Genomic DNA, 72,089 nt, shown 5'->3' with positions numbered 1-72,089 from the left:
TTTAAGAATTTGGAAAAGTCCTCCTGTCCTAAAATATCTCCTGCAATCCTGTGTTTTGATCTTTATGTCAAAGCACAAATTCTTTCATAAATATAGATCCTGCAGTAGCTCCATTTTCATAACTCTGAGGAAGAAACCTAATTAATTATTACAGTTAACCAATTCCCAGTTAATAGAAATTTTATATAGCTGGGGATTTAAATTGTTTTTCAGTTTAATCCATTTATTTTCATTTCAATAAGTAAATTTGATAGGATCTGAAAAGAGATTTTCACATATTGAGGTATATGCGGTAAGGATTTGGGTTCAAAACTGATTCGGCTTGAACTAAAGAAGCCTGACTTATGGCCTATCAAACATACATCGCACATCTGCTTTAACCATTAAAGAATGCACCCTCTTAAGATAAGAATGCATACTTCCCCTCCTACGCCCTATCTGTAACACCCTGTCGGTAACACCCTATTGGTAACGCCAGGATTAGTCACTTTCTGGACATCAGGGTCAGGCTGACCTGCTAATTTGCAACTAAATACCTCTTTGACACTTTGATGAAAATGTATCCTGGGTGTGTTTTTCATTATAAAAAGATATAAGACTCTATTGAAAACCAAGCTTCTCTGGAACACCTTCTAAGTCCTTCCCAGGTTATAATCCTCACTCTGACTCAGGTAAAACTCACCTTATTTCTCTTTTCTATAGAATGGTTATTGGTTATTTTGCATCAACGTATCTATAAACACGGTATACAATAAAACGTACTTAAACTTTTTTCCACATTAGGAGACATACTCTACACATTTTTAAAAAGTTATCTTGATTTTTAAAGTTTACCTTTCCAGCTGCAAAAAAAAATCACATGAGTATTTGATTATCTTATTTATGCAAGTGAAATTCAGAAAATTGAGATAGATAGTCTTCAGAAGGTAATCATCTATAACCCAATGCTATAATAGCGTAATATATGCTATATAATGGCATAATAATGCTATAATAGCAAAAACAAGCAAACCAACCTTTCACCAAAAGTGTTTAACTTGTTTTACTTAACTCAAAGCAAGCTTTTTACTCTGAATGCTTTTCATTGGCAAGAAATACATATAATTATTTTAATTCTACAATGCCACAGGTGGAATAAAGAAAGTCAAAATATTTTGGCCAGAAATGAATCATGTGGTAAAGGGGTGAGTGATGGGAGAGAGAGAGGGTTGGAGAAGATAAGTGATAGCTGTCTTGAAATTATTGCAGAACTATCATTGCATAGAAGAGTTCAACTCATTCTGTGAAGTTCTAGAAACCAAAACAAGGACTCAACCATTTGAAATACACAGAAATTCCAGTTCCATTTTAGGTAAAACTTTCTGTCAATTAGAGTGCTCAAAATGGAATTTAATATAGAATTATGTTGTCATTTGTATAAAAATAAGCACACGTGTGGTGCCAGTTGAAGGAAGGGCGCCACACACATATGAATACATGTATAAAACCCTTCTATAACAACGAGTAGAAGCCTAACAATGGTTGCCACAGGGAGGGAGACTGAAGTAGGATGGAGAATTACCCTGCTCGGCATACTCTTTTGTTCTGCATGTGTTTTAATATACAATAAAAGGAAAATAAAAGGAATGCCCTAACAATTTTTCTGACACTGATGGTGCTGAAGCAGAGTCTTGTCAACCAGTTGATAAGAACGTTTTAAAAGGAATGCTGCTTTGGGTAAGGACTAGATCACGACAGGATCACTAAGTTCCCTTTGAATTTAGACATGCTAAGAATAGTTTAGTCACGGGGAGGTAGATGATCAAGGAGAGCCAGAAAAGTGGGGAGGTCTTGATCCACCCCATTGCCTTCCAGGTTTCAGGAGAGAAGAGGTATTAGCCTCTCGGATGCACAACAATGTAGAATCAGCAGTGGTTATCAGAGGCAGAGGCAGGAAATCAAGCCTGTAACCCTGTCTTGATTTTTCCCTTATGCTTTTCTGCTTATACATTTAATCCCTCATTTAGTTTCAGATCAGCACGGTGGCAGATATTATCAACAACCATTATCCCTGTCCTGAGGTAGTTGTCAACTTGGGAGAGAAAGAGGAGTAACTCTGGGGAAATACTGCCTGGGCTGTGCTTCTGGAGGCTGTAATTGCCTCCGTCAGGAGAGAGAGAAAATTCCGCTTCCTTCTCTGCCCACAGAAACCAGTGTGAAATTCTCTTCCCTTGCATTCCTCTGGGCTGGTCCCATTCAGAACGAGGCTGGCTCTGGACAAGAAGGAAATTAGAGGAGCCTGCCCCAGTTACAGTGCCTCACGAGGTCCTTCCAGATGCTGCTGCCCTATTCAGGTCTGCTGCCCTCCCCCAGGCATCGTGACCTGCTGACTGCCACTGCCGTCTCACCTCTTTAGCTCATGTCCACTCTGACTGACTTGCCCTGGCCCAGGCTTTGACTGATGTATTTAGTATGGATCCCTGACTTGGCTATAATCTTTCTTATGAGGTCATGGGCCTTGCTTGCACCTTCAACCTGGCGCTGCCTATACCTCTGGTGTGACATATGGTATAGACAACCCCAGGTCATTGATGAAGTAAAAAATGAGTTCTGTCCTACTTGATGAAATATCTGATTACTTTATGTTTTGCATAAAGAGAAATTTGCTTCAGGGAACAAATAACACACCAATGCTGAAAATAGAATTGCCTTTTTTTTGTGTGAGGAAGATCAGCCGTGAGCTAACATCCATGCCAATCCTCCTCTTTTTTTGCTGAGGAAGACCTGCCCTGAGCTAACATCTATCGCCAATCTTCCTCCTTTTTTTTTCCCCTTTTTCTCCCCAAAGCCCCAGTAGACAGTTGTATGTCATAGTTGCACATCCTTCTAGTTGCTGTATGTAGGACACCACCTCAGCATGGCCAGACAAGCGGTGTGTGGGTGCGCGCCCGGGATCCAAACCCGGGCCACCAGTAGCGGATCTCGCACACTTAATCGCTAAGCCATGGGCCCAGCCCCCTGGAATTGCCTTTTAAAAAGGAGAATGTCTGCTCAACCTAATTTGGGGAATGTTTCTTTTATCTCCATTGTGCATGTTAATTACACAGTTTGGGAATTAACCAGATCTTTTCCTTTATCTTGTTTGGCCATCTGCCTTGTGTCTCAGTTATTTAGAAAGTGCTTTAATAGCATCTTTACCAATGAGTAAAGAGACAGAAAATGACATTTAAAAATATGCATTATATATTTTACTATTAGCTAATCTGGTAAGAATAAAATTATAATAAGGATTGAATTAAATATATATACTATATATATATCTGAAAATGGCAGACTATATAATGGAGAACAACTCTTTTTCTGAGAACATCTAGCAAAGCTGCACAAAATATAAGAATAATTTGTTTAAAGGCATTGGGGGAACTAACAATACAGTAAAGAATTACAGGGCTGAGATCTACATGAGAATTAAACCCAAGGAAGTACATCCAGCTTTAAGTCTACTGTTCTCCCATGGCATCTGCCAATTCCTTAAAAAGTAACTGAAAGATTGAGAAGCTGAGCAGATATTTTGACAAATTGGTGAGGGGGATCTACAATGAAACGGAGCCCTGGGCCGGCCCTGTGGCTTAGCGGTTAAGTGCACATGCTCCGCTGCTGGCAGCCTGGGTTCAGATCCCGGGCGCGCACTGAGGCACCGCTTCTCCGGCCATGCTGAGGCTGCATCCCACATACAGCAACTAGAAGGATGTGCAGCTATGACATACAACTATCTACTGGGACTTTGGAGGAAAAAAAATAAATAAATAAAATTAAAAAAAAAAAAAAAGAAAGGGAGCCCTGGAAAAAAAGTCCATGCTCTGGGTTGGGAAACTCAAGGGCTAGACCCTAGGAATAAGCATGAGCTGAAGCCCGGCTTCCAATCATCTCAAGGCCTGCAGTGGAATAATGTGATCTGGAATTGCCAGCATCCCTAACCACCTGCCAAAAGCAAATGTAAATCTTCTCTAGCAAAAGATAATGTTATATTAGATTCAAATTATTTCTGCAGTAATTAATATACAATATCTTGCACTCAATAAACAATAAATAAGCTTCTGAGAAGTCAAATCATTTGAAACCTTAAGAAACAACAGCCAATAGAAATAGACCTATAAGGGATCAAAGTAGTGAAGTTCTTCTTACTCAAAGGTGTTAAAATAACTATGCTGAATGTGTCCCAAGAGAGTAAAGACAAACGAGAACTCAGCAGAGAACTGGAAAGTAAAGAACTAAATGAAAATTATAGGATTAAAAATATAATAACCCAAATTAAGAACTCAATATATGGGTTTAACCTTATATTAGACACAGCTGAAGAGAGAATTAATAAATAATCAGAAGATAGGTTAGGAATAAATATCTAGTATGAAGCACTGAGAGACAAAATGATGGAAACCATAGAAGAGAAAGTAAGAGAGAGAGATAGAAGGACTAAAATATGTGTAATTAGAGTACCGAAGGAGAGGAAAGCGAGAATGGAGATGAAGCAGTATTTGAAGAGATAAAAGCTGAGAATTTTCCAAACTTGATGAAAGATATCAGGCTACAGATATGAGCATCTCCAAGAGCCCCAAGCAAGATAAACACAAAGAAAAAAATCCTACTGAGATACATCACAGTAGAACTTCTGAAAACCAAAGACAAAGAGAAAAATATTAAGTGCAGCTAGAGAAAAAAGTCTTCTTTTTTGTGCATGAGGAATACTGGCCCTGAGCTAACATCTGTTGCCAATCTACCTCCTTTTCCTTGAGGAAGATTGTCCCTGAGCTAACATCTGTGCCCACCTTTCTCTATTTTGTATGTGGGAGGCTACCACAGCACGGCTTGATGAGTGGTGTATAGGCCTGCATCCTGGATCCGAACCCTCGAACCCCAGGCTGCTGAAGCGGAGTTCATGAACTTAACTACTACACCACCGAGCCGGCCCCAGAAAAAAGACTTCTCAAAGAATAACAATAAGACTGACAGCAGAATTCTCCATAGAAATAATGGAATCCAGAAGACATGAAATATCTTGGAAGTGGTAAAAAGAATGAATTAGAAACTACCTGATAAAAAACAAATTTTATTAATTCATTCAACCAGTATTTATTGTGCATCCATTATGTGCCAGGCATGCTCTTAGACAACGGGTGTATAACAATGAAAAGGCACAGTGCTTACCTCAAGAAGCTCAATAAGGGTACTCGACCTTTTATTCAACAACTTTACTACACTTGAGTTATATGACACATTGCCATCATTAACAGTGGTTTCCTTATGGAGCTCCTTGAAGAAGGTGGGAGGAGAGGGCACATGTCAGAACTTGAAGGTGTACGTAGTTTGAAAATCATCTCCCAAATGATATGATACTCCCCCCTCACCCCTTGAAGGACTTGAGAATTACTGATGTATCTACAGAGAAGACGCAAACGTTTGCACTGTAACATAGCAAAGCCGTAATCAATCAAGTCACCCATTATTTTAACAATGTGCTATGAGGACAAAGATAAATAAGTCCTGGTTCCTGATCTCAAGATACTTACAGTCAGCGGGAGAGAGAGCCACAAGAAATCACTAATTACAATGCAGTCTTCAGTATTTTGTATTCTTTCGAAGGTAGAATAGTAAGAGCATAATCTTTGAAATCAGACCGTATAACCTCCCTACACCGCACGCACGGTGTTGCTGTAAAGATTTGGTGAATAGATGGAAAACATTTAGTACCATATAGAGCTTGACATATTAACTAACTGCTTAATAAATGTTAGCTTTTTGATTACAAGTGCCAGAAACCAACTTTATGTAAATCGAGCAAAAAAAAAGTTGGATATTTATAAAGACATAGGCATATATCAAGGAACTCAAGGACAATAACACATCTATTCTAAGCCACGGAAAAGAATCAAAACAATAAAGAAAATTATTAGGAACCCACGAAGTACTGTCTTTCCCTTTTTCGCTCTACATTTCCCCTTAATTCTTCTATCCCTCTGAAGACTAGCTTTCTTTTCTCCAGTTACAAGGCCAACTGTGGCCGCTCCCTAGCTCCTGAATTTATGGTTTATGGTCCAGCCATGCACAGGGACTAAATGACAGTCTTACAGATGCCAATTCTAAAATTCTTACTTGGGTCAGACATTCACTTCTGGTATGATTAGTTTGGGGCAAAAGGTGAGGTCAGGTTATACAAGCATGATTGCTAGGAGATCAACCCTATAAATAATGGGGGGTAGTTTGAAAGAAGAGGATATGGCTCAAGAACTGGGCATTCACTACAAGCGAGAGAAGCGCTGTGATGGACATGTCCTCAGAATGCTGTGGGTGGACCTACGAGGGCTTTCTTCCAGACTTCTTTTTTTTTTTTTTTGTGAGGAAGATCAGCCCTGAGCTAACATCCATGCTAATCCTCCTCTTTTTGCTGAGGAAGACTGGCTCTGAGCTAACATCTATTGCCAATCCTCCTCCTTTTTTTTCTCCCCAAAGCCCCAGTAGATAGTTGTATGTCATAGTTGCACATCCTTCTAGTTGCTGTATGTGGGACGCCGCCTCAGCATGGCCGGAGAAGCGGTGCGTCGGTGCACGCCTGGGATCCGAACCTGGGCTGCCAGTAGTGGAGTGCGCACACTTAACCGCTAAGCCACAGGGTTGGCCCCTCTTCCAGACTTCTCAAAGCAGGAGTATCTCCCTAACACTTGGCACTTAATATATTGATAGATCACAGTTATTCGTCACATTTGTGTCACTCCATATATTCCCTAAGATACTCAAGGATAAGAATAACGATATAGTCCTCTTCAGATTCCTCCCTATGCCCTCAATTAAATCCTGCATATGGTAGGCTAAGTATGTACTTAGTGATTGATGAGTGTAGGTCAATGATATGAGCTAGTCTAGTCGTCTTCCTCCAGCATAACTAGAAAGTAAGATTTTGCTTTGGGATTACATAACAAGTCCTCTGAATTCAAACTAGAATTCAGGGTATGGGGGAAGGTCATCTGGGGATTCCTTCAGGTGCTCTATTGGCATGAATTGGTGTGAACAGAGGCTTTGGTCTGTGAGGCTGATAGGGGGACAAGGGGTGGGGTGCACGGATGCCTGGAGAGAATGGGTGAAATGAGAATAAAGAGTGAAGATGGCCAGACACATATCCCCAGCCACTACTGACTGAGAGGTTAGGCCCCAAAGTGGAAGAGATGTGTTCCCAAAAGGCTGTAGCTGGTAAAACTCTGGCTGAGAGCTATGTGGCTCTGAGGGCCAGCCGACAGACTGCAACACAAAATCAGTGGGAGGTCAATCCTCCATGGTCTGCACATTTGGCCCCCTGAGGGCTCAGTGTGGCCACCTGCAGAGGACAGCTGGACCCAGGAAATTTGTGCACTCAGCAAAGGCACCGGTAGCAAAGGCAGGGCAAGATCTGTCAATAAGAAAACTAGGCAGAAGAACCTGAGTGAACTCATTTCTGAGGACATGACGCTACCCTGACGGATTCCAGAAATGCCTTGGAGAGTGGGGATAAGGGGAATAAAAGAGGCTGAGCTACATATGTGGAAGATAAACTAACACACAGACAGAGAAAACAGTTGGTGGTTACCAGGGGGAAGAGGGTTAGGGGGGTGGGCACAAGGGGTGAAGGGACGCATTTATACGGTGACTGACAAACAACAATGTACAACTAAAATTTCACAATGTTATAAACTATTATGACATCAATAAAAAATAAAAAAATAATAAAATAAAAGGCTGAGTTATTTTATGAGCATGTAGGAACTGAGGCTTGTCCTATTTAAGGCATTCATAGTGTTACTTCATTTACACCCTGTTAGAGGAGGTCATCGAGAGGATGTGACCACCAGTCGACCCTTGAGCTGGCCCTGGGCAATTGGAGGCTCTTCACCCCCTCCCCTGTCCTTGATATGTTCATTCTGCCTACTGTTCCCCAGCGGGAACCCTTTCAAGGACACAGCCTTGAGAGAACAATGTGTTGTTGAGACCTTCTAGACGGTACGCGTGACTGAGCCCATTAAGGCCTCCACATAAACTTTTAAGATTCTGGCAGGCAGTGCAGAGATCTTGTCTTGTGGCCACTCAAGACAAACCTCATAAGTAAGTTCCCTTGCTTTTTAAACCTACCACCTACCATCGGGAGTGGGCTGCCTCTGTCTTTGGTCTCTCCTTGTATGGGGGCCAGTTTGCAAACCAACACACTCTGAGTGGGGCCTGGGACTGTTGGCACTGAATAAAAAATAATAATTTTATGAATGAAAAATTTTCAGACAGATTCCTCTTTCATAAATGTATAGAAATTCAAGTTTTAAAAATTATCCTTTTTAAATTGGGTTATTAGTCTTTTTGCTTTTCAGTTGTAAGAGTTCCTTATATATTTTGGAAATTTACCCCTCATCTGATATATGGTTTGCAAATATTTTCTCCCATTCCATAGGCTGACTTTTCATTTTATTGATTGTTTCCTTTGCTGTGCAGAAGCTTTTTAGTTTGATGTAATTCAACTTGTCTGTTTTTGCTTTTGTTGCCTATGCTTTTAGTATCATATCCAAGAAACCATTGCCAAGACCAATGTTATGAAGCTTTAAAAAATGGGCTAAAGATTTCAATAGACATTTCTCCAAAGAAGACATACAAATAGCCAACAGGTATATGAAAAGATACTCAACATCACTAATCATCAGGGATATGCAAATCAAAACCCTCAATGAGCTATCACCTCACACTGTTAAGATGGTTATTATCAAAAAAACAAAAGACAGGTGTTAGTGAGGATGTGGAGAAAGGGAACACTTGTACATATACTGTTGGTGGAAATGCAAAATAGTGCAGCCACTATGGAAAACAGTATGGAGATGCCTCAGAAAATTAAATATAGAACTACCATCTGATCCAGCAATCCTACTTCTGGGTATTCACCCAAAAGAATTGAAATCAGGATCTGGAAGAGGTATTAGCACTCCAGTGTTCATTGCAGTGTTACCCATAATGGCCAAGATGTGGAAAGAACCTAAATGTCCATCGATGGATGAATGGATAGAGAAAATGTGGTGTATACATACAGTGAAATAGTATTCAACCTTAAAAAAGAAGGAAATTCTGAATATGTGACAACATGGGTGAACGTTGAGGACATTATGATAAGTGAAATAAGCCTGTCACAGAAGGACAAATACTTCCTAATTATAATCCATAATTATATGAGGTATCTAAAATAGTCAAACTCATAGAATCAGAGAACAGATTGGTGGATGCCAGAGGCTAGAGGGAAGAGGGAATGGGGAGTTGTTAATCAACAGACATAAAGTGTCAATCATGCAAGATGAATAAATTCTCGAGCTCTGTTGTACAACATTGTCCCTGTAGTTAACCATACTGGTCTGTACACATAAAAATGTGTTAAGAGAGTAAATCTCATGTTGTGTTATCATAATAAAATAAAATTTTTTAAAAATTATACTTTTTCTCCAATTTATTTTGGAGTTTCTGCTCTTAACCTGATTTTGTTGAAATTAGAAGGGGAGATTCTACCCTCAAAGAGGTTATGGTCTTACCAGAGAGACATTTTAGGAATTTTTTTTTAAATAGCAAGGTACACAGACTGTTTAACTAGCAGTGAAACTGACAACCGCTATTCCTCTTGTTGCATTTCACACTTCATAATTCTAATCCATAATGTCACTTCACTTCCCAATTCCAATTGACATCTTTTTGATGTACATTTTGGGTCGATGCCTAAGGACATTTAAAAACAGTTTAGCACTGAGCAGAAGTTGAATATATTCCCAGAATTCCTGTGCTAATCAATTATTTATCCCTTACAAATGCTAAGGAAAAAAATGAAAAACAGTTATACTTTTCAGCTTGACAGGACATTTTGGGAGACTAGCAGGAACAAAATACTTTTGAGTCTAAAGTGGGTAAAAATTAGCTTCCCAATTCAATTATACTTTATCTAAACAAGGCAAAGAGTATTACTTTGCCACCAATAGTTAAAAATAAATTTATAAATTATATGGAACTTATAATTTATATGGAATGTTTTAGTCTTTTAACATGAGAGTTATTGGGATTTTCTGATATAGCTAGTAAACATATTGTGATATTTGTCACACTTTACCCCTCATTTTTGTTTTAATACAAAAGATGATAAAATACACCAAATTGCACTTCAAATAACATCTTTTTATCCATAAACTTCTCATCCTTGTACACCTATATTTTTAAATAGGTTTTTTTTTTTAATAATTTTACATATACAGGAAAATTGAAAAGATATTTCCCATACATCCAGCACCCAGTTTCACCAATTATTAACATCTTACGTTGCTTTGGTATATTTGTTACATTTAATAAACCAATATTAACATAATATTATTAACTAAAATCTATACTTTATTCAGATTTCCCTCGTTTTTCCCTACCCTCCTTTTCCTGTTCCAGGAACTCACTCAGGAAACTATGTTGCATTTAGTCATCATGTCTCCTTAGGCTCTTCTTGGCTGTAACAGTTTTACAGACATTCCTTGTTTTTGGTGACAGTTTTGAAGAACAGGTCTTTTGTAGAATGCCCCTCCATTGGAGTTTGTCTGATGTTCTTCTCAGGTTTAAACTGGGGTTACGGGTTTTGGGGAGGAAGACCACAGACGTAGAGCGCCATTCTCATCACATCATATCAAGGGTTCATAATATCAGCATGACTCATCACTGTTGATGTTGACCCCCATCACCTGGCTGAGGTCATGTTTGTCAGGTTTCTCCACTGGAAAGTGACTCTTTTTTTCCCTCTTTCCTTACTGTCCTCTTGGAGGGAAGTCAGTATGCACAGCCTCAAGAGGTGGGGAGTTATGCTCCACCTTGAGAGCAGAGTACCTACATAAATTACTTGGAATACTTCTGTATGGAGATTTGTCTCTTCTCCTCAAATTATTAATTTATTTAGTCATTTGTTTATATCACTATAGAATCATGGATATTTATTTCATATTTTGAGTTATAACGCAGTACTACTTGTTTACATTAATGTTCAAATTGTTCCAGCTTTGGCTATTGGGAGCTTTTTCAGTCGGCTCTTGTGCACCTTTGACATACCGCCATCAGTGGAGGATTTTTTTTTAGCACTTCCTTACTTTTGGCACTACAAGGTGCTCCAGGCTCATTTTGTATGTTTCCTGCTGTAGTTCCAGAATCAGCCATTTCTCCAAGGAGCCCTGGTTCCTTTTATAGGAGAATGACATTTAGAAATCAGATCTGGGTGCTATATGTGCTCATTAATACTGTAGTGTCATTTCTTTTAGACCCTCCTATATGAGTATACTAATCTCTCTCTCTCTTCTTATATATATATATATATATATCTCCACACACATATCTATAAATATTTATGTATGTTACCATCTGTATCTATATTAAGCTAAATGTGAGTTCTTACTAATGTCTCCAACTCTAATCCATTACCACATCAATCACTCCAACAATAAGAAACCTGGCTGCCACCATCCGCCATCCATTTACTTAATTGTTCAATTCCAGTATATATACGTATATATAGCATTACCAGAATTGTTAACCCACACCCCCATGGGAAATAATGTTATCAGCTAGACAATACTTAAGTGCAATTCCCTTTGCTTTTAGTCTTAACAGATATCTCCAAGGTTACTAAGGTCAGCACATTTTCCCCCATCCCCTTCAGTGAAGTTGCTTTATACATTTGTAATTCAGTTAGATTCTTTTGTCATAGTCTGTATTCATTCTTGTGATCTTCCAACCTCTTGGTTTTTTCTTGCCTTTTAGTATGCCTTGTAATTTTTTATTGAAAGTTAGACGTGATGTATTGGGTAACAGGAACTGAGGTAAATAGATCTTTAGTGTGAGGTTTTATGTTAATCTGGCTAAGAATTGGCTGTGTTCAATGCTTGCTATTGTCGTAGGTGACTGAGTCTTCGATTTCCTCTAGCGTCTTTAATTTTGTCTCTCCTGTTGGTTTTGGGTTTCCCTAGAGACTCCTTCTTAAAGTCTTTCGCTGCAGCTCTTTCAGCTGTTTCCATTGTTGTTCTACTGGAGCCTATAGATATGGTGATAAAGTGTGGGGAAAGAGGAAGATTTCTAGAGTCTTATGATTAAATGCTAGTCTTTTGGTGAACCTATGACCCTGGGCTGTGGCATTCACATGTCTTTCTTAGCTTCCCCCTACTTAGTGAGACAGGAAGGCTACAGGGGCCTGGGATTGGGAAAGGCCCTTCCACAAGGCTGGATGAGGCCCTGGAAAAGACTTTTACCCTCGAGGTAGGCCTTAGTTATGGACAAGGTTGTGGCCATATTTCACAACAGTTACTTTTCTCCTTCCTCTGCCAGAAACTTGAGGGGATCTCTTTCGGCTCTTCACTGTGAGAACCTAGTGGAATTCGTAGAGGTAAAACTCACAAAAGTGTGGGAGTCCTCTAAGACTGCAGCCCCTAGAGTTTCTCAGTCTCATACTAGTCCACACTCAGCATCCAGCAATTTGTCAAAATTACCATTTAAGTGTTTCTGCCAGTTCATGGCTCTGGCAGCTTCTGTTCCAGGGAAGCAGATCTTGGCTGTAACTCTAGTTTCACCTGTTTCTCCAGATTTCAGAGTGATTTCCCGTGATATTTTAGTTCTCTCATGGGTCTAGGAGAAGTTATTGATTTTCAATTTTTTCAGCTTTTTTCTTATTGTCAGGAAAGGAGTGCTGACTTCCAAGAACCCTGGAAGTCAGAACTGAAACAGGAAGTTACACATGCATTTTTTTTTAATTTTATTTATTTATTTTCCCCCCAAAGCCCCAGTAGATAGTTGTATGTCATAGTTGCACATCCTTCTAGTTGCTGTATGTGGGACGCGGCCTCAGCATGGCCAGAGAAGCGGTGCGTCAGTGCGCGCCTGGGATCCGAACCCGGGCCGCCAGCATCGGAGTGCGCGCACTTAACCGCTAAGCCACGGGGCTGGCCCTACACATGCATTTTTAAACCTAGATTACCATACATTATCATGGAAGGTCTCTAAGCAATCAATGAAAAGTAGTGCATAATGAGTTAATAGAACACTAGAATTCAGATTCCCAGATGTGGCACAGGTTACGGGTTTCAGAGAAATCACTATCCCTAAGGCCTACTATTAAGTAGCTGAACATGAAAATAAAAGATGGGGCACCTTGAGGACTCATATCCTTTCCCTTCCTTCCAACCAGGTCATACTAAAACATTTCAGCCGCGTGAAGAGGACAAGGACAATGCAGTGTGCGTGTGTATGTGTGTGTGTGCATGCTTGTATTAAGATTTTTTTGGCTTACAAGTCAAAGAAAACCAAACTCAAATTGACTTGGCTTATGCAACAGGAAGTCGAGGTCTAGGCTCAGGTGAGCTTATTCCAATGGTTCAGATGATGTCACCCAGGACCCAGCTTCTTCCCATCTCTCTCTGCCTTTAGGTGCTGGGTTCTGCCTTGGGCTCCACACAGGGAGGTGTTGCCCTCCCTGTCGCCCCTCCTTGGCTCTCCCTTTGTGGTCACAGGCTGCTGCCGTTACAAGCTCAGATCTTCTGACAACACTCCGCTCCGCCTCTTGCTTTTCACCCGAACACTATTGTGTTCCTATCTTTTCCATAGGACCATATATAGAGCTACCTTCCACTACGAGTGCTATGTAATATTCCATTACATGAAATCACCATATTTTATTAAACCAACCACCTATTTACAGATATTTATATTATTTTCCTTTTTCTCTGTTACAAACAAACCTCCAATATTTATCCTTGCACATATTTCTTTGTGCGCCTGGGCCGGTATTTCTGAGGGATGGATTCTTAGAGGGGAATTGATAGGTCTAAGGGTATTGGTTGTACTCTTAAATCTCCCAGAAACAAAGAGGACAGTAGTGAGCCTGTTTTGTCAGTCAGTTCTAATTTCTCCATTGTATTCATAAACTACTAAATGCTTGGTTTAACGAAAATATATCATGTCTATGACAATTCCATGATATAAGGGACTTCCTCATTTTTAGAGACTTATCTTCCTTTGGCCCTATTCTCTTCTAAATTGTCTACCCACAGGGTTATAGATTTTTTTTTTTCCTCCTCTGAAATTCTACTATTTTTAGGCCTAGGACATATCTGACTGGACCCCATGTTTCCTCTAAGATAACGTGGTCATTTTCCACTGCTGCCTTTCCATGTGGTCAGAATTAAGTTCTATACAGGAGTTCCTGTCACTTAACATTTAAATTTGAACAATTTAATTTCCAACTAAGAATGTAAAGGAGGTATCTGATACTCTGCTTTCAACAGAATGAGACTTCCATCAATGAGCAGACAATTCAATCCTCTTTATGTTTCCTGTGCTGGCTTTGCATCTCATTTTGGGAAAACATGACTCATTTTCTCCATGTGGACTGGCGGTCTGTGGTCTACTCTCCCTACAACAAACCTCCTGCACCCCCGCCCATTTCTGCTTTCCTGAATGTCTCCCACCATCTTCCTTACTAGTATGTGTATTTCCACAGCAGGCATACATGTTTTTGAGAGAAGGTTCCAGGTATTCAAAGCTCACTTTGTTTAGTACCCAGGCTCTGTACTGGGCCATATCAACTGCAGCAGCAATAAGTTTATACCCTGTTTTATTGTCTCAAGAACTACTGGAGCCAGTGTGGCTGCTGTTCTTGCTCCTATAATATCAACATCTGAACCGGCCTGGAATGAAACCTGCTTTTTTCCTGCTGCACTTTCAGTTTCTCACACAAGGCTTCAAAACCACTGGTAACACATTCTAGCTTCTTTCCAGGCTTCTCAGTAACTGTGACTACCAAAAAGCATATCTAAATTTGAGTAGAAGCAGAACATGCTGTGTGTTTGGAGTCATCAACCGTAAGACCATGCGGTCATTGCGAGGGGTCTTCTTTTGCTTTTTTTTTTTTTTTTGTGAGGAAGATCAGCCCTGAGCTAATATCCATGCTAATCCTCCTCTTTTTGCTGAGGAAGACCGGCTCTGAGCTAACATCTAGTGCCAATCCTCCCCCATTTTTTTCCCCCAAAGCCCCAGTAGATAGTTGTATGTCATAGTTGCGCATCCTTCTAGTTGCTGTATGTGGGACGTGGCCTCAGCATGGCCAGACAAGCGGTGCGTCGGTGCACGCCCAGGATCCGAACCCGGGCCGCCAGTAGCAGAGCGCGTGCTCTTAACCGCTAAGCCACGGGGCTGGCCCTAGGGGTCTTCTTTTTCTGCTAGCCATTCTTCTCTGTTATTAAAACAGTTTCCACGTTCTCACAGAGCAAAAGTAAATGTTTAGTTTTGAGGCACAGGCTTTATTACTTAATCTTTGTATATATACCCAGACATCTGTGCACATATTTTGAAACCTAATTATTAAATAATGATTCTATTAAAATGAAATGTGAAACCTGGTCAAAGGAACTGCTATCCAGAATTTTAGGAAACACTAAGCCAGCAGTTCTCACAGTATCATCTGAAGACCCCTGGGGATCCCTGAGACCTTTCAGGGGATTCATGAGATCAAAACTATTTCATAAATATACTAAGATGTCATTTTCCTTTTCCATTGTGTTGGCATTTGCACTGAGCTGACATCACAACAGATTGAATTCAGAAGCAGATATGAGAGTCTTGCCGTCATTAGATTAAGCCAGCCATCAACAAGATTTAAAAAAATGTAAAATGATGCTACCCTTCTCACTAATTTTTTAGTTTAGAAAATAGGTTTTTTAATAAAATGTTCTGTTGACATTAATGGGTTGAATAAACAAAATAAATATTTTTTAAATTTCTTGATTTAATTTGTGATATAGTAAATATCAATAGATATAACCCATGTAGACAAAAGCTCTTTGGGGTCCTTAATAATTTTTAAGAGTATAAAGGGCTCCTGAGCCCAAAAAGTCTGAGAGGTGCTGCACTAAAATAATTATTCAAATTCAGACTAATAGTTTTCTTAGATCTTCCTTTGAAATTTTTTTTTTCTCACAAAGTTGGGAGAACTCTATCTAATTCCATCCCCACCTCTATAATAGGATTTTATTATAACAGTTCTTATTCATGTCTATAAATATAAATGAAAAAGGAAACGGGAATTGGAAGCCCTATGCCATAGCACCCAAAAGAGACGTACAAATGGGTAAAAAAGCAGTCTCGGAGAAGTAAAAGTTTCTTCTGGAATGAGCTGAGGTATATATAATTGTGTGTAAAAACAATAAAAATGTTATTTTTTTAATAAAGGGGATAATGTCGTCCTAGTCCATTCCCAACTCCCATTTCTTTAAAGTCATAGTCTTGTAGCCTTGCTTTCCTGAAGCATAACTCGCATGTCATACAGTTCACCTATTAAAGGGTACAATTCAATGGCTTTCAGCATATGCAAGAGTGGTGCATCCATCACACCACCAACTTTAGAACATTTTCATTACCCCAAAAAGAAACGCTGCACTCATTAGCCATCACCCCCCAACTCTCCCATACTCTCCAGCCCTGAGCAACCACTAATCTATTTTGTCTCTACGTTCACCTATTCTGGACATTTCATATAAATGGAATCATACAGAATGTGGTCCTTTGTGACTGGCTCTTTCACTTAGCATAATGTTTTCAAGGTCCATACAGGTTATAACATGAATCAGTATTTCATTTCTTTTTATTGCCAAATAATATTCCACCATATGAATATACCACATTTTATTTATTCATTCATCAGTCGATGAATATTTGGGTGGTTTCCACTTTAAGGCTATCATGAAAAATCCTGCTATGAACATTAGTGTACAAGTGTTTATGTGGACTTAGGTTTTTATTTCTCTTGGGTATAGACCTCAGAGTGGAAGTGCTGGGTCATCTGGTAACTCTATGTTTATATAGGTCAGCCCACTCCCCACCCCAATCCACCCGCACAACGCAGAGCAAAAAAAGAACAAGAAATGGATTTAGGAATCAAAGGTACCAGACAGCACACAGAATGAACACAATTATTTACATAAATTACAAATACAAACACATTCAAAGCAAAACTACTTAATTTTGCAAGAGACCTACAAACTCTAGTATACATAGAAAACACATTAGAATAATTGTGCAAGGATGAGACAGGGAGTAAGAAATGGGACTAAAAGGGAATATACAAATAAATAAAACAAGGCTTTGCAGGAATAGATAGCTGGTCACAACCCAAAAAGTACAATTAACCCCGGGATACGTAAAAAAAAGAAGAGGTTGAGGTGAGAATGACTTTGGGGTAAGGGAATGTGACACTCATTTAGCTGTTGTTTAATTCCCATAGGAAAAGAAAGTGAACATTTAGGTTATGAATTATTAGCACCTTAGTGGACACGTCAATTCCCCCCATCTTCCTGCTTCATAATAGTAAAGAATCACAGAATCTAGGGTTGTAAAAGGCCTTAGATCCTTCACATCTTCTGGAAGCAACTTAATGTGTTATGAAGACCGCAGGCTTTACAGTCAGGTAGACCTGGTTCTTACTAGCTGGAGGACTGTATGATGACTAAACCTCTCTCAGCCTCAAAGTCCTCACCTGTAAGATGGGAGTATAACAATTACCTTGCAGGGAAGAGTTGGAAATCACATATGCAGAACAATATGCATAGTATCTGGAACATAGTTGACTTTCAATAAATGGGAACTGTCATCTAGTCCAATTTCCTCACTTCACAGAGAAAGAAATGGAGGCTGCCATCTCATGGAAGTTAGAGGCACATCCAGGATCATAGAGGCAGAGCAGAGTTGATTATGGATTTTAAATCTCCATATTTAAAATCTATTTAAATGGATTTAATGGGTATCTACCTAGGAGTGGAATTGGAAGTATGACTTTAGGATAAATGTCTAGAAGTGGGTTGCAGTGTCAAAAAGTTAATAAATGTAGTTTTGTTAGATATTGCCAAATTCCCCTCTGAAAAGACTGTGCATGTTCGCATTTCTACCAGCAATTTATGAGAGTGCCTCAAATATTCTTTTAAAAGAGAAGTGATGTCTCTAGAGCATTAAACTGAAGTAATTTCAAAACCCTGTTGTGCAAGACGGCCCACACAAACAGGTGTGCACTTAATGGACTAAACTAGTTCAGCTGACATGTAATCTTCATTAGGAACAGTGTGAGGACCAAGAAACTCATTAAGAACAGAGCAGCTATTCAGTCGTAAAGCCTTCTTTCCCAAATATTGATTTCCCTTTGTGTGAGGAAAGGTTTACTTTGTAGAAGTGAGTGGAATGGTAGAGGGAGTGACCTAGATATGTGGCTTTGTGTATATGTGTACCCTCATTATGGAGGGTATAACGAGATAAAGGCTGCCTCCCCAGCACCCCTCCTCCTTCTCCTCCTAACTACTCTGATTTTGTTGTCTTTGTCATTTACTGTTATCTACACCTTTCCACAGAGCCTTTATACTTTTAAAGAATATACCTCTGCCCCTGGATCTAGGATTGGGGCATGTGGCTCAGGCCTCAGCTAACCAGCCCAATCTTATTCCTGGATTGTGTTCATGTTTCAGGTGTGGACACATGGCCCTGTGAGCGCCAAGGTAGAGAACAGGAATATGATAAGAGAGAACAAAAAAATTAGGTACTTATTGGCCTAATTGAGGCTTTCGATTAAAGTAACCTTGAAGCCTGTCTTACTTCTTGACTTCCAACTGCATGACCCAATAAATCCCATTTATTATTTAAATCAATGAGAGTTGGGTGTTCTGTGACTGGCAACCAAAAACATTCTAATTTATACAATGAGCAACTGTAGTATTACCCTTGAGAAATATTTCATAAATATATACTATTCCTTAGGTTTTTTAAAAAATAAATGGGTGAAAAATACATATTTTTGCATGAAGCTTTTTCATTCCAGAAAACTTTGTTTTTTATATTAGCGGCCAATGCTACTAGTTCCAAATTCTTGCCTCTTAGAATCCCAAAATGGGCATTACTGTTACCAGATCTAAATTTCTAATTCCTCAAATCCTAATGGTTAGATCCAAACCTTTATCAAGAAAGTTTAACGAGGCATAAAAAGGTTTTACGTCAGAATGAAAGACGTGTTCATCTATTTTGGCTGCACTTTGCCACCACTTTGAAATACAGCCTTCCGTGGGCCGGCCCAGTGGCTTAGCGGTTAAGAGGCGCGCTCCACTACTGGTGGCCCAGGTTTGGATCCCAGGCTTTGCTACTGAGGGAGACACTATATCTCTCTTGCATGGCTCTTCACTATACAAATGCCCTTGACATCTTATAGAATTAAAAAAAAAGATAGACTTTACATTTCTAAGATAGGAAAATCTGGGACCCCAGTTCAAAAGGAGTTATAGCTCAAGTCATCAACTCATCAATACCATCAGAATTGGATTAAGATTTGTCGACTTGCCTGGGGGAGCAAATAAGTTGGCACATCTTCCAAAGGATACATTTTAAATATTTTTCTATTTTTAGAGACTCAGAATTGTGCTTCAAAGTGTGGGAGTGGGTGGGGAGAAAGTGGAGTAGGCAAATGTTGGTGGTGGGAATTGCTTGTTCACCTTCCCTTCGCTCCCAATCCACTAAACCTACACATGGTAACCAGCTGTCACTCAGGCAGGTCTTTTCTGAGTGGCAGTCTCCTTCATCCTCTTTCCAAGTGCCTTGTCTTCCTAAACACACACTACTCTCCTTGAAGAGAGATGCAATAAAAATAGCTTTTTCCATCTTGCATTCTTGTGTTATTTTAGTCTGTAGAGAAGTTTTAGCATTCTTTATGGTGTGCCACTTGCGACAACTGCCAGACAGGCTCATCTCTTTATCTGGCCATCATGGTGAACAGGAGATATATACTGAGTATTTATTGTATCTTTGGCACTATGTTAAGTGATGATCTAAGGTAGATAGGGAGGTAGGAAGGAAATCGATATTTTGTGCTAGGTGCTGTGCTAGCTGTTTTAAGAACATATTTCATTTAGGCATCACAATACTATGATAAGTAAGGTCTAGAGTGCTAAAGAACGTGTATCATGGTAATAAGTGACAGAACCAGGTTTAAAATTCTAGGTGTATCTGATATGAAAATCCATGGTGAGTTCAGAAAATTCATCTGGGAATTCAAGAAAATTGTAACTCAGGGAGAAAAGCTCTGTGCAATTAAAGAATAGTACTAGCATATGTTGAGTATTAAATGTGATTATAAGTGTGACACTTATATGTGACAATAAGTGCTACAGGAAAATTTCCCTAGTTAAAATAATTACTGCCATACTCTATAACAGTAGAGTACTTTAGTTCTATCACTCTCTGCTCCGTGTACTAGAATGGACCAAGAATGGTGTTCTGAGGAAGGTATTTAGCAGAGCCTGTAGATGGGTAACACTCTTATAGGTACTTGACTTTGGTGCTCACTTTAATTTTCACAAGAGGAATTTAACTCAAGTCTTGGATTTCTACTACCTTGTTTTCTTTCTTTCTTTCTCTCTTTTTTTTTTTTTTGTGAGGAAGATGGGCCCTGAACTCACATCTATTGCCAATCTTCCTCTTTTTGCTGAGGAAGATCAGCTCTGAGCTAACACCTCTGCCCATCTTCCTCTATTTTGTATGTGGGATGCCGCCACAGCGTGGCTTGATGAAAGGTGCATAGGTCTGTGCCCAGGATCCAAACCTGTGAACCCTGGGCTGCTGAAGAGGAGCACGCGAACTTAACCGCTACACCACTGGGCCAGCCCCCATACCTTGCTTTCTACTTCAGAGAAAAAACATAAGCCCTCAGACTAGAACTTCCTCAACCTTTTTAAGCTCCTCACCCCCAAATTTGTCTGCATCTGCACCCATTCTTGACTCCTTGTCACTGCGCACAGTGGAAGAGATGCCCTCTCCTATCTAAAGCCGATTCCCATACCTACACCCTCCTTCCTCTTCAGGCCCCAACTCCATCAAGTATTCTTTCTCAGATTGTGTCTTTAACCATTAAGACTCTGCGGCTCTTTCCCATCAGGATTTAAACATGCCCCAGGCTTTGCCTTCTTGAAAGACTCTTCCTATATATTTTTTCCAGATACTATGTTATTTCCTTCCTTCACAGCCAAGTTTCTTTGAAGAACTGTCTGTATATATGGTCTTTGCTTCCTATTTCCCATTAATGTGTCGACCCACTACAATCTGATCAACAAAGCAATGTAGGCCAAAATTGTGCCTCAGTTTCCTCATCTGTAAAATGGGGATAATAACAGTTCCCACCTCATAGGATTGCGAGGATTAACTGGATTATTACATATAAAGCACTTAGTACAGTGCCTGGCACATAGTAAGCACTAAAAGTGTTAACTATTGTTATTATTATAATAATCTTTATTTCTTAATTACACAGCTGCAAGTGTAAGGATAAGAAAAAGAGAACTGGGAGAGCGCCAACCTCACAGTTTTGCCCAATTAAACAACAGATAGAGCTGTTGGAAAGTGAGGGTTTTTTTTTACCTTTTTTTTATTGTGAAATTTTTGTTGTACATTATTGTTTGTCAGTCACCATATAAATGCATCCTTTCGCCCCTTGTGCCCACCCCCCACCTCCCTTGCCCCTGGAACCACCAAACAGTTCTATGTGTCCCTGTGTTGGTTTATCTTCCCTATATGAGTGAAATCATGCAGTGTTTGTCTTTCTCTTTCTGGCTCATTTCACTTAACATAATACCCTCCAGGTCCATCCATGCTGTTGCAAATGGAAAAATTTTGTCTTTTTTTATGCTTGAGTAGTATTCCATTGTATATATATACCACATCTTCTTGATCCAATCATCAGTCGAGGGATACTTAGGTTGCTTCCATGTCTTGGCTACAGTGAATAATGCTGCAATGAACACAGGGGTGCATAAGCCTCTTTGGATTGTGGATTTCAGGTTCGTTGGGTAGATTCCTAGTAATGGGATAGCTGGATCATAGGGCATCTCTATTTTTAATTTTTTGAGGAATCTCCATACCATTTTCCATAGAGGCTGCACCAGTTTGCATTCCCACCAGCTGTGTATGAGAGTTCCCATTTCTCCACATGCTCTCTAACATTTGTTGTTTTTTGTCTTGGTAATTATAGCCATTCTAACGGGCATGAGGTGATATCTTAGTGTTGTTTTGATTTGCATTTCCCTGATGATTAGTGATGTTGAACATCTTTTCATGTGCCTATTGGCCATTTGTATATCGTCTTTGGAGAAGTGTCTGTTCACTTTTTTGACCAGGTTGTTTATTTTTTTGTTGTTCAGTTGTGTGAGTTCTTTTTATATTATGGAGATTAACCCCTTGTCAGATATGTTTTGCAAATATTTTCTCCCAGCTGGTGGGTTGTCTATTCATTTTGATCTTGGTTTCATTTGTCTTGTAGAAGCTCTTTAATCTGATGAAGTCCCACTTGTTTATTTTTTCTTTAGTTTCCCTAGTCTGAGTAGGCATGGCATCCAAAAAGATTCCTTTATGACCAATGTCAAATAGTGTGTTGCCTATATTTTCTTCCAGGAGTTTGATACTTTCAGGTCTCACCTTCAGGTCTGTGACCCATTTTGAGTTAATTTTTGTGTATGGCAAAAGAAGATGGTCTACTTTCATTCTTTTGCAAGTGGCTGTCCAGTTTTCCCAGTGCCATTTATTGAAGAGACTTTCCTTTCTCCATTGTAGGTTCTTAGCTCCTTTGTCAAAGATTAGCTGTCCATAGATGTGAGGGGAGGTTTTATTTCTGGGCTTTCAATTCTGTTCCATTGATCTGCGTGTCTGTTTTTGTACCAGTACCATGCTGTTTTGATTACTATTGCTTTGTAGTATGATTTTGTGTGTGTGTGTGAGGAAGATCAGCCCTGAGCTAACATCCATATCAATCCTCCTCTTTTTGCTGAGGAAGACTGGCCCTGAGCTAACATCTATTGTCAATCCTCCTCCTTTTTTTCCCTTTTTTCTCCCCAAAGCCCCAGTAGATAGTTGTATGTCATAGTTGCACAACCTTCTAGTTGCTGTACGTGGGACACCACCTCAGCATGGCCAGACAAGCAGTGTGTTGGTGTGCGCCCAGGATCTGAACCCGGGCCGCCAGTAACGGAGCGCATGCACTTAACCACTAAGCCATGAGGTTGGCCCCAATAATGTCGTATAGTTTTCATTGTATAGGTCTTTCACTTCCTTGGTTAAATTTATTCTAGATATTTTATTCTTTTTGTTGCAATTGTAAATGGCATTGTCTTCTTGAGTTCTCTTTCTTTTAGTTTGTTGTTGGTATATAGAAATGCAACTCATTTCTGTAAGTTGATTTTGTACCCTGCAACTTTGCTGTAGTTGTTGATTATTTCTAATAGTTTTCCAATGGATTCTTTAGTGTTTTCTTTTTTTTTTTTTTTGAGAGGAAGATCAGCCCTGAGCTAACATCCATGCCAATCCTCCTCTTTTTGCTGAGGAAGACGGGCCCTGAGCTAACATCTATTGCCAATCTTCCTCTTTTATTCCCCCCCCTTTTTCTCCCCCAAAGCCCCAGTAGATAGATGTATGTCATAGTTGCACATCCTTCTAGTTGCTGTATGTGGGACGCCGCCACAGCATGGCCAGACAAGCAGCGTGTTGGTGCACACCCGAGATCCGAACCCAGGCCACCAGTAGCGGAGTGCGTGCACTTAACCGCTAAGCCACAGGGCCGGCCCCTCTTTAGGGTTTTCTATATATGAGATCTTGTCATCTGCAAAGAGTGAGAGTCTCACTTCTTTGTTGCCTATTTGGATTCCTTTTATTCCTTTTTCTTGCCGAATTGCTCTGGCCAGAAACTACCGTACTGTCTTGAATATGAGTGGCTAGAGTGGGCACACTTGTCTTGTTCCTGTTTTCAGAAGGATGGCTTTTATTTTTTCCCCATTCAGTATGATGTTGGTTGTGGGTTTGTCATATATGGCCTTTATTGTGTTAAGGTACTTTCCTACTATACCCATTCTGTTGAGAGTTTTTATCATAAATGAATGTTGGATTTTGTCAAATGCCTTCTCTGCATCTATTGAGATGATCATATGGTTTTTATTCCTCGTTTTGTTAGTGTGGAACATTAATGTATCATATTGATTGATTCGCAGATGTTGAACCATCCCTGTGTCCCTGGTATAAATCCCACTTGATCATGGTGTATGATCTTTTTAATGTATTGCTGTATTCAGTTTGCCAATATTTCGTTGAGGATTTGTGCATCTATGTTCATCAGGGATATTCGTCTGCCATTTTCCTTAGTATTGTCTTTGTCTGGCTTTAGTATCAGGGTGATGTTGGCCTCATAGAATGTGTTGGGAAGTGTTCCATCTTCCTCTATTTTTTGGAATAGTTTGAGAAGGATAGGTATTAAATCCTCTTTGCATGTTTGGTATAATTCTCCAGAGAAGCCATCTGGTCCTAGACTTTTATTTTTTGGGAGGTTTTTGATTACTGTTTCAATCTCTTGACTTGTGATTGGTCTATTCAGATTCTCTATTTCTTCTGATTTGGTTTTGGGAGGTTGTATGAGTCTAAGAATTTGTCCATTTCTTCTAGATTGTCCTATTTGTTGGCGTATAGTTTTTCATAGTATTCTCTTATAATCTTTTGTATTTCTGTGGTATCCAGTGTAATTTCTCCTTTTTTATTTCTAGTTTTATTTATTTGCGCCTTCTCTCTTTTTTCCTTGGTGAGTCAGGCTAAGGGTTTGTCAATTTTGTTTATCTTCTCAAAGAACCAGCTCTTTGTTTCATTGATCCTTTATACTTTTTTTTTATTTCAATTTCATTTATTTCTGCTCTGATTTTTATTATTTCCGTCCTTCTGCTGACTTTAGGCTTTGTTTGTTCTTCTTTTTCTAATTGTGTTAGGCATAGTTTGAGGTTGCTTATTTGGGCTTTTTCTTGTTTGTTAAGGTGGGCCTGTATTGCTATGAGTTTCCCTCTTATGACCGCTTTTCCTGCATCCCCTATGAGTTGGTATGGTGTATTTCCATTTGTCTCCAGATATGATTTGATTTCTCCTTCAATTTCATTGATGATCCATTGGTTGTTTAGTAGCATGTTGTTGAGTCTCCACAACTTTGTCACTATCCTGGTTTTTCTCTTATAGTTGTTTTCTAGCTTTATGGCGTTATGGATGGAAAAGATGTTTATTATGATTTCAATCTTCTTAAATTTATCTAAGCGTGTCTTTTTTCCCAACATATGGTCTATTCTTGAGAATGTTCCACATGTGCTTGAGAAGAATGTGTAATCTGCTGTGTTTTTATGGAGTGCTCTATATGTATCTATTAAGTCCATCTCATCAAGTTTTTTGTTCAAGTCCATTATTTCCTTACTGATTTTCTGTCTGGATGACCTATCCATTCCTGAAAGTAGGGTGTTAAGATCCCCTACTATTATTGTGTTGTTGTTAATACCTCCTTTTAGGTTTGTTAATAGTTGCTTTATGTACCTTGGTGCTCCTGTGTTGGGTGCATATATATTTAAAAGTGATATGTCTTCTTGGTGGAGTGTCCCTTCTATCATTATATATTGCCCCTATTTGTCTCTCATTACTCGTTTTACCTTGAAGTCAACTTTGTCTGATATAAGTATAGCAACACCTGCTTTCTTTTGTTTGCCATTAGCTTGGAGTATTGTCTTCCATCCTTTCACTCTGATCCTGTGTTTTTCTTTAGAGCTGAGATGTGTTTTCTGGAGGCAGCATATTATTGGGTCTTATTTTTTAATCCATCCCACTACTCTGTCTTTTGATGGGAGAGTTCAGTCCATTTACATTTAGGGTAATTACTGATACATGAGGGCTTATTGTTGCTATTTTATTGCTCATTTTCCAGTACTTTTGCATTTCTTTTGTTTCTCGTTCCATGTGTTTCAGACTGCCAATTCAGTTTCGTAGTTCTGTATGGGAGTTCTCTTAGTTCTTCTTTATCATGTGTGTGTCCTGATTATTTGGTTAGTGGTTACCATGAAGTTTGTATAAAAATTCTCGTGGATGTGACAGCACATTTTGTGTGTGTGTGTGTGAGGAAGATCAGCCCTGAGCTAACATCCATGCCAATCCTCCTCTTTTTGCTGAGGAAGACCGGCCCTGAGCTAACATCTATTGCCAATCCTTCTCCTTTTTTTTTTTCCCCTTTTTCTCCCCAAAGCCCCAGTAGATAGTTGTATGTCATAGTTGCACACCCCTCTAGTTGCTGTATGTGGGACGCCGCCTCAGCATGGCTGCACAAGCGGCGGGTCGGTGTGTGCCTGGATCCGAACCTGGGCCGCCAGTAGTGGAGTGCGGGCCCTTAACCGCTAAGCCACAAGCTGGCCCCATGACAGCCCATTTTTTGTTGGCCTCTTATTCCCTTAGACTAAGTCTATTCAATCCTGGAAAGCCAGTTTTTTAAAAACACATTCCAGTAAATGACTTGGTAGGTCGTAAACTCCACTCAGGCATGTCTCGTATTCTTTGTTGTGTTCCCAGAACTTGGCACAGGGTCTGGCATATAGTAGAAACACACTATCCATCTTGCTATTATCTATAGATCTATCTAATATGTATCTATTTATCTTAATGGATGGACACGATAACCAACAGTAATAGAATTCTTCTACCTCCAAAAACAACTTGATAAGTCTGCAGGCTTTGCATATTTTTAAAATTCTTTTAAATTTAGTGTACTTTTTCCTTTTTTTTTCAGAATTAACCACGAATCACACGCACAGCCAGCTAGGAGCTTTTAACCCAAGTACGGACAAAAAGGCCTGCTTGCTCAGTAGATCTTTTGTTAATAGTTTAAAAAAAAATACGTATGTACATGTTGCTAGTTTTACCCAAGAAAAACAAATTAAAGTTTCTGAGAGAGAAGAAAACAAAACCCCGAGCTCTCTCCCGGTAGCCCAGGAGACGGGATCCCACGTCACCTGACCGGGCCCGCACGCCCTACTGCGCATGCCCGCCACCTCCCCGGCTGAGGGTGGGTGCAGTGCGCATGCTCGCGCCCGGGTCAGCGGGTCAGCGCGTCTGACTGGCTGCGGGCCCGCCCCCCGCGGTTAATGGCGCTGGTGGCGGGAAAGTTGAGTTCCTGGTGCGCCGAGCCTCCGGGAATATGTGTAGTGCCTTCCACAGGGCTGAGTCTGGGACGGAGGTGAGAGCCGCGGGGGTGGGACCGAGGGAAGTGAGGGAGCCGGGAGCCCGGGAGGCCGGGGCGCCCCGGGCTGGGGAAGACGCGCCGTGCCTGGACACCGGCCCCGGGAGCCCCTCACCCCCACCCGTGCGCCGGGAGCCGCGCCCGGGACCCGGGGTCCTCCGAGGAGGCGGAGAAGGTCGTTCCCGTAGCCGCGAGGACTTGCTGCGAGCACAGGCGGGGGCGGAACGCGAGCTCTCTGCGCGCTCGGATCGTGGTCCAGCCTGTCACAGTTGACTGCGGTAGAGAGGGGGAGCTGTGCCAGAGAAGCTAGGAAGAGGGAGGGCTCGCCGGGGAGCGTTGACAGACGCTTGTCCAGGACAGGTGGTATTTGAATAGGTTGCCTCACCTTGTCCGTCTAGTCCACACGTCTCTGCTGACGGCACCAAGCCCTCTCTATCCCAGTTCACATTTCCAGCCTAAGTACCTCCAGAGCCACGCAGACCGTTTGATGTCCTGCAAGAATTTATTCGGGAATTGAACCAACAAGTATCAAGCACTTACTGTGTGTCAACCACTGGTTAAGGAATAGGAGTAAGAAACAAAAGAAACAACTTCTGCCATTACAGAAGGAGTAAGGGATTACAGTAGGGTGTGTAATAAAGCATGCTATCCAATACAGGGGCAGGAATCGTGGAAGACTAGCTGGGAGGAGATGATGACCAGCTTAAGTTTTAAGGACCATTTGCAGGTGGTTTGGCCCGGAGGGGATGGCACTCAAGGCAGAGAGCCGTAGCAAATACATGCGGTCTGCGTTTAGGGGCAGCGTGGCTTATTTAGGGGAACTCCAAGAAGTTCTGTATAGTTGGAACAAAGCTAGTGAGGGAGAACAGTGTTGAGAAGTAAGCCCTGAGAAATAGGCAGAGGTGGATTATGAAGGATTGTTTATGCAGGTGAGGAGAGAAGCAATGCTCCAGGAGTCAGCAAACTTTTTCTGTAAAGATGCAAATAGTCAATATTGAGGCTTTGCAGGCCATTCCGTCTCTGTTGCAACTCGTACTCAACTGCACTTCTAGTGTGAAGGCAGCCATAGAAATGTACACAAATGAGCGTGGCTGTGTTCCAGTAAAACTTTTATTTTTTAAACTTTTGGATTTGGCCTGCTGGCCATAGTTTGCCAACCCCTGCTCCTTAAGTGTAGAGCCACAGCTTGGTACAAGATCTCCAGTTACAACATTACTTATTTAAATGATCATTTGAAACCCAGCGTAAACGTGGATGACTTTTGCAGTCAGAACAAGCCTAGCCTCCAAAAAATGGGATCCCAGCACAGTCAAATGGAACAAAGAATTTAGCATCATCCTCTGCCTGCCATGTCTGTCGGGAGATCCTAAACTGGACTGCCTTGCTCAGATTACTTCAGAGTAGTGGGGTGGAGGTGAGAATAGGGAGCTGGGCAACTGGTGCTTCTTTATTCTTTTCCTTTTTGTTAACAAAACCAGCTAAGCCAGCCTCTTTTCCGTTAAGTGCTGGGCACTGTATGGCCATTGCTTAATTTGTTTGGATGCTGTTTTCTTTCTTTGCACATTAGTCTACTTGATGGATTCTACTTGGAGGCATTGTGTTGAGAAAGATACCTGAAGTGACGAGCTATCCCAAGAAACTGAAATAAGCTACTTTAACATTTTAATTCTCTAGAATTACCACCATATAAAATAGCTAACCTTTCCCACGTCTTGTGAATAGTAAGGAAAAGACATTTTATACAGGGGCTTCCAAGAAAACAAAGTTGCAAAGAATATTTCCTTTTTAACAGGTTCTAGGGATGCAGTTTGTGGTAGACCAGAGAGAGCAAGTGGAAAACTTATATCATAAGCTCTCGATTTAAAGAAGACAAGCATTTGAATACACTTTGCCACAGAATAATCTGTTTTTTACCTTGGTTTTACACAGTAGCAATGGCATTTTTACTTTTGTATCCCTCTGAGTATTAGAAAAAATTCACAGTGATTTTGGCAGTATTTTGGTGTCATCCACCAAATGCACATAGTTGTTAAATAGTATATTTTACATTTTCTCAAAAATGCTGATATGCCTTGAGTTTTACAACAACTGATGGATAAAAAATTGGAAGTGTCTGTCCAGTTTGGGTTGCCACATACAATATACTGTTTGCTTTTTTCTTTAATTAACTAGTCCTATTATATTTATTATTAAAGTAGCACATACTCATGACGGAAAATTTCAGTAGTACCGAAGTGAAAAGTAGGAAACTTATCCCCCTCGATTATCATTTCCCAAGGAGAATTTTTTTATACGTTCTTCCAGAAATTTTCTAATGTCGTAATTTTGGATGCTGAGATGGAGAATACTGGACGAGAAGTTCAGAGACCTTGGTTCTGCCAAGAACAAACTTTGTGACTTTGGATAAGTTATCACTGGGCTTCTGCCTGTGTAAAATGAGGGTGGTAGACTATGGTTTCTCAGTTCCCTTTCAGCCCTGCCTCTAGGAGGGGGCTTCTTAGAGACTCCTTTCACTAAGCACAGGTAGTCTCTGCATAGTAAACACGTGATAAATATTTATAGATGATAATGACTGGTTTTCTTTTCTTAGAAAAGGTACAGAGTGGCCTTTTTGCCAGAGGCAAATATTAAATAGGACAAATATTTAATATTTATTAAATGATAATATTTTGGTTTTATGTAATCACAGACTTTTAGAATAACGCTTATCCCCTTCCATCTTTGCTTCTCCTCTTAGCCAGAATAGAAGCAGAGCTCCATCATTAGCATTACTCCATTATAAATACCATCAACTTCCCTGCCTCTTTACACCTCTGACCTACTTTCCTTACCATGGTTAAGCCAGCTGTCTGCTTTTGCTGTGTCTCTACCCACTCAGCTGAATATTACTAGAGAAAATCACAACTAGGCTGACTGATTTCATTTTAAATTTATAACCATCAACCTCAAATGGACTCCCAGGCCAACAAGATCTCCCTAGTAATTTGTTCCCTTTTTCACTACAAAACATCTGTCATCAAATCCAGCCTTACTCCTGAATTCCATACACATTTGTTCCATTATCTTCCTTTTTTTTTTTTTTGTGAGGAAGACCAGCCCTGAGCTAACATCCAATGCCAATCCTCCTCTTTTTTGCTGAGGAAGACGGGCGCTGGGCTAACATCCGTGCCCATCTTCCTCTGCTTTATATGGGACACCGGCACAGCATGGCTTAACAAGCAGTGCATCTGTGTGCGCCCGGGATCTGAACCGGTGAACCCCAGGCCACCGCAGCAGAGTGCGCGCACTTAGCCACTTGCGCCACCTGGCCGGCCCCACCATTATCTTCTTGACATATCCACATGGATGTTTAGTAGGCATTCCAAACTTAACACGTTCATCTTTGAGTGAATTCTGGATCCAGGGAAAATATAATAAAGAGTATGTATTAAAGAATATTGTATGTATCAATGTTAAATTTATGAGTGTGATAATTGTAGTAATGTACTTGTGCAAGAGGGTATTTTTTTTCTTAGAAGATATGTATTAAAATATTTGAGAGGAAGTGGTTCAGCAAAAGAAAAATTTGGTGGGCCAGCCCCATGGCTTAGCGGTTGAGTGCACGCGCTCCGCTGCTGGCGGCCCGGGTTCGAATCCCAGGTGCACACCGACGCACGGCTTCTCTGGCCATGCTGAGGCCACGTCCCACATACAGCTTCTCCAGCCATACTGAGGCCACGTCCCACATACAGCAACTAGAAGGATGTGCAGCTATGACATACAACTGTCTACTAGGGCTTTGGGGGGGGAATAAATAAATAAAATCTTAAAAAAAAAAAATTTGGCAAAATGTTAGCAATAGATGAATTAGGTAAAGGTATACTGGTGTTCACTTATTCTTTTTTTTCCTTAATTTATCGCATTTTATTTATCCATTCATCAGTTGGTGAACATTTGGATTGTTTCCTCTAGTATATTGCTTTTTAAAAAGATTTTTTAAATTATTTTATTGAGGTCCTGTTGGCTTATAACCTTGTGTAAATTTCAGGTGTACATTATTAAATTTCAGTTTCCACATAGACTGCATCGTGTTCTCCACCAATAGTCTAGTTTTTATCTGTCACGGTACATATGTGCCCTTTTCCCCCTTTTGCCCTCCCTCTACTGCCTTCTCCTCTGGTAACCACTAATCTGTTCTCCTTATCTGTGTTTATCTTCCACATATGAGTGAAATCATGCAATATTTGTCTTTCTCATTCTAACTTACTTTGCTTAGCATAATACCCCCAGGGTCCATCCATGTTGTAAATGGGACAATTTTGTCTTTTTTATGGCTGAGTAGTATTCCATTGTATGTATATGCCACATCCTCTTTATCCATTCATCTGTTGATGGGCACTTGGGTTGCTTCCACATCTTGGCTATTGTGAATAATGCTGTAATGAACATAGGGGTACATACATTTTTTTGAATTGTTGATTTCATGTTCTTTGGATAAATACCCAGTAGTGGGATACCTGGGTCATATGGTATTTTTTGAGGAATCGCCATTTAATTTTTTGAGGAATCTCCATACTCTTCTCTGTAGTGGCTGCACCAGTTTGCATTCCTACCAGCACTGTATGAGAATTCCTTTTTCTCCACATCCTCTCCAACATTTGTTAATTCTTGCCTTGTTTTTTTTTCTCCTGTAGAAGATCAGCCCTGAGCTAACATCCATGCCAATCCTCTTTTTGCTGAGGAAGGCCGGCCCTGAGCTAACATCTATTGCCAATCCTCCTTTTTTTCCCCCTTTTTCTCCCCAAAGCCCCAGTAGATAGTTGTATATCATAGTTGCACATCCTTCTAGTTGCTGTATGTGGGACGCCGCCTCAATGTGGCTGGAGAAGCGGTGCGTTGGTGTGTGCCTGCGATCTGAACCTGGGCGGCCAGTAGCACAGTGCGCACACTTACCCGCTAAGCCACAGGCTGGCCCCTTGCCTTGTTAATTATGGCCATTCTAACAGGAGTAAGGTGATATCTCATTGTAGTTTTGATTTGCATTTCCCTAGTAACTAGTGATGTTGAACATCTTTTCATGTGCCTGTTGGCCATCTGTGTATCTTTGAAAATATTTCCGTTCAGATCCTCTGCCCATTTTTTGATTGGGTTGTTCACTTATTTGTTGTTGAGTTGTATGAGTTCTTTTTATATTTTGGAAATTAACCCCTTGTTGGATATATTTGCAAATATTTTCTCCCAGTTGGTGAGTTGTCACTATTCTTAAAGTTTCTCTGTAGGTTTGAAATTTTTCAAAATTAAAATATTGGGGAAAACTTTAATATACCCAAACTGAAGTCTTGATTTACCACCACACACACACACACACCCCCAACCTGCTTCCTCCCAGGTCTTCCCTATCTTGTTAAATGGTGACTTCGTTTTACTTGTTCCAAGGCAGAAACCTTGGAATCATTCTTCAATCGTCTTTTTCTCTATCAACCCACATTCAGTGCATTAGCAAATTGTGTCTGCTGTGCCTTCAGTATATATCATGACTTTGACCACGTCCATTGTCTTGACTGCAGTCATTCCTCTTCCTTGTCACCATCGCTTTCTTTATTGCAGTCACCTCCTAACTGACCTCTGCTTCCACCCTTCCACACTTACTTACCCTAGTGTATTTTCCACATAGTATCCAGGGTGATCCATTTACAGCATAAGGAGACTCTACTGCTCAAAGCTTTCCAGAGGCTCTTGTATCATTTGTAATAAAATCCAGAATCCTTATTTCCTACAGTGATGCGTGGTTTGCAATTCTACATGATTTGCCCTTCAGCCCGTAATCTCTGATCTCCTGTCTCTCTGATCTCCCCTACTGCTGTCCCTCACTTAGTCCTCTTCAGCCTCCCAGCCTCTGTACCTCCTGTTCACTCTGCCGAGATTGCTGCGCCCTCGGAAATTCACAGGGCTCACTTCCTCACTTGCTTCAGGTTTCTGCTCGCACGTCAACCTAGAAGAGCAGCTTTTCCTGATCATCCAGTATAAGGCGGTCCTTTCTACTGTTAATTTATCCTTTAGTCTGTTTATTCTTTTTCTTAACACTTCTCGCCACTGGCATTTTATGTTGTGTTTATGTTGTCTTCCTCCCCACCTCCCACCCCTGCCATTTAAGGGTCAGGAGAGCAGACTTGGTTGTCTTTTGGGTTTACTGCTTTAGTCCCAGTGTCTAGAACCATATTTAGCGCACAGTGGGCACTCAATAATTGTTTGTTCAGTGGATGAATTTCACGCCTTCCTTCTCTTTTCATTCTCCCCTCTTTCTATCTTATATATTGTTGAGAAAACAAGAAATTTGACAGGATCTCCCCTATTTTTTCCTGTTGTCTTTCTGGTATGATTTCTGGTTTGTTTCCATTATTGTCAGGGAACATACTCTATGATTTCAGTTCTTTTAAATGTGTTGAGGTTTGTTTTATGGCCCAGGATGTGATCTGTCGTGATGAATGTTCCACGGGCGCAATAAAAAATATATATATTCTGCTATTGTTGGGTAGAATGTTCTATATGTGTGAATTAGATCCTATTGGTTGTGTTGTTCACATGTTCTATATCCTTGATGATTTTCTGTCTAGTATATCAATTGCTGAGAGGTGGGTGTTGAAGTCCCAGCCATGATTGTGGATTTGTCTGTTTCTCCTTTCAGCTGTATGAGTTTTGCTTCATGTATTTTGAGGCTCTGTTTGATGTGTACACATTTAGAATCAGATGTCTTCCTGGTGGATTGATCCCCTTATCATTATGTAATGTCCCTCTTTGTCTCTAGTAATTTTCTTTGCTCTGAAGTCTACTTTAATTGGATAGTAATATAGCAACACCTGCTTTTGCATCGTCTATATTGATAATAATATATATACTGATTTTCTCTGAATTCCCTCCTGTAAAATAAAATAAATATTTTTGCTTCTAGGAAAGGGCAACTTATTGTGATGTAGATTCCATCCATCCCATTCTTCTTCCTCAAGGACGTCACTCCTGCAGATATTCACACTCCTATGGTCATTTTTCTCTGTTTTGTACATCTTCAATCTTCTTTTCTACCAATCATTTCCCTCAGTATCCTAACATAAAACAATAAAAACAAAACAAACAATAAACCGCCCTAGACGTCAAACCGCAAACCAGCCCCCTTCCCTTACTCCTTAGCAGAGCAGAGTTGTTTGTACACTCTGCCTGTCCTTCCTTGTCTCCCATTCACTCTTTAGCCCACTGTAATCTGGCTTCTGTCTCCACCGTTCCACTAAAAGTGCTCTTGTCAAGGTTATCAGTGAACTTGATGTTGCCAAAGGCTCATTTCCAAGTGCTCCTTCTACTAGACTGAAGTCTAGGAACACGGCAGAACGTGCACTTCCTGCAGGAAGGCTGTCAGGAGAGAGGAAGGGGCTAATCGGTGCGTGTCTAGTTCCTGCTCGTAAAAGAACCCATTAGAAAAATCTCTCCTTCCCTGGAGAAGAGAGAATGAGAGGATGGCAGAAGACACCGGAAGTGTTTCTCCAGCGGAGTTCCTCACACACAAGGGGAGGATGTGCGTTCCGCCAACATTAAGCTCCTGCACTTTTGATTCCGTGCTTTACTGTCTCTTTCTGGGATCTTGCGTATAGTCGATTTTTCTGTCTAAATGAAATTTTGAAGCACAGCCTGATATAACTTCCTAATGAAATCTTAAGTATGCATTTAATGGAATTACTAATTTGTTGGATGTCATAAATTTAAAATTTAGTCCTTACAAATTCTGCTAGAAATTAATGCTGCTTAAATAGTCAGGTATGTATAGTAATTTTTGCTTGACTTTTTATATATTTATCTGTTTTTCCTTTTCCTCTTATAGGATGATTGCTTTGAAAAATATTAATTATAAAATCAGCAGCTCTTCAGGGAATTTACCTAGAAACAATGGAATTTAACGATATAATATTTGAGTAACAGTTGTCTTTTCCATATAATTTAGACAAAAGCTTTATTGAAGAGCCAGGCCTCGTACTCTGCCCTGGAGGGCTGTTGAATTTTCAAAGTGGCAGAGAAGCCTAATTTCACATGTGAAAAAGAATTAGTCCTCCAACTTAAGGGACTACCACGATAAGGGCCAAATTTTGCGTTAATCGCGTGCAAGTTAACAGAGCTGCTGCTTTTGCTCGCCTTCCTGCTCATTCCAGCACCTCTCTTACTTTCCCTGTTATAGTTACACACACATTTTTTGCCTGAAGTGAATTTTCTCTGTATATCAGTAGTAAAACTACTAAGAATTGTATTCAATTTGTAGGTGGAAATCCAGGCCTGTTACAGGGCAGGGGTGGGAATATTTGGTTTAGAATGTTTGCTTCTTTAGGGAGCCTTTTATACTTAGAGGTTTGAAACCTTGCTGCTGGGTCCATCTGTAAACAGATTTGATCATAGAAAGTTGGGGAAATCAGCTTTTATCCAAATGAGTCGTAGATACACGTTTGCTTTAACGTCATTCATTTCTGGTTACTTTGATTTTTAAGCACTCCTTCCTGCTCTAGTGTAAACTTTTCCATATCTAAATGATATTTAAAAACGTGTATGATATGTATTCTACTTAACAGGCATTGAAGTATATGACTGCCTCTAAAATGGACTTTTGTTAGTGAGTATTAAGAACTTTGACGATAGGGGCCAGCCTGGTGGCGCAGGCGGTTAAGTGTGTGCGCTCCGCTTCGGAGGCCCCGGGTTCACAGGTTCAGATCCCAGGCGCGTGTGCACCAACGCTCCCCTTGTCAAGCCATACTGTGGCGGCATCCCATATAAAGTGGAGGAAGATGGGCATGGATGTTAGCTCAGGGCCAATCTTTGTCAGCAAAACAAACAAAAGAAACAAAAAAGAAAGAGGAGGATTGGTATTGGATGTTAGCTCAGGGCTGATCTTCCTCACACGCACACACAGGAAAAAGAACTTTGATGATAGCCATAAGAATACTCATGGACTTTTGTTTAGTAGAAGTTTGTGTACATTGTCCAAACATGAAAATCTAAATAGTTTGAGGTTCTTTATACTCTCCTTCCTTCCCCCAATTCTACCTACCTATGCTGTTTGTCTTCACTTTAACGGACAGCTACTAAGTTTCTGCCAAATGTGAAGATTTTGGAATTGGTGGCAGACCAAGATAGATCCCTTTCCTTTTAAGCGTGAACATCTAGATGAGGGAGACAGGCTGGTAATGTGTTCTTAAGGATAGTAATAGCTTAATGAAAGGAAGTGGTCTTGAAGAATATGTAGAATTTTTGTTCGTTCAATAGTCTGGGCCTGGGGCCAGCCCCGTGGCTTAGCGGTTAAGTGCACGCGCTCCGCTGCTGGTGGCGTGGGTTCGGATCCTGGGTGCGCAGTGACGCACCGCTTCTCCAGCCGTGCTGAGGCCGCGTCCCACCTACAGCAGCTAGAAGGATGTGCAGCTATGACATACAACTATCCACTGGGGCTTTTGGGGAAAAAAAAATAAATAAAATTTAAAAAATATATAGTCTAGGCCTTAGGGAATTTAATTGAGAGAATAGAGAAAGGACATTCCAGGTAGGAAGAAGAAAAGCATCTATCAGTGGACATTCTGTATGTACCTGAAAGAACTACGTGCTAAATCTCTAATTCAAAATTAAATGTGCCTCTCTAACAGATCAGAATTGACCATCTCCATTTTATGCCTTCTCAGCACCCCATGTGTTTCTGTTATAGCACTTACAATGCTTTACTGCACTTTTTAAACCTTTTGACTCTGCCCCATTAAATTCTTTGAGGACAGGAACTTTGTCTGCTACATCTATATGTCCTTAGCACCTCACTCAGTTCCTGGAACACACTTAACTTGCCTGGAATGTTTACCAGCAAACATGTGTGTGAGTATTATCCTTTTTTAGACTGTATACTTGCTCCAGTAATGACGCTGCTATTGGAAACATTTGGGGCTGCTTGTTGGTGTTAGAGGGACTACTAAAAGATGGTTAGAAGAGGCCAGAGAATTGCCTAAACAGGACCTAGACAGACCAATAGTAGGTACATTTGTCCTTGTACTCAAATCTTATCAGATTCAGTGATACTGAAGTAGTCTTTTGTGATACTCTAGTAGTCTTTTCATCTTAAAAAAATAGAATGGTAATAATCAGACTTAATGTGACAATTAAAAGAAATTTATAAATTATGTACTGCTGATACCACATTAAGCACAAATAGTAGCTATTATTAGATAACTATTTTTATGATAATAAAACCTAGCATGTACCAGTTTACAAACCAAATGCCAAATCTGTTAATTTATAATATTAGTGAAACTGTCACATAGACTAAAATTGTGTTGTCCTCTGTGTCTTCTTTCCCAGTTAGGAAATTTGGCCTCAGAAAGGTTGCTCAGAGAATCAAGAGAAATAGTTGAATTATCTTAATGGTTACCATCACCATGCTCTGATTGCCTGATGTGCTAGTCTGCCCTAAAAGGATTGAACTGTCGCATCAGGCAGAACTTATTTGGGTTCCCTTTACCCTGGACACTTAACAGACTCTTCTTTGCCCTTCTGAAACTCCAGATTGACTATTCCTTGCTTCTTTCAACTGATTCCTCAAATCTGGAAACATCATTTATTTTAATTTCTATAACAGTCTGTCAGGTTTGTCAGATTTTTAGGGTATTTTCTGCTTAGGTTTGGAAGATATCTTGTCCCATAAAGTGACTTCTATAAGATGTTGATATTATCCATTATTTGTAAGGTTAAATCTAAGGGTTGATCTATTTCCAAGTTCTGGACGGTACTTTCACTCCTGTATTCAGTACACTCTGCTTTTGGCCTTACAAAACGTTATTTTGAATATTCTCAATGGTGGAAAGTTTTCATCCTTTGAAAATGAATTTGATTTTTTTTTTTTCCCCCAAAGCCCCAGTAGATAGTTGTATGTCATAGCTGCACATCCTTCTAGTTGCTGTATGTGGGACGCAGCCTCAGCATGGCCGGAGAAGCGATGCATCGGTGTGCGCCCAGGATCCAAACCCGGGCCGCCAGCAGCGGAGCGTGCGCACTTAACCGCTAAGCCATGGGGCCGGCCCTGAATTTGATTTTTTAAAAAGAGTGGAAAGTCAGATGCATATCGGCCAAGTCAGCCAGTTTGGTAAGAGGAGTAATACCATCTTTGTCCAAGAGTCATGTCAATAAAATCATAACACTTCTTTTTTTTTTTTTTTTTTTAATTTATTTTCCCCCGAAAGCCCCAGTAGATAGTTGTATGTCATAGCTGCACAGCCTTCTAGTTGATGTATGTGGGACACGGCCTCAGCATGGCCGGAGAAGCAGTGCATTGGTGTGCGCCCGGGATCCAAACCCGGGCCGCCAGCAGCGGAGCGCGCGCACTTTACCGCTAAGCCATGGGGCCGGCCCTCATAACACTTCTTGAATACTATCTTCTTACAAGGAGGTCTCAGGGGGAGGGTTCTAAAATGTTTTGAGCAATGACAGTAAGAGTAAACAACTGGAGTAACTTCCCGAGTTAAGCATTCTGGTGAGGATGTCATCATTTGTATACAAGCTTTTTAAAACATTTTATAGTCATTTTACATGTTCCATCTTGTTCACGAAAGTCTCTGTGTCTTCTCCTTTAAGGTGGACTTTCAATCTTCTAACTCAGTAGTTCTCATTCTTTTTGGTCTTAGGACTGCATTACACATTTAAAAATTATTGAGGATTCCAAAGAGCTTTTTTTTTCAATTGAGGTATAATTGATGTTAGTTTCAGGTATGCAGCATAATGATTCAATATTTGTATATATTGTAAAATGATTACCACAATAAGTCCAATTAACATCCCAAAGTGCTTTTGTTTATGTGGGATATATCTGTCAGTGAAACTGAGAAATTTAAAATTTAAAATATTTACATTCATGTACAAGTGACAGTAATAAACCTATTGAATATTATCACAAATATTCTTTTGAAAAATAGCTATATTTTCCTAAACAAAAAATGCAGTGAGGAGTGACATTGTTTTACATATTTGCAAATCTCTTTATGTCTGGCTGAATAGAAGTTAACTGGGTTCTCATCTCTTCTTCTGTATCCAGTCTCTTACTGTATGTTGTTCTGGTTAAAGTATATGAAGAATATCTGGCCTCTTAGAGATACATAGTTGGAAAAGGAAGGATTATTTTAAGATCTTTTCAGATGATTGTGGATAGTCTTCTTTGATACTGTACCAAAACTTGACAAGCAGTAGTTTTTCTTAAAAGTTAATTGCAACGTAGAATATAGAATTATATCAACGAACTTTTCAGACATTAAAACCCATTGATCTGTCTTACACTTAGAGTGAATCTTTTACCCAGGAATGATTTAACATCATGCATTGGTCATTTGGAAATATTGGTCCACTGAGTTATGCAGATCTTACAAGTATTGACGTGTTTCCTTATATAATTATCCCCCCAAAATCACATTCATTAAAATCCCCAGTGACTTCGCCAAAAAGGACCTTAAGTATTGGGAAGCTATCAAGCTTACAGTGGTGGAAAAAAGTTTTCCAAAATTCACATATTATCATTGGCAACAAATACTGTCAGTTATTTTCCTTGAAGTGACAGGCTCACTTTCTTCGTTTTCAATAAAATGTTTGCCAAATACCAAAGTCTGTATAATCATAGTTTGTCTATCAGTAGTTCTTTCAAATAAAAGGATATTCCATGAAAACAGCATCCAACTCAGATGATCACACAAGTGCTTTTCCTAGAGAAAACCCTTTGTACTTCAGTTTGGCACAGAAGTGCTTTATCTGTATGTGAAGTTAGGGGGAAGTCCCCAAGACTGCCTTCACTCTGTCACCAACTGGAGAGTTCCCCAAGACCACCTTCAGGTGTAATAATTCGCTAGGACTCACAGAACTTGCTGAAAGCTGTTATATTCATGCTTATGGTTTACTATGATGAAAGGATGCAGATTAAAATCATCCAAGGGAAGAGATGTAATGGGGCGAAGTCCAGGAGAATTCCAGATGCAGAGCCTCCAGCTGTCCTCTCCCAGTGGGACTGTGGACAGTGCTAACTTCTCCCTCCCAGCAACAATGTGTGACGTATGCCCACCAGGGAAGCTCACTTGAACTTTGGTGTCTTTGGAGCTCTCATGTAGACATGGTCCCTGCCCAAACAGCTGACCTCAGTCTCCAGTGCCTCTGATACCAGATGTCAGCTTACCCAAAGCCCCCACCATAAGTCACATTGTTTGACTCTCTGGTGTGGCTCAGGACCCTCAAGTAAACAATGATACTTTTATCAGGCAGGATGTTCCAAGAGGTTTAGAGATTATCTCCCAGGAGACAGGGCAAAGGCAGCACTTCTCTTTGGTCAAGAGTGAATTCTTTCCTACTAGTATGCTTTTCATATCATCACAAAGAATATTTTAAAAAGCACTCAAGAGTCATAATTTAATAGAACTAATACTCTTTACTGCCTCATCAGAGACATTCTTATGTAAAAGTAGTTTTTCTTGTTTGGGTATGTTTTTCTGCCAGTGGTGAGGAACACCATGTGTAATAATACAGCTTGATGCCAATGTCCCGAGTGTGCTGGGTGCCAGCAGTTTTACCCACTGTTGCACCCTCAGTGCAAGTGTCAACTTTGTGAAAAAGATGAGCAGTGTCTTAATATATATGAAAATAGTTTTGACGTCGGGTACGCCTTCAGAATCTCTGCTCTCTCCTCTTTCTTGTGTGTGTCATCAGCAGTCTGTACCTTGTTTTGTAGTAAAATCTCATCTCCTGGAGGACCTAGACTGCAGGTTCTTTGAGGGCAGGTTAATTGTCTTCCTCATCTTTGTAGTCTCTGTTTTACCTGTCGTAGTGCTTTGTAGATAATAGAAATTCAATAAATATTTGCTAAATTAATATATAGAACCTTTTCATCACTTCAGGAAATCTTTTCAAAACTTTTGCTTCGATAAAAAAAACACAAGGGGTGACTGCTTTTCTTCCCATTTCTGATATGCTTGTTTTTTCTTTTGTTGTGTAGAAGGGTCGTCAAATCTGTGCTGATTCCTTAGAAACTTGAGAGTCAGCTCTGATTACATTTCCCTCATTGACATTTAAATCAGTCACCAACTTCTGCTTGCTGTCATCCTAACTGAGGTCTTGGTGCGGGCACTCCTCCTCCAGGTTAGTGTGAGATCCAGCCTTCGCTCCATTTCTGGTTATGCTCTCAATCCATTCCCTACTAGCCACCAGGATGAGCTGTTTGAAATGCCGGTAGTAATAGCTCATACTTACCTAGTACTTACTCTCTGCTAAGCACTCTTAACATATCGAATCCTCAGCAGCCTTGTGAAGGAGATACTGTTAGTTATCTTCACCTTACTGATGAGAAACCTCAGGCCCAGAGAAGTGACCTGGCAGGTCTGGTTCTGGAGTCCCAACTCTCTACTCTCAACCATTCCTGACTGCTTCTCACTGTGTAGCTTAAAACCCCTTGCTCTTGTCCACAAGCCAAGGAGCAAGCTCCTAAACATGGCAGCGAAGACCTTCTGTGATCTGGCCTGTGCTTTAGCACTTTATTGTCTCCTGCCTGTTTCATGCTACAAGCTCTGGCAATTCAAATCTGCGTGTAGTTTACCTACACACAGTGCTATTTATAACCTCTGTGCCTTGGCTGTGTTGTCCCATCTACCTGGTATGGCTGCCCCATTTACCCCCCAACAAATTCATGTGGGAGTTCCTCAAGGAAGTTTTTCTCCACCTTTCTTTTTTGTGCCCTCCCCTCTACTAGATAAGGACAATATAATGGGCAGACAGATTAAAAGCTGATACCTATATAACAAGTGTGATAAGTATAGTGGAAAAGATACTTATAACACATAAGGAAGGTAAATACTTTGCAATAGCAGTTTGGTCCTGTATCTCCAACTACACTATCAGTTCTTTTGAGGGCAGGGACTCATTTTATACCATCAGTATTTGGTACAAAAACAAAAAATTAAATAAATATTTTCTGAATAAATGAACACAATTTTTCTTCTAAATTGTATTTCCTATTTTATAATTTCCCCCAAATCCTCAAAATTATGAAAAGTCTTTTTTTATATACTTTTGGAAAATTGTATAAATGTAGATTTCTAGGATTTTATGTTTTTAGGTAATGATTTTTCCTTCTCTTTTTTTTTTTTTTTGTTTTACAAGCTCCTTGCCAGACTTGAAGGTAGAAGTTCCTTGAAAGACATAGAACCGTATCTGTTTGCTGATGAAGATTCACCTGTGCTTGGTAAAAACAATCTCAAACCAAAATATAGTGTCATAAATTAAGTTATTTTTGGGGGCTGGCCCAGTGGCATAGTAGTTAAGTTCACGCACTCCGCTTCAGCAGCCCAGGGTTCACAGGTTCGGATCCTGGGCGCAGACCTATACTCTTACCGAGCCATGCTGTGGTGGCGTCCCACATATAGAGTGGAGGAAGATGGGCACAGCCCAGGGCCAATCTTCCTCAGCAAAAAGAAGAGGACTGGCAACAGATGTTAGCTCAGGGCTAATCTTCCTCACATACACACACAAAAAACCCACATGTTTGTTTATATACATACACATACCCCTAGCAAGAAGCTATGTAGGTTAAACTGTAAAATTAAAAACTGAGCAACAGATCCTGACAAAACACTTTTAAGCCTTCCTTATCTATGTCAGATGAGATGACGTTTGGCTTATCTGTGGTAAATCTTCAGAATACACATTGACCTCTCTTATCCCAACACACAATATTTGTGGGAGTCTTGTTGTTATAATTCCTTTTTTTTTCTACAGAAGTTTGAGAATCACAGGAAAGTCCTTAGGTACCCTGTTCTCTTAATATTTCTATGGTAGGGAAAAGACATATCTACTTGTTCTATTAGTACTTCTACACTAGCAAAAACTTATCAAGAAGATAGTGTGGTTAGGTTGTTTTTTTCTTTTTTAATGTAACAACTTTATAGAGATAGACTTCACCCATTTAGGTGTACAAGTCAATGATTTTTAGTATTCACACAGTTACGCAAACATCACCACAATCAATTTTAGAACATTTTCATCACCCCAAAGGCATGCCTAGGGCCGACCCCGTGGCTTAGCGATTAAGTGCGCGTGCTCCACTACTGGCGGCCCGGGTTCGGGTCCCGGGCACGCACCAACATACCGCTTCTCCGGCCATGCTGAGGCCGCGTCCCACATACAGCAACTAGCAGGATGTGCAACTATGACATACAACTATCTACTGGGGCTTTGAGGAAAAAAAAAAGGAGGAGGATTGGCACTAGATGTTAGCTCAGAGCCGGTCTTCCTCAGCAAAAAGAGGAGGATTAGCATGGATATTAGCTCAGGGCTGATCTTCCTCACAAAAAAAAAAAAAAAAGCCATACCTATTAGTAATCATTCCCCATTTCCTCCCACCTCCCTCAGCCCTAGGCAACTGCTAATCTACTATCGGACTGTAGATTTCCTTTTTCTGGATATTTCATATAATTGGAATCATACAGTAAGTTGTGTTCTGTGACTGGCTTCTTTCACTTTGTATAATCTTTTCAAGGTTCATCATATTGTAGCATGCATCAGTAGTTCATTCCTTTTTATGGTTGAATAATATTCTGTTGTATGGGTACACCACATTTTGTTTATCCATTCATCAGTTGACAGACATTTGGGTTGTTTCTACTTTTTGGCTGTTATGAGTAACACTGCTATGATTATGTGTGTACAGGTTTTTCTGTGGATATATGTTTTCAGTTCTCTTGGGTAGTACCTACAAGGAGGACTGCTAGGTTTTATGGTAATTTTATGTTTAACCTTTTGTGGAACTGCCTGACTATTTTCCACACCAGCTGCACGTTTTACTTGCCACCAGCAGTAAAATGTATGATGGTTCCGATTTCCCCACAACCCGCAAACAAATGAGTATGAAGTGATTTCTCATTGTGGTTTGATTTACATTTCCCTTATTGCTAATGATGTTAAGCATCTTTGCGTGTGCTTATTGGCAATTTGTATAGGTAATTTGGAGAAATGTCAGATCTATTGCCCATTTTTAAAATTGGGCTGTCTTTTTATTATTGAGTTGTAAGAGTCCTTTATATAGTCTAGATACAGGTCCGTTATCAAATATATGATTTGCAAATACACATTCTGTGGGTTGTCTTTTCACTGTCTTGATGGTGTCCGTTGAAGTGCAAAGTTATTAATTTTTTTTTAATACAGGAGTTTATATGATTGTGACCCTGCCCCAATCCAAGGATAAGATGCACATGGGAAAGCGGACCCCAGGGTCCTAGGTCTCTGTGCCCAGAACCAAGCCCTCTCTTCACTTTGTTGTCCCCCTGCCCATCCCTCAGCCCTCACTGTCACCCACACTCACCAGCTGCAGTCCCCACAAAGTTATTGATTTTGATGAAGTCCAATTTATCTTTGGTTGCTCATGCTTTTGGTATCATAGCTAAGAAGCCATTGCCTAATCCAAGGTCAAGAAGATTTACAGCTTTTTTTGTTGTTGTTATTGATTTCTATTTTCATTTTTTCTTTTTTGGCTGAGGAAGATTCATCCTGAGCTAACATCTGTTGCCAGTCTTCCTCTTTTTTTTTTTTCTTTGCTTGACAAAGATTAGCCCTGAGCTAACATCTGTGCCAATCTTCCTCTGTTTGGTATGTGGTTCACCGCCACAGCATGGCTGATGAGTGGTGTAGGTCCACGCCCGGGATCCAAACCCACAAACCCGGGCTGCTGAAGCAGAGTGTGCCGAACTTAACCATTACACTACAGGGCCAGCCCTTGTTTTCATTCTTTTCTGATCAGAGAACATACTTCTGTGATTTCAGTCTTTTAAAATTTATTGAGACTTGTTTTATGGCCAAATATATGGTCTATCCTGGAGAGTGTCCATGTGCACTTGACAAGAGTGTATTCTGCTCTAGTTGGGGCAGTGTTTTATTGCTGTCTCTTAGTTCTAGTTGGTTTTCAGTGTCGTTCAGGTCTTCTGTTTCCTTGCTGATCTTCTGTCTAGTTGTTCTATCCACTATTGAAAGTGGAGTATTAAAGACTCCAACTATTATTGTTGAATTGTCTGTTTCTCCTTTTAGTTCTGTTGGTTTTTCCTTCAGATGTTTTGGGGCTTCATGTATAGTTGGGCACAGATAAGTTTATTATTATTATTATATCTGATTGATGGATTGACTCATTATCATTATAAAGTGTCCTTTGTCACCTCACACCCATTAGGATGGCTACTATAAAAAAACCAGAAAATAAGTGTTGGTAAGGATGTGGAGAAATCAGAACCCTGTGCATGTTGGTGGGATTGTAAGATGGTGCAACCACTGTGGAAAGCAGTATGGAGGTTTCTCAAAAAGTTAAAAATAGAACTACCGTATGATCCAACAATTCAACTTCTGGGTATATATCTGAAAGAATTGAAAGCAGGTTATTGAAGAGATATATGCACACCTATGTTCACAGCAGCACTGCTCACAATAGCTAAGAGATGGAAGCAACCCAAATGTTCATCAACAGATGAATGGATACACAAAATGTGGTATATACGTACAATGGACTATTATTCGGTCTTAAAAAGGGAGGAAATCCTGTCACATGCTGCAAGATGGATGAACTTGGAGGACATGCAAAGTGAAATCCGCCAGTCACAAAAAGAAAAGTATTTGTATGATTCCATTTATATGATGTATCTAAAGAAGTCAAATTCATAGAAACAGAAAGTAGAATGGTGGTTACCAGGGGCTGGGGAGAGCAGGGAAAAGGGCAGTTGTTGTTTAATGGGTACAGAGTTCAGTTTTGCAACATGAAAAAGTTCTAGAGATCTGTTTCACAACAATGTAAATATATTTAACACTACTGAACTGTACACGTAAAAATGGTTAAGATGGTAAATTTTATGTTATATGTCCTTTACCACGATAATAAATAAAAAATGTCCTTCTTTGTCTCTAATAACAATTTTTGTCTGATAATAGTACAACCACTTCAGCTTTCTTTTGGTTACTGTTTGCAGAGTGTATCTTTTTCTGTCCTTTTTCCGTCAAGCTTTTTGTGACTTGGAATGTAAAGTGCGCCCAGTGTAGACAGCTGATAGTTGGATCATGTTTTTTTATTCCATTCTGCCAATCTGCCTTTTGTTTAGACTGTTTAATCCATTTACAGTTAGTGAATTACCAATAAGACAGGATTTATGACTGCTGTTTTGCTGTCTGTTTTATATATGTCATGTCTTTTTTGTGTCTCTATGTCTCCTTTACTATCTTCTTTTGTGTTAAGTAGAAATTTTCTAGTATACCATTTTAATTTCTTGTCATTATTTTTGCTTTTTTTGTGTGTGTGTGAGGAAGATCAGCCCTGAGCTAACATCCATGCCAATCCTCCTCTCTTTGCTGAGGAAGACTGGCCCTGGGCTAACGTCCGTGCCCCATCTTCCTTCACTTTATGTGGGACACCGCCACAGCATGGCCTGACAAGTGGTGCATCGGTGCACGCCCGGGATCTGAACCCGGGCTGCCAGCAGCAGAGCACATGCACCCAACCACTACGCCACGGGGCCGGCCCTATTTTTACTTTATTTTTTATGATTTTTTTTCCTATTGGTTGTCCTGAGGATTACAATTAACATCTTAATTTATAACAATCTAGTTTGGATTAATACTATCTTAATTTCAATATTTTATGAAAATTTTGCTACTGTATATCTCCATTTTTCCCCTTTGTGCTTTTACAAATTACATATTTATACATAGTATGCCCATAAACACATTTAAAATTATTACTTAATTAAAATTATTACTTAATGCAGTTGTTTCTTAAATCAGATAAGGAAAAAAGTTACAAATATAAAACACATTTATACTGTCTCTTACATTTACCTATGTAGTTACATTTACCTGTTCTTTATTAATTCATTTCAATTCAAGTTGCTGTCTACTGTCCTTTCAGTCAGCCTGAAGGACTCCCTTTAATATTTCTTATAGAGCAGAACTGTTAGCAAAAAAATTCTAAACTATCAATAAAAGACAAATTTTGATCAAACATGATAGACAAAAGATTGAACTTTCTTTTTTTTTATTATAATCTTGTGAGTGTATTTTTTTTTTAATATTTATTTATTTATTTAGTGTGTGTGTGTGTGAGGAAGATCAGCCCTGAGCTAACTTCCATGCCAGTCTTCCTCTTTTTGCTGAGGAAAACTGGCCCTGGGCTAACATCTGTGCCCATCTTCCTCCACTTTATATGGGACGCCGCCACAGCATGGCCTGACAAGCGATGTGTCACTGCACGCCTGGGATCCGAACCCAGGCCGCCAGTAGCAGAGCATGTGCACTTAACTGCTACGCCATGGGGCCAGCCGCTGAACTTTCTGTTCTTTCTATCAGAAAGGATATTATTAAGTTGAACTTATGAAACTGACATTAAAACATGGGTTTGCAGCACTATTTGAATAGTACATTTATAGAATCTCGAAAAACACCATCATGTTCAGTTACTAACAAAGTTTACTTAAAACTATCATGGATCTTATAGCAATAAAACTAGTTAGCTGAATACTCATTGGAGCAATAGCAGACATAAGACTGGGACTATAAGGGTTATTTATCAACAGCAGTTCATCAGAAATTTTTTTTTTTTTTTTGTGAGGAGATCAGCCCTGTGCCAACATCTACCAATCCTCCTCTTTTTTTTTTTTTTTTTTTTTTTGCTGAGGAAGACTGGCCCTGGGCTAACATCCGTGCCCATCTTCCTCCAATTTATTTTTTTTATTATTATTATTTTTTAAAGATTTTATTCATTCATTTTTTTCCCCCCAAAGCCCCAGTAGATAGCTGTATGTCACAGGTTCACATCCTTCTAGTTGCTGCACGTGGGACCCGGCCCCGCGTTAGAGGGAGAAGCGGTGCCCTGGGGTGCGCCCGGGATCCGAACCCGGGCCACCAGCACCAGAGCGCGCGCACTTAACCGCCAAGCCACGGAGCCGGCCCATCTTCCTCCACTTTATATGGGACACCGCCACAGCATGGCCTGACAAGCGGTGCGTTGGTGCGTGCCTGGGATCCGAACTGGCGAACCCCGGGCCGCCGCACTGGAGCGCACACACTTAACTGCTTGCGCCACCGGGCCGGCCCCTATCAGAAATTGTTATAGGGAAGCTCAAGTTGAAGCAGTAAGAGATTTAGGGGTTATAGGAGTCTCTAATGCTGTTGTAAACATACTTTTAATGCTTTTTTGGATACTAGTTATTCAGTACCATATACCAATTCATAGCCTCTTCAGTGCTATAGTGATACTCTTCTGCAAATTCAACTTATTTGTTTTACAATTAATAGCTTGGTAGCAAGATGATGTATCTTTTGGCTTTTCTTTCTTTTCCTTATTTTGAAGGATCTTTGGATTCATAAACTTACTCTGACAATCTGTTACCCAAAACCCCTTGCAGCATCCTATTTGTGAGAGGAACTATCAAGGCCAGACCATCCAGATTTTCTGATTTAATTTAATTTGTCAAGTGCCAAACTTTAGAGGTTTTTGTTGTTGTTGTTGTTGTTGTTTTACTACAAGTTGTCATACTCAGTACTTTGGACAAGGGTGCAATTTTTTGTAACAGCTCACAGAAACATATGAGATGGTGACTTCAGACACAGTTAAAAGGACCGTGTCTCCTCTATAGAACATAATGGTTGAAGATTATTATTATTTTTTTTTGTGAGGAAGATCAGCCCTGAGCTAACATCCATGCTAATCCTCCTCTTTTTGCTGAGGAAGACCAGCTCTGAGCTAACATCTATTGCCAATCCTCCTCCTTTTTTTTTTTTGTTTCCCCCCCCCCCCAAAGCCCCAGTAGATAGTTGTACATCATAGTTGCACATCCTTCTAGTTGCTGTATGTGGGACGCGGCCTCAGCATGGCCGCAGAAGCGGTGCGTGGTGCGCGCCCGGGATCCGAAACGGGGCCCCCAGTAGCGGAGCCCGCGCACTTAACCGCTAAGCCACGGGGCCGGCCCTATCTCAGGAATTTCTTAGGAAGAAAGTAATCTGATGAAGTGCATTCAAAAGATCCTGTGTTTGTGCTGGGGATGGATGGACTATTCAAGTCCCAACCTTAAAGTAGTTACAGGAAGTATAAATCAAGTAAATAGTCAAAATTATATAGCATGATGAAGGTGCTGATGGAAGATGATAAAGTTTGCTTTTCCTACCTCAGAATGTTATTGCTAGGATCAAATGAGGTATTATGAAGAAGTCCCTTTTCATTTGTAAAGTACCATAGAAAGGTTAATTGCCGCTGATCAGTCTTTTCTGCCTACTTGGCTGGGGAGAGGAGAGGGAGGGTTTGGTGCAGTCTGCTTATTGGTTTCCCCATCGTGTTTCTGCATGGTCCATTGTGTCCTATAAACCCCTTTCAGATTAATCTTGCTAAACTGTGTTTTCAACTTTCCTTTGCTACCATTAATATTGGTTCTGTGTTAATGTTTCTTCATCTAGTGCATGTAGTTTATTCTCTTTTTATAATATAGGGCAGTAAAAGACTTTTATTTGGGGCCAGGGGGAAGGTTTCAGCTTAGTTCCTTAGTAATATAGTAGGAGAGAGTAAACTGAACATCTGGGTTGAATATAGTTTTAGTCACTATGTTGACTTTTAATAAGAGCATCCATGAACAATTGTCAGTGTGAAAATAGTTTTGTTCCTTGAGGCTGGAATCTTTGAGGGGGGGAATCTTTTAATGTCTTTTTTTTTTTTTTTGGTGAGGAAGACTAGCCCTGAGCTAACGTCCATGCCAATCCTTCTCCTTTTGCTGACGAAGACTGGCTCTGGGCTAACATCCATGCCCATCTTCCTCTACTTTATATAGGACGCCACCACAGCATGGTTTGACAAGCGGTGCGTTGGTGTGCACCCGGGATCCAAACCTGCGAACCCTGGGCTGCTGAAGCAGAGCGTGCGCACCTAACCGCTGTGCCACAGGGCTGGCCCCTTTAATGTCAATTTTGAACTGCAAATTGTGTGTAAGATTGTAGTGGAAATTGGCTGAAGTTTTATACTACCTTAAATATAATGTGGTGGCAATTTGCTAGATTTCTTATACATTATTTGTCAATGTTCCAACATACAATAGTTTCTTAGTAATAACAGGAAATAAAGTAACTGGATTCTCAGATAGACTACGTAATTTGTTTGGGGCCTAAGAATCTGCATTTTTAACAGTGTTTCCAATTATGTGGTTCAGCCTTAAATTAAATGGCAAACTAACTAGCAAGAATTGGAAGGCCACTGTTTAAAGTGGATTTTGAAAAGCTCTGGAGGTGGGACAATTTCCCCAGGTGTTTTATTTAATTTGTGCTGTCCTCAATGAAAGAGAGTTATTGGAACCTAAATAGAAAGAGATTTGGAGTCTTTAAAGTTCAGAGTAGTTGACTTCTATTTATAAAGCTAGGAAAATAATTCACCTTACAGATGTCATTCCAGCTGGACACCGTTTCACGAGAGATTCATGTAGCAAAGAATAACTAAAGGCAGTCTGGAAATGTGTAGGGCTGTTTTCAGTTGAGGGCTGCTGTTGGCACTTAGGGCCCGAGAGCTGTGGGCTCTTGCCACCCTGTATGTGTGAAACTGCACAGTCAAGAATTGTTCTACCCATAATGCCAATAACATGGAGAAACGCTAATCAGGGATTGTTTCAACTGCATGCAATGGAAGTCCAACCTAGTGGCTTACGAGGTAGTGGCTTATTTTCCTCACATCACAAGTGGTGTAGAGGCAGGCTGTGCATAGCTGGTCCGGGGTTCCCTATTTTGATCAAAGTCTTGGATACCTCCTCTCCTCCTGCTCCACCATCCTTAGAGTCCACCTTTCATCCTCACTGTCTCAAGATGGCAGCTTCACCTCCAGAGAAGGGAGTGGTTCCTATATCTGGAAAGCAAAACTTAGAAATCCCGGCAGACATCCCCTGTAGCCTGTGTCTCACTGGCTACAGCTTTGATACCCAGTGACCCCTCTTTGCAAGGGAGAAAAGTGGTTTTTAAGCTGGGCACATTGCCTTCCCTAGTTGGAGTTTTATACTTAAGGAAAAACGAGAGAATTGGGTAATCAATTACCAGACACAGTGTGTACCATAGTATTTAGCAGAGTTTTGAAAGGCCCTGGACCTGTGGCACTCGATTGTTAACTCTGATGTCACCAATTTAAGTGTGAGTGCATGTGGACCCAGCCCCAGGAGATTCTCTTAAGCCCCTTTCAACCTTGTCATTCTGGTTTTCGAATTTTCTTGATGGTAGTTAATAGCCAACTTCTTTCTCAGAGGTGAAATTTAATGATTTAATTTCCTTATTTATTTGTATTTGCTTAACAGATCCATTTTGGCAAATAGATTTTCTTTCACATTCTAGTGAATGTCTTTTTAAACAATTTTGCAGACTTTTCATTTTGTAGCCTACTATTATTGTGCTGCTGCATTTTGACTGACATTTTTAAATTTTGCACAGGTGATATTCTTGAATTTCATGGTCCGGAAGGAACAGGAAAAACAGAAATGCTTTATCATTTAACAGCACGATGTATACTTCCAAAATCAGAAGGTGGACTGGAAGTAGAAGTCTTATTTATTGATACAGATTACCACTTTGATATGCTTCGGCTTGTTACAATTCTTGAGCATAGACTATTCCAAAGTTCTGAAGAAATAATAAAACGTTGCCTTGGAAGATTTTTTTTGGTATACTGCAATAGTAGCACCCAATTGCTTCTCACACTTTACTCACTAGAAGCTATGTTTTGTAGTCACCCCTCCCTCTGCCTTTTGATTGTGGACAGCCTGTCAGCCTTTTACTGGATAGACCGTGTCAACGGAGGTGAAAGTTTCAACTTACAAGAGGTGACTCTGAAGAAGTGTTCGCAGTTCTTAGAGAAACTTGTAAAGGAGTATCGCTTGGCTCTTTTTGCAACAACACAAAGTATAATGCAGAAAACCTCAAACTCCACAGAAGGGCCTTCCTCTGCGTCTAACCCTCCGAGTGATGCGGGTGTGGACTATAGACCCTATCTCTGTAAGGCGTGGCAACAAGCGGTGAAGCGGAGGATATTCTTCTCCAAAGACGATTCTAAAACCAGCAACCAATTTTCTTTAGTTTCACGTCATTTAAAAAGTAGCAATTTAAGAAAACATTTTTTTATCATTGGAGAAAGTGGGGTTGAGTTTTGTTGATATGTTTCATAAAATAGTCTTTGTGGGATAGTATGCAAGTTTTAAAAAGTCTTTAATCAGCTGAAGTGATTCCATTCTAAAGTTTTAAACTCTAGGGGAATTAACATAACAGTATTTCTATACAGAATGGATTTCTTAAAGTAGTACAGTAAAACTTCAAACTATTCTGTACCTAGGTCGTTGAAGATTAATCAAAATTATATTAAGTAAATTGTATATTAAGCTTATTTAAAAACTAAATCAATAATATACACATTTCAGCCTAAATAAAATAGACTTTTATAACTTTGTGTCACATTTCTGGAATTCAGTTAAGTACTTATTTGTTTAGGAAAGTTTAAATGCATTTCTAATTTCTTATGTATAACTCCTTTAGGAAGCTGTGACTTTGGGAAATGTTTCTGTAAAGCTGTTATTTCTATAAAAGGGATGAAAACAAGGAGCTTACCCATCTACCTTTCACACCAAAAACTATGGAAAGTCAGATCATTTTGATCTAAGTTACACCGAATTCCAAGATGGAATTGCATGATGGTTGGGTTTCTGTAGAATTTTTAAAACACAGGGAAATAAGATACCCATTCAAGGAATTCTGTGAAGATTGTTTTGAAATTTTCATCTCCTCCTCGTTAAGTTGTAGACAAATGCTAAAACTATATTAGAACTCTATGTTACTAGTATTGTCTTACCCATTTGGAATAGTCTAGACATACCCTGAAATGAATCAAATCTTTTTCAGCTGAGAGCTGGACAAAGCTTTATATACTTTGGTCCACTGATGGCCAGAATGGGGGAGCATGCACTCCAAAGGGTACACAAGGTAATGTATTGTGGTGGAAGAAAATTTTAGAACTTCTATTTATACACTTTAATCCATAAAAAGATTGCTATATCAATATTTGATATTCAAATTGACCCTGACACTCATTCAATCTATATGTAAGGTTGTCTTCTGTCACATACATAGTTGATATATCCTCTGGGAAATGTGGAAAGAATGGACAGAGGTGTTCTCGTGGGCACGTTCATTTATGTTACCTATTTAGTTTAAACTATCTAATTGTAAATTCACTTATCTAACAAAGATTCTTTTTAAGAGCTTAGAAAGAATCCTGCAGAGAACCTGAGATGGAAGATGATATTCTCCATAGCGCAGGGGAGCAGATGTAGCATGTACTGTCTGTGCCCCACCCGTGTACCCTGGGCCTCTTCTGGCTCCTCCTCAGTTTACGAAACCTGAAGACTTCTGAAGGTGTCTTCGGGATGCCAGAGCCCACTGGGCTGCATGTGGGCCAGGCCTAGCAGAGTGGGTCAGGATTTGGTATATAAACACTCCAGCGTCCTCACGCTTCAGTGAGAGGACACTGAGGTATTTCTCAGAGTGGCCTCAGGAGGATTCATGCCCAGTTGCTCCCGGCAATAATCTATTCATTAACACACCGTTTATTGCCTTCCATCCTTCCTTCCTGCTTCCCCACTCTCTCAGGGGGCCTCCTGAGATTGTCTCCCTAATGAATGACAAATCCTTGTCTAGGAACTACTTTTGTTTGAGGATGAGGGAGAACCAAACTGTCAGCAGACAATAAAAAGTCTTCAGACTAACAGCCCTTCAGGCCCAATATTTGCTTTTTAGCCACATTATGAAATTAAAAATGATAGCAGTCTAATTGGCAATCAAGTTGAATTACATTGGATCACATTACTATTTCACATCCACACACCTATATGCCCTCATAAATATTATTTTGCCATTAATATAATTTAAAATATTTTAAAATATTACATATTTTGGGGGCCGGCCCCATGGCCTGGTGGTTTGGGTTCGGCAAACTCTGCCTCAGTGGCCCGGTTCAGTTCCTGGGCACAGACCTACGCCACTTGTTGGCAGCCATGCTGTGGTGGTGACCCACAAACAAAATAGAGGAAGATTGGCAGGGATGTTAGCTCAGGGCGAATCTTCCTCACCAAAAAAAAATATATATTACATATTTTATCTATAGTTCATCCTTTTTCAATTTATATTTTTGTATATTTTATTACATGCAATACATGTTACACATAAATAATTTATAAATATTTGTATTTTGGGGGAATATGCTTATTTTTTCCCCTGAGAAGAGTATGTGATCATTAAGATTGAGAATCTCTTGCTCCATTCTAGAGTACTCCTTTTAGCTGTTAAGAAAAGATGACAGTTCAGTTACCTTCCCTTTCCAGCTCTGCAGCCTGGTCATGTGTGTGTTACATGTGTATATGAAAAACTCAGCAGAATCTTAGCCTTGACTATGAGAGGATTTTTCATTTCTCCTCTGTATAAATGAAGTGTTAATTTAATGGACTGTTATTCACAGATTTATAACTTATTCTTTGGGAACATGATTAAAAAATAATGAACTTTTATATTAACTTAAGTTATCAATTATATATTAATGTGTCAGACCAAAGACTTAGTTATCTTAAAAAGATTTGTTATCTGACATGTTACAAGGAATTAAGAATCCTGGTTAATAAAACATTGTTTTAAACTAAAAGTTATACCAATGGGATTTTTTGAACACTATAGAAATTTTAATACTTGTCAAAAGAATCAGACTTAAAGAGAAAGAGAAGTGGCATGTCTTCAGCTACCTAGGTAGCAGACACCGGGGACGCTGGATGGAACCAAAAGAACCACGGGAGTGAGTGATTACAAATCTTGGAATATTTATCCCATTTCCCTGTAAAAAAAAAATGAGCATCGTAAGATACTTTTCTTACAGTGAACTTGTTAGGATCATTGTGAGAATCTAGTAAAAAAATGCATATGAAAGATATTTCAGATGATCGTCTGATAAATGCTGTGCTAAATTAAGGTAGTGCTTACTTCACCACTTCCTTTGTGTGTATGAAGTTTCCAGCTTTCAACTATCAACTGCTGTGTTATTAATATCATTCAAAGCTTTTGATGCAGACCACTTAGCTATATGGATTATCTAAGAATGAGGGTGAAATAAAGACATTTTCAGAGGAACAAAAACTGAGAATTTATCACCAAAATTGCCTCACTAAAGGAACTTCTAAAAGATATACTTCAAGGTGGAGGAAAATTATCCCAGAAAGTCTGAGATGTAAGACGTAATAGTAAAGAAAACAGTAAGCAATGAGTAATCTAAAGAAATATTGATAGTATAAAACAATAGTAATGACTGATTTGTAGGAGGAAAAACCCAATTTAAAGTAAAAATTCTAGGGCCGGCCCCGTGGCTTAGAGGTTAAGTGCGTGCGCTCTGGTGCTGGCGGCCCGGGTTCAGATCCCGGTCGCGCACCGACGCACCACTTCTCTGGCCATGCTGAGGCCGTGTCCCACATACAGCAACTAGAAGGATGTGCAGCTATGACATACAACTATCTACTGGGGCTTTGGGGGAAAAAATAAATAAATGAAATTAAAAAATTAAAGTAAAAATTCTAGGTAACCTTTTGCCTATAAGACTAGTGCATGTAAGGTTGGTAATTGAAATTATATCACTCTAAAGATCTTATATTCTGAGGGAGAGTAAAGATATAGACCAACTTTAGACTTGATTAAATATGAACCTGACAATTTGAAGAGCTGCCTCTAAAAGAAACAAATTAGTATATGTTCCAGTAGTACATGTTGAGGAGGCAAAAGGGAAATGAGAAAAACAAAAAACGAACAAAGACACAGGAGAAAAAGTGGATAGAACATACAAGCTCTAAACCATATGATAGAGATAAATCCAATTGTAAATGGGTTGAACTCTTCGAAAATCTTGGGTTGTTAGACTAGATTTTTGACAATCCACTATGTATATGCTTTTTGAAGAAATGCGTCTAAAACAAAAATACAGAAATATTGAGAGCCAAAAGATACCAGAGAAATATCAAAAGGAAGCTCTTGTAGCTGTATAAGTAGACTTTTTTACTATTACAACATTTTCTGTTTTAACAGAGATTGCTACATAATGATAGAAGGTTTGATTCATTGTTTAATTTTATATGTCCTCAGTGAGATAACTTCAATGAATACAAAGCAAAAATTTAGAGAACTACAAGGAGAAATTGACAAAGTCACCACCATGGTAGATATTTTAATATACCTGGGAGATCAAGCAATTAAAAAAATCAGTTAAAGACCTAGAATCTGAACACAAAATCAAGCTTGATCTAATGAACATATGCAGACTCTGCATATAAAATAAGAATGCATATTCTTCTAAACACAAAAGGAAAATTTATCACATGCTATGATAAGAAGACATTAGCAAATTTCAAAGAATCAGTATCATGGAGATCCTCTTTCTTGACTATAATGCAATTGCCAGAACTCAACAACAAAAAAGATAACTAGAAAGGTTACAAATTTAGAAAAAAAGTTTAAATTTCTAAATAATAGTTCAAATAAGAAATCATATTCAAAATTAGAAAATACTAACATACAACTTAAGTTAGAAAAGGAGAATAAACTCAAAAGGACATAGGAGAAAAACAGTAGAAATGAGTGAAATAGCAAAATCGTAAAAACAAAGCCAAATGATCAAAGAGCTCAAATAAACAGTTTTAGGAATCACAAAGAAGACATAACTAGAGGAGAGATTTTTTTAGAATGTTAATAACCATATCAAAAAATTGGAAAACTGAGACAATGAACACATCTTACCAAAACAATCTCAAAAAAAGAAAAACTGAAAAATACTATAATTACAAGACTTGAATCAGTAATTTGAACACTCCCCATAGTCATTTAGTGGGACTTGCAGTAATAGCAGAATATGTAATTTACACAAACACCTGCTAAAATTAAAACAAAAAAACCTGGATAAAATATGAACACATTTATATTTAAAGTGTCAAAGAGTTAACCAGTTAGTGAAGAATTACTAGGTCAAGATCCAGAAGAGGAAGGAAATCCAGATGTCCCTTGAAGCAGCTGAGAGTAAACTGCTTTTGTTGGTGTCACTCTGTTGGGGAACCTTAGTAAACCACACCCCATTTAACCAGGACCCTGAATGGTAGAACCCGTGGATGAAGGGTGAAATTAAAGTAAACCAGCCCTTGCACAGACTGCAGCTCAGCCTCTCATCATCCGGGTGGCTCAAAAAATCACAAGGCTTAAAAGATAATTTTTTAAAATGTGTTTAAAAAAATTTTAAAGGGGGTATCAATGAAACAAGAATATCAAAATATTGGTAACTGTTAAATCTGAGTAATAGGTATATTAACAAAGTTGATCTCAGACTTGTAGTGCCCTCATGTCCCTACCAAAACAAAAATCCTCTCTGGAGGATGATATCATCATCCTAGGCCTCAAATTATTTCTAAAAGTGAATTTTTTTAAATGCAATGTCCAAAATACAATGTATGATAAAATGACACAAAAAGACAAGTCTCTATGAGTGAGAAACTGCAGAAACAAATGACCCCCTGTAAACAGGCACACACAAATACACAACTTATACAGACTTAGAATACACGGGAAGGGGCCGGTCTGGTGGTGCAGCGGTTAAGTGTGCGCACTCTGCTGCTGCGGCCCAGGGTTTGCTGGTTCGGATCCCGGGCGCACACCGATGCACAGCTTGTCAAGCCATGCTGTGGCAGCGTCCCATATAAAGTAGAGGAAGATGGGCACAGATGTTAGTACACGGCCAATCTTCCTCAGCAAAAAAGAGGAGGATTGGCATGGATGTTAGCTCAGGGCTTATCTTCCTCACACACGAAAAAAGAATACAGAGGAAGAACAACTTATGAGTTAAGAGTGCGAGTAAATGGAGTTATTAGTGTTGTAAGGTCCTTACATTGAGAGAAGGAAAGGTATTAATTAACAGGAGACACTGATAAAGAGGTTGGTTGTTATGATTTCTAGAATAACCACTCAAGAATAGAAAAAAGGGGTATGACTTTAAAATGAATAGAGGAAAACTGAGAAGATTTTAAAAATCTAAAGAGAGGGGCCAACCCCCTGGTGCAGCGGTTAAGTTTGCGTATTCCGCTTCGGCAGCCCGGGGTTCACTGGTTCAGATCCTGGGCGTAGACCTACTGACCACCCTCAAGCCATGCTGAGGTGGCGTCCCACATAGAAGAACTAGAAGGACCTACAACTGGGATATACAACTATGTAGTGGGGGCTTTGAGGAGAAAAAAGAAAAAAAAAGAGGAAGATTGGCAATAGATGTTAGCTCAGGGCCAATCTTTCTCAAAAAAAACATCTAAAGAGAAAAAAGGAACATAGTACAGCAGGACAAATTGAAAGGACATGATAAGATGGTATATCTAGGGCCGGCCCCGTGGCTTAGTGGTTAAGTGCGCGCGCTCCGCTACTGGCAGCCCTGGTTCGGATCCCGGGCAAGGCACGCACCGACCCACCGCTTCTCCAGCCATGCTGAGGCTGCGTCCCACATACAGCAACTAGAGGGATGTGCAACTATGACATACAACTATCTACTGGGGCTTTGGGGAAAAGAAAAAAAGGAGGAGGATTGGCAATAGATGTTAGTTCAGAGCCGGTTTTCCTCAGCAAAAAGAGGAGGATTAGCATGGATGTTAGCTTAGGGCTGATCTTCCTCACAAAGAAAAAAAAAAAGATGGTATATCTAAAACCATGTATACCAATAATTACATTATATTTACAAGGACTAATCACTACTCCTGTTTAAAACACAATTTCAGACTGGATTTTAAAAATACATATTTGCTATTCTAAAGAGACATCTACACAAAAGAACGTGAGAAACTTGACATTAAAAGAATGGAAAAAGATCCTCCACTAAACACGAATCAAGAGAAAGCCGATACACACACAGTAATGCAGATAACAGATATTAAGGTAAGAAGCTAGAGAGTATCTTTAACTAGAGATAGAAATAAAAAAATTGATAAAACTTTCAATTCACTAGGGTAATCCAAACTTTACAGAAGTGTATAAGGGGAATAGATAAGTTCAGAATCGTGGTTGGAGATTTTAACTCCTGAGTGATTGGTAGAAGCAAAGGGTACTGAGGACTGGACAGCATGGTCAGCCAGCACCACACCACATCAAGTGCAGGACACAGTGTTTCCTAGCATACTTAATTTTTTAGTGACCATATACTGGGCTGTGGAGCTGTGTCAACAAAATTCAAAGGATTGAAATCACGAAGTAAGTTCTCCAGTGACAGTAGTATTAAACCAGAAATTAGTAATAAAAAAATTAGAAAATCTGTATATATTTCAAAAGTAAGTAATAAACTTCAAAATAAAATGTGGATAAAAGATATCACAATGGAAAATATGAAATATTTTGAACTCACTAATGAAATTCATATCAAATATGAGGAGTATGGTTAAAACAGTGCTTAAGGGGAAATTTATAGCCTTAAACCCCTACGTTAGATAAAAAGAAAGGCTAAAAAATGAGCTAAATAAGTATTTACTTAAAGAAGAAAATGAGTAGCAAATTAAATCCCCTTCTCCAAATAGAAGAAATATAATAAAAGCAGAAGTTAATAAAATAGAAAACAAATGAAAAAGAAAGTCAACAAGGCCAATCATTGGTTCTGAAATGACTAATAAAATTGATAACCCCCTCGCTAGATCAATGAAGACAAAAGAGAAAAAAGGCACAAATAACCAATATCAGAGATGAAAAAGGTGACACCACTATAGGGTCTACTCACCTTCAAAAGATAAGTTATTAGGAGTAATCTTATGCTGAAAATTTTTGAAAAATGTTAAAATGGGCAAATTAATAGAAAAATATGGCTTATTAAAACCAGCACAAGAAGACATTTTAAAAGCATGAAAGTCTATGACTATTACAGAAATAGGATCAGAAATTTAAGACCTAAGAAAACTCCAGGCTGCAGTGGCTTCACCAGTGAGTTCTATCAAACATTTAAGGAAGAATGGTGTCAAATCATTTTATCAGGCTACCAGCACTTTGACGCCAAAACTGGACAGAGACATTATAAGGGAAAATTGCAAGCCATTCTTACTGATGAACATATATGCAAAAATACTAAACACAATCAACAAAAAATTCAACAAAATAGAAATAGGTACTAATCATGGCCAAGTTGGATTTATCCCAGGAACACAAGTTTGGTTTAGCATTAGAAAATCAATCAACATAATTTGCCACATAAACTAAAGGGGAAAAAGTTAAGATCATGTCCAACCATGCAGAAAAAGTAAAAAATCCCAACAAAGTGTTTTTGTTTGTTTTGCTTCACTTTGGAACCTGATTCTTAAATTTAGTAGAGCAAGGAACCAAGAATAGCCAAGACCTTTCTATCAGTTCAGATCCTCCAGGAGGCAGATGCCAAAATATGGTTAGAAATCTAAGGTGTAAAAGATAAAGAGGAGAGAGAGTAGGATTAGGCAGGGCAAGCCTTCAGACGTGATGCAGATCTGACACCTGTAGACGGAGGGAGGAAGGAAGAAGGATTGGCAGGAAGAACTTCAGGCTGGCAGTACAGCTCTGAGAAAATCTTGGCATGAACAACAGGTGCAAAGATTGTCTGTGGAGGAGTCCCACATTGGGCAGAGGTGGCCAGGCCTTAGTACCCTCGCCTTGCTCGGGCGTTGGTAAACTGCCTGGGAAGAGCATTACCTCTGCTCAAATGCTGCAGCGGATACAGAAGATGGTTAGCTGGAGGCTGTCGACCAACTGCACCCATTGTGGCAGGTTTGCTCTCAGAAGGAGACCTGAGCAGTGCACCTCTAAGGATGCTCTGTGTTCTGAAAGAAGACTGAGGTGGGAGGCTTACCCTATTATATGGAAAGATATGTAGCTCAAGTAATTAAGATAGTGCCTTATTAGTACAAGGATAAACAAATAGAACAGACTATAGAGCTCCAGAACAAGCCCACGCGTGTGTGGAACTTAATATGTGTCAGAAGTAGCAAATCATTGTGGAAAGGATGGACTATTCAGATCATTGTAGCAAGGATGGACGATACATATGGAAAAATAAAACTGGATCTTTACATAATATATATTTTAAAAAATCCATTCCATTGGTTAAAGACATAAATGTAAAAGCAAAACATTAAAAACTACAGAAGACTGTATATGAGAATATATTTGTGATCTTGGAGTAGGGAAGTACTTTCTGAAACAGATACAAAAAGCAGTAATCATAATTGAAAAAAGATAAATTTGGCTACATTAAAACTTTGAATTTTATTCATCAAAAGATACTGTAGGGGCCGACCTGGTGGCATAGCAGTTAAGTTCACACGCTCCACTTCAGAGGCCCAGGGTTTGCCAGTTCAGATCCTGGCGCGGACCTACTCACCGCTCATCAAGCCATGCTGAGGTGGCGTCCCACATATAAGAATTAGAACAACCCACAACTGTGATATACAACTACATACTGGGGCTTTGGGGAGAAAAAAAAAAGGAAAAAAAGAGGAAGATTGGCAACAGATATTAGCTCAGGGCCCATCTTCCTAAAAAAATAAATAAAATGTAAATAAATTTAAAAAAAAGATACAGTAAACAAAGTAAAAAGATGTTACACACCAAAAGTATATTTGCGACCCATGTGAATAACAAATATTTAATAACCAAAATAATCTCTCTCACAAATATATATATAGTGTCTATGTGTATATTCATGTGTGTGTGTATATATATATACACATATATATATGAAGTACACACAAATCAGTAAGGAAAAATTAATGAATAGAAAAGTGGGCAAAACATTTGGAGGCATCTCACAGAAGAAACAGGAATGATCAAAAAACGTGAAGTAAGGGGCTAGCCCCATGACATAGTGGTTGGCTTCAGCGCACTCTGCTTCAGCAGCCTGGGTTCAGACCAGGTGTGGACCTACACCACTTGTCAGGCCATGCTGTGGCGGCAATCCACATACAAAGTGGAGGAAGATTGGCACAGATGTTAGCTCAGGGCTAATCTTCCCCGGCAAAAACAAAAAACAAACAAAAAAAAACCATGAAGTGAGGTTCAATCTCATTGCAGTTGGAAATACAAATTAAGATGTCAATAAGATGTCATTTCATACACACTTGGATGAGAGAAACTTAAAGGCTGACGACACCAGGTCCTGAAGAAGATGTGCAACAAAGAGAACGCTGCTTCATTGCTGGCGGGAATGTAAACCCACAGTGGTACAGCACTCGGGGAACTAATCAGGCGTTATTTTATGAAGTTAGACACATGTATATCCTTTAATCTGGTATATGTCCTTGATTTTTAATTAATTAATTAATTTATTTATTTTTCCCCCAAAGCCCCAGTAGAGAGTTGTATGTTATAGCTGCACATCCTTCTAGTTGCTGTACGTGGGACACAGCCGCAGCGTGGCCGGAGAAGCAGTGCGTCGGCGCATGCCCGGGATCCGAACCTGGGCCGCCAGCAGCGGAGCGCCCGCACTCAACCGCTAAGCCACGGGCCGGCCCTGGTATATGTCCTTGAGAAATTCCTATATGCATTAGAAAAGGTGTATGAATATGTTTCTGTTAGCCTTGTTTGTAACAGCAAAAGCCAGAATCAACTAAAACATCCATTCACCATAGAATGGATAAACTAACCGTGGTATATTCATACTCTGAAGCACTCAACAGCATTAAAAATGAATGCACTACTGCAAGATGCATAAACATTAGATAAATCTTAGAAACATTGTATTGAATTCTCTTAAAAGATATTGTCGAAGAATACATTCAACATAATACCTTTTTTTATAGCTTTATTGAGATATAATTCACATGCCATAAAATTCACCCATTTAAAGTATACTCTTTGGTGGTTTTAGTTTATTCAGAGTTATGCAACAATTTAATTTTAGAAAATTTTCACCACTCCCAAAGGAAAGCGTCTGTCCATTAGCAGTCACTCCCATTACCCCTCTCTCCCCAGCCCTTAGCAACCACTAATCTACTTTCTGTCTCTACACATTTGCCTGTTCTGGGCATTTCATGTAAACGGAATCATGCAATATGTGGCCTTCTGTGAGGCGTCTTTCACTTAGCATATGTTTTCAAGATTCATCCATGTTGCAACGTGTGTCAGTGCTTCATTCCTTTTTTGTTTTTTTTGTGAGGAAGATCAGCCCTGAGCTAACATCCATGCCAATCCTCCTCTTTTTGCTGAGGAAGACCAGCCCTGAGCTAACGTCTATTGCCAATCCTCCTCCTTTTTTTTTTTTTTTCCCTTTTTCTCCCCAAAGCCCTAGTAGATAGTTGTATGTCATGGTTGCACATCCTTCTTGTTGCTGTATGTGGGACGCGGCATCAGCATGGCCAGACAAGTGGTGTGTCGGTGCACGCCCAAGATACGAACCTGGGCCGCCAGTGGCAGAGCACATGCACCCAACCACCAAGCCACGGGGCCGGCCCCTTCATTCCTTTTTATTGCCATATAAGATTCCATTGTGGGAATATAACACTTTAAAAAAATCCATTTATCAGTTGATGGACATTTGGGTTATTTCCAATTTGGGGCTATGATGAATAAAGCTATTAAGAGCATTCATTTATAATTTTTTATGTGGAGTTTTTTTTTTTAAATAAGGTGCAAAACCAAGCAAAACTAAACATTAGATGCTAAAATTAGAAAAGCATGGGGCAGCAGAATGAGATTTGGGGATGTTCTCATCAGTTCATTAAGGTTCATTTTTAATATGCCTCATAAATCCATTATCATATATTACAGTAATCATAACATATACACACAAACACATGCGGATAGGGTGCTCTGGCCTCAACATTTTATGAAACTTTGATGGTTGGACGTGGGAGCGACATGAATCTCCAAACACTGCAAGTAGCTTTTGGTTTCTTAGGGGCGCCTGAGTTTTTCTCATTTCTCATATCAACCCTTCCACTACACTCCCACATTCCAAATGTGCTCAGTTCTTGAGCATTTTCTGAGTTCTGATGGGTATATCAGCCTGTTTCTGGGCTGCCTGGTAGGTTTCCATGTCATCTGTTCTACTAGGTCCACAGACCTACCCCCACCCACCAGCTTTCTTTCTAACTCCAAAAACTGTGCTGCTCTGTCTCCTCTCCCCTTTCTTTGTCTTTATGGGTTTGTACTTTTCCCCCTGGTCTGTCATTTTAGTCAGGTCTTAGGAGGAATCAGAGGTAAATGGGTATGTTCAACCACCATGGTTATGCAGAAATTTCATAATTTAACCTGAGTCAGGCTTTTCTATTACTTGCAGCTAAAAGCATCCTGATCTGACATGTTATCAGTAGTATTTTCCCACAGAAATATTCTACAATGTGAACATTTAATGGCTATGTAGTATTCCCTCCTATGGATATGTAATTATTTAATCATTCTTGAATATTTAAGTGGTTTCCAATTTCCACAATTATTTTTTAAAAATAGAATTATAGAAGTAGATTTGCTGCAAGTTTTTCATGTTATCAAAAGAAGGTTCATACCAACTTATACTCCTACCCTCAGTGAAGGAGAGTATCAATATCTTCACACTCATAACGACAGACAGTACTTACTTTACACTTATACTTTATTTCCTAATTATATTCATTTAAAAAAACTTCAGAAAAATAAAGAAATAAGTCAGCTACAATCATGCCATCCAGAGATCTCTACCATTAACATTTGGAGTACAGATGGTTCCCAACTTATGGCGGTTAAATTTATGATTTTTCGATTTTACAATGGTGCAAAAGTGATACAGATTTAGTAGAAACCATGCTTCAATTTTTGAATTTTGCTCATTTCCCGGGCTAGCGATATGCAGTACGATCCTGTCTCGTGATGCTGGGCAGGGCAGCAGCCGCAGCCCTCAGTCAGCCCCGGATCACAAGGGTGAACACCCGATACACTCACAACCATGCTGGACCCATAGAACCGTTCTGTTTTCACTTTCAGTACGGTATTCAATAAATTACATGTCATTCAACACTTTATTATAAAATAGGCGTTGTGTGTTGCTCAACTGTAGGCTAATGTAAGCGTTCTGAGCACGTTTAAGATAGGCTGGGCTAAGCTACGATGCTTGATGCTCGGTAGGTTAGGTATAGTAGATGCATTTTTGACTTACTATATTTTCAACTTACGATGGGTTTATCACGACGTAACCCCACTGTAAGTTAAGGAAGATGGCTACATTGTTCTAGACTGTTCTCTATACATGTATTCACATTGTTTTTGAGACAGTGTTTTGGCTCTTTGGTTTGCTTTGTTTTGGGTTTTTCCTTACTGTACATACTGTTTTATACTTGCTTTGTTTACTTAACACTGTGCTGTGGACACCTTTACGCATCAATATATAGTGATTTTTCAAAGCTTTGTACACCATAGTTTGCTTAAACCACGCCTATGGATGGACATTTAGATTATATTTTTTTCTAAATCCTTATACATATAGCATTATAGTAGTCCAATTCTTTCGTTTACATAAAAAAAAATATTGCTTGGTTAAAGGATGTTTATTTTTTTGAGTTTTCAGTACATTAATATGTACCACTGAAGGTCGTAGAAAAAGCAGAGGCAACGATAAAGGTAGGGCGTTGGGAGTATCATTTGATCTCCTCATAATTCAATTTCTGGACTTTTAACTTGTGTGAACTAATGAATTTACATCTGGCAGAATTCGTGATCTATAATTTCAAACTCTTCCTAAACTAAAGAGCGGGGCAATTGACCATAACTCTATTAGTATTTCAGTAACATAAGGCTCAGATTCAACCGTGATGGGAACTGCGAAATGGAATGATTCATGTGAGTACTAACAAATCATTCAAAATTTAGGAAGTTCACATCTGTTTTATGTAGATATGTCTAAATTAAGCATATGGGTTAATATTTAGAGTATTCCTACTCTGATGTATTAGATTACATTGCATCTGAAGTCTTAAATTGATATGAATTAACCTATACTTCTTTAAATATTTGCAAAATTATATTTTATATGAGCCTGTAATAAATGACCATATTACAATTCAGAAGCTGAAAAGTATAGTGAGCGTTGCCATGGGAACCTTAATGTGATATTCCCTTGCTTTCATTTCAATTTCATTTTTAATATTGCATTAACATTTTTGCATTTAATGGATAGATATTTCAATTAATATTGAAGTGTTCTCTCTAATATAAATAAAATATAAGAAATGAAAATGTGATTTTTCTTTCAATGAACAAATGAACATATAATCCTAGATCTTGTAGAAATAACAGCACTTGAGTTTTAAATTATTGGATTCCATTCATTTATTTTGAAGTTTCTTAAAGGATCCCTTTTAAAAGATTCAGAAATATTTATGGGTAGTCACATAATTCATGTCCTTAACATTTTAAATATGATTCAGAATTTTCTGAAGGCTATTTGGGGGCAATTTACTTCACTGTGCCTTAGTTTATTCTTCTGCATTTTTCTGACTAGATGACCTCTGAGGTCTCTCCTACCCCTATAAGTCCATATTAGTGTACTAATCACTTATAGGGTGATACACTTAATCTTACTTAAAACAAAATACTAACCATATTAACAAATACAGGTTTGTCTAATAAGTTCATTGTATAAAAATCTAACATGCCAGAGATGGGGAGTATTTTTTATTACAAAGGGTTCTTGACTATACAAGGTATTCACATGTAAGATTATACGTGAATAGTGTGTTTAAAATGGAAATAAATGTATGAAATTTATGGACAACAGAATCTGTGATTGGAAGGAGCTCTTAGATGTCAGGAGCCTTAGATTCTTTCTGATGCACTACAGTCAAATAGGTCTCTGTGTATGTAAATCATTTAATCTCCTATGTGTAAAACAAAAAGACAGAAATAGGATCCCTGGGCTTCTTTTCTACTCAGATACTCCCTACACAAAATTTGGAAAATTATGTATCGCCTTACACCTTTTGAATTGACATTCAGAACTTTAACTCATAAGTTTAGATAGTGGCAAAAGTTTTGATTTCTGATATATTAACATTTCAAAATAAAACATTTGTTAAATATATCCAGTGAAATCTACATATGATAGCAATTTGATACCTACCACCCATTTTTTAAAATGCAAAAGTAAAGTTTGTACTAATACTGTATGATTCCACTTATGGGGGCTTAGTAGGGTAGTCAAATTCATAGAGACAGGAAGTAGAAGGGTGTTTGCCAGGGGCTGGCGGGAGGGGGAGATGGGGAAATGTTTAATGGGTACAGAGTTTCACTTTTGCAAGATGAAGAGTTCTGGAGATTGGTTGCATAGCAGTGTGAATGTGCTTAGCACTCCTGAACAGTACACTTAAAAATGGATAAGATGGTAAATTTTATGTTATATATATTTTACCACAATTTTTAAAAAATTAAAAATTGTTTTTAAAAGGTAAAGCTTATATTTAATAGTCAAAATTTTTACATTATTACTAGTTTCCTGAATTTGTATTTCCATTCCCTTCCCCTACAGAATTTTAATCTAATATAATATACATTTTATATTTGAAAGTCCTTTTACTGACTTTGTTGGCCTGACCACATGTGTCTGCAACAAAAATATGCATATGAATTTAAATTAGAAACAATTTTCTCCTGTGACCTTAAGGCTCCAAGTATTAAGTAATTGAGTAATTATTACAGTTATTAGTACAACACAATTGGTCAAAACAACCTAAATATTTCAAACATTGATAAATAATGGGTAACACAAGGTAAAATGTATTGGAAATGCATTTCTTAGTAAGATGTTTAAGTCTAAATATAATAAGTACATAGTAGGACTGAATAAATGAACAGAATTAGTTGATTGGTAACATCAGGAAGGAGATTTGCCCCAGTTTAAAAATAGGTATAGGACCGGCCCGGTGGCTTGGCAGTTGAGTGTGCGAGCTCTGCTACTGGCAGCCCGGGTTCGGATCTGGGGCGCGCACCAGCGCACTGCTTCTCTGGCCATGCTGAGGCCGCGTCCCACATACAGCAACTAGAAGGACGTGCAACTATGACATACAACTATCTACTGGGGCTTTGGGGAAAAAATGGAGGAGGATTGGCAATAGATGTTAGCTTAGAGCGGGTCTTCCTCAGCAAAAAGAGGAGGATTAGCATGGATGTTAGCTCAGGGCTGATCTTCCTCACAAAAAAATTAAAAAATAAAAAAAAATAAAAAAATAAAAATAAGTATAGATACTAAAATCCAACCATCTAAAAGTTAGTGAAACTATAATATTAACATAAAACATTAACTTACCTTGACTATGTTCTTTCATTTGAAGTGGTAAAGTTCATCTGTCAAAAGTAAACCTGGAAATTTTCATCCCTCTTCCTTAGAGTCATGCAAAATATGCAACTGAGACAAGCTGCATGACCATACTAACTAAATTCCTTCCCATTATCAAGAACTCTGAAAATGCAGAGAAAATGCATTTTGTAACAGATTGGCATTTCCCAAAGTGATATTTACAAATCTTGAATATTTTAATTATTGGATGGATGGATGGATGGATGGATGGATGGATAGGTAGATAAGGTCACCAATCCCTGCCATTTTATTGCCTGGATGAAGCAAGCCTCCACTGCCTTCTGCCTTTATATTGATACCTCTTTGCTCACATGGTGTTCTTCAGAAGTGATACATTCTTCTAAATAATCAGAGATGCAGAGGTGTTAGAGAGGTTATTAAAAGAACTGTCTTACCTCCACTGACCCACTCTATAAGATACCCCACCTTTAATGCATGAGAGAGGGGAAAATATGAAGCCCTCCGTGGGTTTACCGTTCTTTGATTAAAGGAATCCTCACAGACACCAGTGTTTCATTTGATCCCCACCCCCCACCCCCAACTCACCTTTTTTTGTGTGTGCTTTAAAAGATTCTATATCCAGCAGCCATATACTATAATAAGATTTGGTATGGGTGAGAGGTATGTCTTTCTCCTGTAAAATGAGGGGATATACTTTCTTCTATAAAATGAGGATATTTTGTGATGCTTCCATGCCACAGAAAACTGTAAATGAGCAATTGAAGCAGCCACAGCCCAACAAGGGCAAGGCAATGAAGGGCTCAAACCCTCCCAGGCAAGAAATCCAGGCCAGCCAAATGCTTCACAGAAAAGGAGCGCAATCTGAAATAGATGGGGCGGAGAGAAATAACACCAATACCAGTTAGAAATTTGGGGCCAGGGGCCGGCCCAGTGGCTTAGCGGTTGAGTGCACAGGCTCCGCTACAGGTGGCCCAGGTTCGGATCCCGGGCGCGCACCGATGCACCGCTTCTCCGGCCATGCTGAGGCGGCGTCCCACCTACAGCAACTAGAAGGATGTGCAACTATGACATACAACTATGTACTGGGGCTTTGGAGAAGGAAAAAAAGGAGGAGGATTGGCAATAGATGTTAGCTCAGAGCCAGTCTTCCTCAGCAAAAAGAGAAGGATTAGCACAGATGTTAGCTCAGGGCTGATCTCCCTCACAAAAAAAAAAAAGAAAGATCAACTGCTGGGCCTGCCCACTGCCTTCCCCAGTAACCGCCTAGAGGGGCCAGGTAACACAACCTGGAAATGTAGGGGCCTTGATGCCCTGGGGCTGACTTTGACTAACGAGAGTTCAGGAAAGGAAGCAAACCAGCATATAAGCTGTTTTCTCTTTCTCCGCCTGGACGGACTGCTCCTAGATGCAGTACTTTGTGTGAACGTGCTGAAGACATCATGTGGGACCCAGCCGAACCTGTTAGGATGCCCCCTGCGTATGCTCTCCTGACGTCCCCCTTTCCCTCACGGGTAAACCACTGGAGTGTAAGCTTGCTTCATCTTCTTCTTCTGGAGAACATGGGCTAAGACAGTGCTTGTACAAACGTTTTTCTGTATATCTATGAATAATTCTTTATACTAAATCCCTAGAAGTGTTATTGTTATTTAAAATAGGACCATTTTTTTCCATTTGCAAATAATTGTGTTTGATATGCTGATTTTAAAGTAATATATGTTTATTGCAGACATTTTACAGAATAAAGAAAATCAAAGTTATATTAACTTTACTGGTATATATCCTCCCAGATTTTCTTCAGCATTATAACAGCTTAAAAAATTATTTCACTAGTTGATTCCGGAGTTCCTCATAAGGAAAAAAAGTGTATTGGCTTAGAATTAGATCAATGTTTAATGTGGGAGATGAGACCTAAAAGGCATAGTCTGGAAAGAAACAGGAAAACAAAGATCCTTTTTTCTTTTGTTTTTTAAATCAAAACTGGGACCATACTGACTGACAGACTTTTATAACATGTTTTTTTATCACAATATTTTGTAATTTTCTTCACACCATTAAATTTTATGTGATTACGATTTTTAATACCACATGACATTTCATGGATATATAATTTACCCAACTAATTCTCAATTGTTGGATATTTCTTTCTTTCCTTTTTCCTTTTAAAAATTAAGTGTTTTGATAACATTCACATAGATATAATCTTTGCACTACTAATTATTTTCATAGGATAAATTCTTCACAATGGAAATGCATTTCCAAAGGAAAGGTTGTACCAGTTTAAATTCCTAGTGACTGTGTATGAGCACATTAGTTTCTTTATGTGCTGCTAACCATGAGTTTATCTTTGTCGTGCTGCTCTGTGCAGAACGGATCTCATTTTACTTTGCATTTCTTTGGTTATTAGCAAGATCAAATACAATTTGGGATGTTCACTGGCCATTTCTATTTCTTTTGTGAGTTTTCCACAACATGGGTCTGTTTGTCTTAACATTTTTATCTCAATTTGTGGCTTGTCTTTGTTTATAATATCACATACATTTTTCTACATAATTGCAGTCATTCTGAGAAAAAATATAGCAACGTTTCACTTATTCACAGTCATTCCTTTCAGAGAATTTTCTCGTCAAATGAATATTGAATCCTTCAAGGCCCAACTCCAATGCTCCTTTCTCCATGAAGTCTTCCCTGACTTCTTCTAACTCATGTCTGAGTCACTCATTCTTTCCTGTGTGTTTCCACACGTATAGCAGTGCTTCATTCAGACTTTCTTATGTTAAATGTGTTTGCAAGGACATCTCGCCTCTTGTAAGTTTTTGAAAGGGGGAACAATATCTTGTTCCTATTAGTATATCTCAGGGCCCAGTAAGGTATCCTATATTCAATACAAGGGGTTGAATTGATTTGTTAGCTCTTTAAATGCCAATGCTTTTATATTTTCAAATATTTTTCAGAGCAGTATTTTTGAACTATATATTTGTGTACTTTCTTGAGCAATTTACCAAAAAACAATTTAGGATTTTTGATAACTGACACTTATATAAACATGATTTATAGGCCTTGACTATAAGACACTGGTGCCTTCAGAGGTTTTTAGTGCTATACACTCTTACTAAGTGGCCCTGGGTGCTTATGGATTATGTATTCCTCTCTAATGGCATCTCTCTGCTGATGTCTGACTATGCCCAGCATTCTCCAGATGAGCAAGGGTGTTAGAATTAAATCTAAAATTAGACTTAAATACCCTTTAAACTTATATCTAGGTTGGTTCCCAACTGGGTTCCAGATCATTGAGGTTGCCATATAGATGATCTCTGTACTCATTACTATTCACTGGAACATTTTTTGTGCCCTACTTCTCTGAGTCTTGTCATTACATAAACCAAATCATGTTTCCTCAGACCGTACAGAATGCACACCTGCTCTAACAGAGTTCTTTATAATTGGTACGACGTCACCTGCATTGTGAAGGTCTGCCTACTATTCTAGTATGATATTGGACCTTTGCCATGACCTTTTGAGAGCTTCTGAGTGTCAGAAAAATTATTCAAAACTTGGAATAGACACAGATTACTGTTGTTCCTCCAATGCACTGGCGGGCTT

At 39.3% G+C, this 72,089-nt stretch overlaps 1 protein-coding gene across 1 annotated transcript; it reads left to right on the top strand.

The window, feature by feature from the left end:
* Window positions 1-27,009: 27,009 nt before the first annotated feature.
* Window positions 27,010-56,690, top strand: XRCC2 (X-ray repair cross complementing 2). The gene is made up of 3 exons (XM_058533846.1): window positions 27,010-27,115; window positions 42,284-42,365; window positions 51,596-56,690. Exons 1-3 carry the CDS (start codon window positions 27,077-27,079, stop codon window positions 52,312-52,314), a joined length of 840 nt encoding a protein of 279 aa, XP_058389829.1. The 5' UTR covers window positions 27,010-27,076; the 3' UTR covers window positions 52,315-56,690.
* The last annotated feature ends 15,399 nt before the right edge of the window (window positions 56,691-72,089 follow it).

This window comes from Diceros bicornis, chromosome 3 (assembly GCF_020826845.1).
Source record: "Diceros bicornis minor isolate mBicDic1 chromosome 3, mDicBic1.mat.cur, whole genome shotgun sequence".
Lineage (NCBI taxonomy): Eukaryota > Metazoa > Chordata > Mammalia > Perissodactyla > Rhinocerotidae > Diceros > Diceros bicornis.
The sequence above is the reverse complement of the archived record's forward strand: the minus strand, read 5'-3'. Positions and strand labels throughout refer to the sequence as shown.

What these genes read in the sequence shown, in the direction of transcription:
- XRCC2 (XM_058533846.1), top strand. Translation starts at nt 27,077, where the DNA reads ATGTGTAGTGCCTTCCACAGGGCTGAGTCTGGGACGGAG. An exon ending in GGGCTGAGTCTGGGACGGAG is followed by an intron (nt 27,116 to 42,283) that starts GTGAGAGCCGCG and finishes TTGTTTTACAAG; the next exon opens with CTCCTTGCCAGACTTGAAGG. An exon ending in TGAAGATTCACCTGTGCTTG is followed by an intron (nt 42,366 to 51,595) that starts GTAAAAACAATC and finishes AATTTTGCACAG; the next exon opens with GTGATATTCTTGAATTTCAT.